Below are 72,089 nucleotides of genomic sequence, written 5' to 3'. Positions count from 1 at the left end.
TCAACCGCTCCAAGTCAGCAAAGTGATGAAGTAAGATCCCTCTGGGCCACCGTCCACCCATCCAGCTGGTGCCCCAGGGTAATCTTCCTGCCACCAACCAGCCTCCTCCATAGGGTTCTATGGATTCTTCACACCCCTCAGTGGAAGCATAGGCTCCTCCTACCAGCACTTCAGCAGGAGGCGGAATTTACGCCTTGGGCCCAGCAAGCCATAGCTCCTGCTCACAGCCCAGGACCCTACTGTGTACATGCCTGACACCTCAGTGATGCCTTGGTGGGGTACTTCCGGACACCATTTCCCCTGACATGGTGACCCTTTTGGCAACTAGACTGTCAGTGCACTGAGGTCCTACGAACTGAATTAAGAATCCTTGCTGTGATCAAGGATTTACTGTATAGCACAGGGAATTATACACCCAGTACCTTGTAATAACCTATAAGGCAATATAAGCTGCACTGTGCTGTACAGCTGAAACTAACACAGTATTGTCAACTACAATAAAAAAAAATCCAGTATTAGACTCATTTACCTGTATAGTTCAGCAACATTTTTGCCCTCCTGTGTCAGAGAGGAATTTTGATATAAATATTTGATGCTACAAAAATGCAAATAACTCTAATAAAGATAAGAAGTAATCTACAGAAAAGAAAAGAATCCTTGCTGCGGAATATACGACCTTACTGGAAACCATACTAACAGTTTGTTGGTGCCTGGGGTCCCCTTTGGCCCCAGTACTCCCATCCTGTTAAGTGTCATAAGGGCCATTCCAGCCTTAAAAGTTTTCGTGAGGTCCTTCCTGCCCACAGTCCAATGGGAATCACGGGCTGTCAGCCAAGTTTGACGGCCTGCGTACTGCTGAAACCGGAACACATTCGATCCAGGTACAGGTCTCCGACCAAGATACCCCAGGCCCTTTCAACTAAGAAATTTGAGCCCTTTCGGCCACCATCCTTCCCCCAGCTCAGGTGCCCTCTAAAATTACGCACCACCAACAGTACCCTTGCTCTAAGGTTCCAGCACTATTTCCGGCCTGCTATCATTCACGTGCCCGGTAACCGAAGGTTCTTATGCCACGAACCTGCCCCCGTGATGCAGAACCTAGAAGCCTTTGGGTCACGAGTTAGGCCCGGCTGCGGTGAGCCAAGAGCTCTTCCAGTCCTCCGCTAGCTCGTGTGCCATGGAACTTAGAACCCTTTCAGTCACCTGGCTTGCTCGCTAGTGTCCCTGGAGACTTTCCAATCACCAGCCAACCCAGCACCTAAGGTTCCTAGAGTTCTTATGGCCCCTAGTCTCACCGTTATTTGGGGGCACTGTGTACCCTTGTGACCATCACCCTCACAATAGGCTGCAGAACTTGGAGCCCTCTGTGCGTCTCATTCATTTTGATCGGTAGGACCCAAGGGGGTTCCTCCGGAATCATGCTGCCCTGGCCACTGGCACTCAGAAAGGACTTCTGGACACATTCTGCTCTGGTGTTGGTGACCTGTGGGTCCTTTCTGAGACCACACTACCTTTGCGTAGGGTTCTAGGAGAGCCCTTATGTACACTAGCCTGCACCCTTGCTTTAGAATGGAGTTCTCTATTGGCAACCACCCAGCCAGAAATCTGAAGCACGGGGCTCCTTTTTGCCACTTCAAATACATCTGGGTGTTGACCCAGGAAACCTTCCGGCCATCAAACTTGATACTATCTATGGTGCCGGATTTTCTACAGGCCCACACTCTGTGCATGCTCTGGGGAATTAAGTGTTCTTTGGCGACCTGCTGGCTTGTCTGAGGTGGAAAGGAGAGTATTTTCAGTCACAGCACTGCCACCCTGCAGGGGAATCATGAGCCTTTCAGGCCATCACTCAGCCCTCAATCTCAGGAGTCCTGAGTCCTCGCGGCCACCATCTGTCTCTTACACAGGTGACCAAGGAATCTTCCTGCCAAAAACCTGATCACTCACTGGGGTGCCAGTGATTATTCAGACCCCCATATTGTCTTTACACAACGCAATCATGAGTTCCTCTTACCCGGCTTTCAGAAGGACTAGCTCTTTTTGTCTGGGTCATTCTCACTTTCTCAGCACCGCCCCACCCCACGACTCCTCGGGATGCCTACTTAACATTGGACTGATGCCCGAGCGAGCACTTTCAGACACCATCTTCCCTGGCTTGGCTGTCCTGGGGGTCCTTTTGTGACCAGACCGCCTGTGTACTAGAATACTATGGGCTGAAGTAAGAATTCGTGTCGAGAATATACGCCCCCTACTGGAAACCATACTTGTACTCTCGTGTTAGTGTCATGAGGGCATTTATGTTCCCATAAATTTCTGGGAGTCCTTCCTACCCACAGTACACGGTCATGTCCGGGTCCCAGGGATTGCTAGCCATCAATTTGCCTATCTGCTACTGAAACCGAATCATATCCAGTCACAGTTTAGGACGCCTTCTGGGATATCGTGGGCCTTTTCGGATCCAGAATCTGAGCCTTTCAGACACCATCCATCCTCCTCTTTCCCTAACCCCCACTTCCCCCGGCTCCTCACTTCGTTACCCAGGGAAATCTTCCAAACACCAACATGGCCTCTCACTAAGGTTCCAGGGCTCCTTCTGGCCCCGAGTCATCACATGTACCTAGGAACCAAATGGTTTTCTGATACAAAAATGCCACTGTGGTGGAGAACCCAAAACCCTTATGGTCATTGGACAGGCCTTGAACTGGGTAACTGATGGCCCTTTCAGTCCTCAGCTGCTCTGTTTTCAACAGAACCTACAATCCTTTAGGTTTAGGGCCTCCCACGAGATAGTGTCTCTGGGCACCTTCCCATCACCATCCGGCCCGGCCTCCGGGGTTCCATATGTCCTTATGGCCCCCAGCCAGCCCGCGAGGTGGGGAATCATATACCTTCTGACCACCATCCGCCCTGCAGACTATGGAACCCAGAGTCCGTTGGGGATCATTACTAACCTGGAGGTGGGTTTCCTGGCACGAGCCGTCCAGGGGCGCTGGCATGCCGGGAGCACTCCCGCACGTATCTGCCCCGGTGCTGGTGTCTTAGGGGTGCTGAGACCAGGCTGCCCACGCACTAGGTTCCAGGAGATCCCATAAGGACATTAGGCTGCTTAATGCTGTGGAACACAGAACCCTATAAACAACCATCCATCCAGATCCCTGGGGCGAGAGAGCCCTTCTGCGTCACCGCACCTCCATCTAGCTGGTATACCTGGAAAGCTTCCGGCCTCCAGACTTCCTGGCCGCTAGAGTTCCGGGATACTCACCGGCCCCCAGCCTGAATTTGTTCCGGGGAACTAAAGGTTCTCGGGCAACCAGCCTGCGCATCTGCAGTGAAAGGAGAGGATTTCTCCTCACGGCACTAACACCGACCAGGTGGAACTGTGAGCCTTTCAGGCCTTCAATTAGCTAGCAATCGTGGGATTAAATGAGCCCTCTCGGCCACCGTCTGCCCTCTCGCGGGTGCCCCAGGAAATTTTCCTGCCGCTAAATTTCCCTCTCACCAAGGTTCCGGCGATCCTTCAGGTCCACAAACCGTACTCATAAGGAGGGAACATGCGCTCCTCTCATTCAGCCATCAACCTGATGAGCCCTCAGGCCCCGGGACTCTTCTGGATTCTTGCCTGCTACCACGCTGGTGCCGCAGGGGGCATTTCCCGACACCATCTGCCATGCAACTGCTGCCTGGGGGCCCTGATTTAGCCCGATTGCCAGTGAACTGGCGTCAGGTGGGCCCTCCCCAGATCCTGTGATGTGGAATATATAGCCTAATTGGAAACACACTTCCAGTACTCTGGTGGCCTCGGTCCCAATTAGGCACCATACTCCACATCGCATTAGGGAAGTTTCCAGGAGTTCTTACTGCTCAGAGTACACTGACATGCTCAGGAACAGGGGGATTTCTGGCTATTACTTTACCTGTCGGTTTTTAAAACTAGAGTGCTTTTGGTCACAGTATCAGACTTGGGATTATGTACCGTGAGCCCCACAGCTAAGGAATCTCAGCCTTTTCAGACACCGTGCTTCCCACCAGCATGGATGAACCAATGAACTTTCAAGCCAACGACGTGTCTCCTCCCTTAGATTCCGGTGTTCCTTAGAGTCTAGAATTGTTCAGCTTCCCTGCAGACCTAAAGTTATTAGGTCACCAGCCTGACACTGTGGTGCAGAAATCAGGGCCTTTCCAGTCACCAGCCTGGCCTGGCCTTGGGAATGGTCCTCAGCTATCCCATTTGAAAAAGAACCTAGAACCCTTTCAAACATGGAACTCCACACAAATTAGTGTCCCTGGGCACCTTCCAAGCACCATCTGGTCCAGCACCTAGAGTTCCACGTGTCCTTATGGCCCTAGCCTGTCCATAAGCTGGAGAAACCAGATATGCTTCACATCATCACCGTCTTTGTAGGCTGTGAAACTCAGAGCCTGAACTCTAGGTTCCTTAAGACTCTTCTGGACACGTTTGGTCCAGGGCACTCACACCAAGGGAGCACTTCCGGACATGTTCTGACCTGGTGCAGGTGCCCTGTGGGTTCTTTCTGAAGCCAAACTACTTGTGCACTGGGTTCCAGGAGAGCCCATATGGGCACTATCCTGCACCGGAGTTGTGGCACACACTGCCCTACTGGCAACCATCCACCCACAGATGTGGTGCAAGGGGCCTCTTCTCCACTGCATCTTTTTTTTTTTTAATATTTATTTATTTATTTGGTTGTGCTGGGTCTTAGTTGAGGCTTGCAGCCTCCTTACTTGTGGCATGCGAACTCTTAGTTGCGGTATGCATGTGGGATCTAGTTCCCTGACCAGGGATCGAACCCAGGCCCCCTGCATTGGGAGCGTGGAGTCTTAACCACTGTGCCACCAGGGAAGTCCCTCCCCACCACATCTGTAAGTGCCCAGGGAACTTCTGGCCATCGGACTTCTTGCTAGCTAGGGTTCTAGGTTTCCTACTGGCCCCCACTTTGTGAACATTCACGAGAACCGAGGATTCTTGGCGACCTGTCTTCCCGCCTTAGGTGGAGAGCATTTGGGGTCACAGCACTATCATCCTGCAGGGGAACTGAGAGCTTACTAGTTGGGGAATCGAGTTCTCTCGGCCACTAGCTGTCCCTCTTGTTGGTGCCCTAGAGAACCTTCCTGCCAACAACCTTACTGCTCAGTAGGGTTCTGATGATAATGAAGGCTCCTACATTATCCTCATGGGATGGAAACCCGGGCTCCTCCAATTAGACTGAGAGCAGAACAAGGCCTTTTGCTCTTGGGCTATGTTGCCCTCTCATGCCTGGGACATTTCCATGCCCCTCGCTGGTAGCATGGGCATTACTCCTGGACAACATCTGCCCTAGTACTGCTGCCCAGCTGGCCATTTAGGCGGAAATAGTACCTGCATACGGGGGTCCCATCAGCCCTAGCCGGAGCCTGTGCTGTGGAATATATAGACCTATTGGAAACCATACTTGTAAAATGCTGGTATTCCAGACCCATTTTGGCACCCAAACTCTACCACATTAGTGTCATGAGGGCCTTCTTCACCACAGAGTTTTAGGGTAGTTCCCATCTACAATGCACCAGTGTGCTTGGGACCTGGGGGCTTTCCAGCCATCAGTTTGGCTGCCTACTGTTGAAATGGGAGCACTTTCAGTCATAGTACATAACACACTGAGGTAACATGGGTACTTTTGGTTCAGGTACATGGCTCCTTGCTAGGGTTCCAGGGTTCTTTCCTGACTAGAGTCTTCTAGCATGCCTGAGAACTGAAGGTTCTTTGGCCACCAGCCTGCCTGCATGATGCAGAACCGAGAACTCTTCCAGCCACTGGTCAGGCCTAGTTCTAGGGATATTTGGCCCCTCCAGTGCTCAGCTACACCATTTGCACATACTCTTCCCACAGTCACCCTCCCTATAGGCTGTGGAACCCAGAGCCCACTGAGCATTGTTTTCCATCCTGACATCCGGGAACAAGGAGGTTTTCAGGACACTTCCACTTGGAGCACTTCTGGTAACTTTCTGCCCTGGCGCTGGTGTTCTTGGGGGTACTTTCTGAGACGAGGCTGCCTGTGCACTGGGTTCTATAAGGACAATAGGCTGCTTAGTGCTGTGGAACACAGAACCCTGTAAGTAACCATTTATCTACAACCCTGGTGCAAGATGGCCCCTTTTCGCCACCGTACCTTCATCTGCACAGTGCCCTGGGGAACCTTCCGGCCACCAGACTTGCCACCAGCTAGGGTTCCAGGATTCCTGCCAGCTGCCAGCCTGTGTGCACTCTGGAGAACCAAGAACTGTGTTGCTCTCTTGGACGACCAGCCTGCTCACCGGTGGTGGAAGGAGACCATTTCCCCTCATAGCACTACCATACCCCAGGGGAACCGTGGGCCTGATGTTGAAACCAGAACACCTTTGTTCACAGTACAGGCCTCACTAAGATATCATCTGCGCTTCCAGCCCAGGAATCATGAACCCTCTAGGCCACCGTCTGTCCTTCCTGTGGGGACCCCAAAGAATCTTCCTGCCACCAACATGTCCATTCACTAAGGTTCCGGGGATCTTTCAGGCTCCCAATCACACTTACGCGGTGGAACCCAGGTTCCTCCTATTAGTCTGTCAGCAGGACAAGACATTTTGCTCTGAGTCCATCTTGATTTTTCAGTCCCTGTGACTCTTCTGGATATGTGCCTGCCACTGTACTGGTGCCATGGGAGGCAGCTCAGGACACCATCTGACCTGGCACTGCTGCCCTGAGGGCCCATTTTGCAACTATACTTCTTAAAACCTAGGGTCCCATGGGTCGTGGCCAAATCTTGTGCTGAGGAACACATGGCCCTACTGTGAACCATACTTTCCAGTATGCCTGTGCCCCTGGTCCCACTCAGGCACCTTACTCCACGTAACGTTAATGTCGTGAAGGCCCTTCTGGCCCTAAATTTGTAATCAAAGTCTGTTGGTGTGCTGGGTACCTGGGTGATTTCCAGCCGCCAGTTTTCCCACATGCTGTTGAAACCAGAACATTTTCCGTCGTAATACAGGCCTCGCACTGGAATACACTGGGCACTTTCAGTTAAGAAACCTGAGCCCTTTCAGCCACCATACTTCCCCCCAATGTGGGTGCACTGATGAATTTTCCAACCACCAATGTACCCCTTCGCTATGCTTCCTGGGTTCCTTCTGGCCTGGAGTTATCCTGCTTGCCTGGGAACCAAAAGTTCTTTGGCCACAAGCCTGATAGTGTGATACACAAACTAGAAACCTTTTGGTTACCAGACAGGCATGGGAAACTATGGCCCTTATAGTCCTCAGCTGTCCCATTTGAAATGGAACCTGGAATCCTTTTGTCAAGAGCCTTTGCAGAAGTTAGTATGCTCTGATCACCATCCACCCTAGACCCCAGAATTCCACATGTCCTAAGAGCTACTAGTTGGCCTGCAAGCTGGGCAACTGTGTACCCTTCTGACCTTCACTCCTCTTGTAGGCTGTAGAACATGTAGTCCTTGGGCATCCTGTCCATCTTGATCTCTAGTTCCTACAGGCTCTTCCAGAATGTGCTGGCACACTGGGAGCACTTCCAGAGACTGTTAGCCTGTATGCTGGGTCATTTCTCAGACCAGACTGCCTGCACTGGGTTCTAGGAGAGCTCATATGGGCACTAGCCTTGTCCAGTGCTGTGGAACACAGGGCTCTACTGGAAGCCATCCAACCAGAACTGTGGTGCAAGGGGGCCCTTTTCACCACTGCATTTCCATCTGGGCTGTGCCATAGGGAACCTTCTGGTCACCAGACTTTCTAACAGCTAGAGTTCCAGGTTTCCTATTAGACTCCAGTCTGTGTATGCTCTGGGGAACTGAGGATTCTTTAGCTACATGCCTGCCTACCTGTGACTGAAATGAGAGCATTTAGTTTATGGCCCTAGCATCCCAAACAGGAATAGAGGGCCCTTCAGGCCTTCAATCAGCTTGCAAGCTTGAGAATCATGAGCCCTCTAGGCCATCGTCTGTCCTTCATGCGGGTTCCCCGGTGAAACTTCTTCCCCTCTTCCTAGGGTTCCGGGGATCCTTCAGGTCCCCAGATTGTCCTCCTACTAGGCTATCAGCAAGATGAGGCCTTTCTGCATGGTTTCAATTGTGCCCTCTCAAGTTCTGGGACTCTTCCTGTCACTTACCTGCTACCTCGCTGGTGCCACGGGTAGAAATTCCGGACACCACCTTCCCTGTGGGCCCTTTTGGTCACCAGACTGTCCGTACACTAGAGTCCCACGGACCCTTAAAGGCTCTAGCTAGATCTCATGCTATAGATTATATGACCGTTTTGAGAACCACATGTCCAGCACACTGGTGTCCCTTTGGCCCCTGTTACTTCCATCATGTTAGTGTCAGAAGGGCCTTTCTGGCTTTCAGGAATTTCTTCCCGCCCACATTCTCCTGGCATGCTAGTGACCTGGAGGCTTTGTGGTTATCATTTTGCAACTCTGCTGCTGAACCAGAGCATGTTCAGTCACAGTACAGACCTCAACTGGGTTACCCTTGGCCCTTTGGCTCAGCTGTCTGAGTCCCTTTGGCTACCGTAAGTCCTGCCCTCCCCACTTGTTGGTGCCCTGAGGAACCTTCCGACCACCATCAGGTCTATTTTGACCTCTAGGAACCTGGGGCTCTTCTGGACATGTGCCAGCCAGCATGTTGGTACTCTGGAGCACTTCCAGACATGTTTTAACCTTGCGCTGATACGCTATGGGCCTTTTCTGAGACCAGACTGCTTGTGTACATTTGCCCACTATAGTGCTGTGAAATATAGGGACCTGTTAAGCAATCATCTTTCCAGCACAATGGCACTTCAGGGGACCCTTTCAGCCACCATACCTCCAGCACACTAGTGCATTGGGGAACCTTCTGGCTACCGTCTTCCCACCATCTAGGGTTCAGATGTTCCTGACTGACCCCAGCATATCCTCAGGCTGAAGGACCAAGGGTTCTTTGGCCACCAGTCTGTCCACTTGCAGTAGAAATCAGACCATTTTAGGTTATATTACTGGCCTTCCCCAAGGGTACCATAGGGCTTTTTGGATCTTGGTCAGCCCACAAGCTGACAAAGCAAGAAACCATTCAGCCACTGTCTGTTGAGCTTGTGCCTCAGGGAACATCCTGGCCACCAGACTCCCCACCAGCTGGGGTTCCAGCCTTCCTCCTACTATAGCCTGCTGGCATGCTATGAATCCAAGGGTTTTTCTGTTATCGGCCTGCCAAACTGTTGTGGAAACTAGAGTATATTCAATCACATAAAATGCCTGGAGCTGGGGAATACTGTTCCCTCTGGCCTGAAGCCAACCCACAAGCTCAGGAAGCTTGAGGCTTTGGCTATCCTTTGCACAGGGTTTCCTGGAGAAACCATTAGACCGCCAACATACTCACTTGCTAGGGCTGCAGGGTTCCTTCCAGCACCCAGTCAGCCTGAATGCTGGGGAACCAAAGGTTCTTCAGACATCAGTCTATCCTTGTGATGTAGAAACCATAGCCTTTTAGGTCACTGAACAGGCTTTGCACTGGGGAACTGAGGGACCTTCCAGCCATAATCCAGCACATGTGTGTATAACATAGAACCCTCTTGGGCACTGTCCCCTTGGCACATTGGTATCTCTGAGGACCATGTGACAAATAGCCTGTTTACCTGCTAGCATTTATTGAGTTCTTATGGCTTTCAGCCAGCCCTGGGGCTGGGGAACTGAGGGGTCATAGGCTATCAGCCAGCCTACTTGCTATGGAACTAGAGCCTTTTCAGCCTTGTTCTATCCCACCCTCTAAACCCCCATGGCCCCTCCATACATGTGTCTGCTAACACACTGTTGTCCTGGGGGGAATTCCAGATATTTCTGTCTTTGCACTGATGCCCTGGTGGCCCTTCTAGCAACCAGACTGCCTGTACACTGCTGTCCCCACTGTCCCCAGCAGTGTCCCCATACACTGCTGTCCCCAGGGGCATTATAGACATGAACCAGATCCAGTGCTGTGAAATATATGGCCCTATTGGCAACCACCTAGCCAACATTCTGGTGCTTCAGGTCCCCTTTTGCCAAGCTTACTGCCAATACATGCTGTTGCCCTAGAAAACTTCAAGCCAGCCACTTCTCTCCAGTTAGGCTGCCAGGAGTCTCTCCAATCCCTAGCAGGTCCATGTGCTGGGAAACTGAAGATTCTTCTGCAGTCAGCGTACCTCTCTGTTATGTTAGTGTCAATTCAAATTAGATTTTGCTATTACTTGAGGATGTTAAATGCAATCCCTATGGTAACCACAAAGAAAATATGGATAGAATATATACAAAAGGAAATTAGAAAGGAATAAAAATGGTTCACTACAAAAAATCAACTAAAATAAAAATAAGGTAGTAATAAAGATACAAGACATACACAGAACACATAACAAATTGGCAAAAGTAAGTCTTTATCAGTAATTCCCTTAAATGTTAATGGATTAAACTTTCCAATCAAAAGGCAGAGATTTGGGGGCTTCCCTGGTGGCGCAGTGGTTGAGAATCTGCCTGCTAATGCAGGGGACACGGGTTCGAGCCCTGGTCTGGGAAGATCCCACATGCCACGGAGCAGCTGGGCCCGTGAGCCACAATTGCTGAGCCTGCGCGTCTGGAGCCTGTGCCCCGCGACGGGAGGGGCCGCGATAGAGAAAGGCCCGCGCACCGCGATGAAGAGCGGTCCCCGCACCGCGATGAAGAGTGGCCCCCGCTTGCCGCAACTGGAGAAAGCCCTCGCACGAACCGAAGACCCAACACAGCCAAAAAAAAAAATAAATAAATAAATAAATAAATAAGAAATTCCAAAAAAAAAAAAAAAAAAAAAAAAAGGCAGAGATTTGGTAAGATACATTTAAAATATGACCCAACTATATGGTATCTACAAAAGACCCACTGTAGATCAAAAGAAACAAATACGTTCAAAGGGAAAGGAATGATATTGCAAAGATATTCCATGCAAATAGCAACCAAAATAGAGAAAGGTCACTACACTGATACCTTTTAAAATAGATTCTAAGTTAAAAAATACTATAACAGACAAAGGAGGGCACTGTACATTGATAAAAGGGTCAATTCAACAAGATATACTAATTATAAACCTACATGCAACAAATAGCAGAGCCCCTAAATATATGAAACAATGATGGACAGAATTGAAAACTTCAATACCCCACTTTCAATAATGGATAGAACATCTAGACAGAAGAGCAATAAAGATATAGAGGGCTTGCACAACACTATAAGCCAACTAGAGATAACAGGTATTTATAGAACAGTCCACTAAATAACAGCAAAATACACATTCTTTTCCAATGCACACAGAACATTCCCCAGGATAGACCATATATTGGCCACAAAACAACGTTAATAAGTTTTAAAAGGTTAAAATAACACAAAGTATCTTATCTGACCATAATAGAATAAATCTAGAAATCTGTAACAGAAGAAAAATTGAATAATTCACAAATTTGTGGGAATTAAATAACACACACTTAAACAACCAATGAATCAGAGAAAAATCAAAGAGAAATTAAAAAATACAGACAAATGAAAATGAAAACACAACATAGCAAAACACATGGGATACAGTAAGAGCATTGCTCACTAAAAAAATTTATACCTGTAAATGCATACATTAGAAAAGATAAAAAAGACTTCTTGTTTCTGGCATGGCATGTAAGGAACTTTGAAATTATCACTCTCATTCTTACAACAAGAAAAAACTGAACAAACTGAAAATCAGCATCTCTTTTTAGATCTATCAGAGATGAGGTAATACGGAAAACTGCTGCTCTCCAAATTTTAGTGACACACAGAAAGATACAGAGAGCTGGCAGAAGTCCAGGAGCACAAACAACCACTGGAGCAACTTTCAGTTCCTTTTATCCGGCACATAATGGTTGGCTTTCAACAGAATAATTATAAGCCATACTAAAAGACAAAAAACACAACTTGAGGAGACAGAGAAAGTATGAGAATCAGATTTAGAGTGGCAAAGATTGTGGTAGTATCACACCAAGAATTTTAAACAAATATGATTACAGATGGGTAATGTAAGCAAAGAGATGGAAATTCCAATAAAAAATCAAAAGAAAATGCTAGAAATCAAAAACACTATAGTAAATGAAGAATGCCTTTGATGGGCTCAGCAATAGACTAGACATGTAGGAGGAATGATTGAGTAATCTTTAAGATACGTCAAAAGAAACTTCCAGGACTTCCCTGGTGGTGCAGTGGTTAAGAATCTGCCTGCCAATGATGGGGACGCAGCTTTGAGCTCTGGTCCAGGAAGATCCCACATGCCACAGAGCAGCTGAGCCCATGTGCCACAACTACTGAGCCTGCATTCTGGGGCCTGAGAGGCACAACTACTGAAGCCTGCATACCTAGAGCCTGTGCTCTGCAACAAGAGAAGTCACTGCAATGAGAAGCCCATGCACCGCAACAAAGAGTAGCCCCTGCTTGCCTCAGCTAGAGAAAAGCCCACGCACAGCAATGAAGACCCAATGCAGCCAAAAATAAATAAATTAATTAATTAATTAAAAAAAAAAGAAACTTCCAAAACTGAAATGCAAAGAGAAAAAAAAGAATGTAAAGACAAAATGAGATATTCAAGAACTGTAAGACAATTACAAAAGGTGTAACGTACACATCATGAGAATAACAGAAGAAGAAAGAAGAAAGGAACAGAAGAGATATTTGAAGTAATAATGACTAAGAATTTTCAAATATTAACAACAGACACCAAACCACAGATGGAGGAAGCTGAGAAAACACCGATCAAGATAAATACCAAAAAGTCTACTACTAAGCATGGCATATTCAAACTGCAGAAAATCAAAAACAAAGAGAAAATATTGAAAGAATCCAGAGTGGGGGAAAACACTTTACTGAAGAGGAGCAAGGATAAGAATTACACTGATCTTCTCTTTAGAAACCATGGAAACAAGAAGAGAGCGGAGTGAAATATTGACAGTGCTGAAAGAAACAAAAACCCATCAACCTAGAATTCTGTACCCAGAGAAATTATCCCGCAAAAGTGAAGGAGAAATAAAGACTTTCTCAGACAAACAAAAATTGAGGTAATGTGTAGTCAGTACATCTGCCTTGCAAGAAATGTTACAAGAAGTCCTTCAGAGAGAAGGAAAATTATATAGGTAAGGAACCCAGATCTATATAAAGAAAGGAAGGCTTTTAGAGAAGGAATAATCACTTTAGACATCATGTTCTAAATATACCAATAAAAAGAAAGAGACTGGAAGAGTGGATAAAGAAGACCCAACTATATATCCTCTACAAAATCCCATTTTAAATATGAAAACACAGATTGATTAAAAATAAAGAGGTAGATATAGATATTACATGCTAAAACTAATAAAAAGATAGATGGAATAGCTATATCAATTTCTGACAAAGCAGGCATAAGAGAGCAAGGAAACTTATCAGGGATAAAGAGAGGTGTTAAATAATGATAAAGGGGTCAATTCTCCAAGAAGACATTACAACCCTTAATGTGTAACATTAACTACCAACAGAGCATCAAACTACATAAGCCATAAACTGATAGAACTTCAAGGAGAAATGGTCGAATCCGCTCTTATAGTTGGAGACTTCAACACCCCTCTATCAGTAATTAATAAATTCAACAGGTAGGAAATCTCTAAAGACAGAATTCAACTGAACAGTACCAATCAACTGAATCTAACTGACCTTTATATAATAACTCATCCAACAACAGCAGAATACACATTTTCATTATGTTGACACTGAAAATTAACAAAGATAGACCATATTCTGGACTACAAAGCACAACTTAACAAATTTAAAAGAATTAGAATAATATGTATTATGCTCTCAGATCACAATAGAATTAAGCTGGAAACCAATAACAGAAAGTTAGCTGGAAAATCCCAAAATATTTGGAGATTAAACAACATGCTTCTAGATTACACACAGGTCAAATAACAAGTCTCAGGAGGAATTAAAAAGTATTTTGAACTTAGAAATATTTGAAATGGAAATGAAAACATAACATCAAAATTGTGAGATACAGCAAAAGCAGTACTTAGAGGGAAAACTATAGCATTGAATGCAGCTATTAGGAAAGAAAATCTAAAATGAATAATATAAGCTTCTATCTTAGAAAACTAGAAAAATAAGAATAAATTAAATCTAACATAAGCAGAAGAAAATAAGTAATAAAAATTACCAGAAATCAATGAAATTGAAAGCAGGATATCAACAGAGAAAATTAACAAAACCAAAAGATGGTTCTTTGAAAAGGTTAATAAAACTTACAAACCTCTAGACTGACTAAGTAAGAAAAAGAAAAAGACGGAAATCACTAATATCAGAAATTTTTATTTCTGATATTAGTGATTTATTTATTTCTGATATTTCAGGAGCCAATTACTGCTAATTTCATAGTTATTAAGGGGATATTAAAGGATTATGAGGAACAGCTCTATGCCAACAAGTCTGATAACCTAAATGGAATGGACCAATTCCTTCAAAGACACAATCTGCCAAAACTTACACAAGAAGAAATAGATCATCTAAATTAATAACAACAAGAAGAAATTTGGAACTAATAATAAGCAACTATAGCATATTTGCAAAATACAGTGTTAATACACAAAAGTCAATTGCTTTCTACATAATACCAATGGACAATTGGAATCTGAAATTAAAAACATAATACTATTTACATTATCACCAAAAATATTAAATACTTAGGTATAAATCTAATAAAATGTGTCCAAGATCTATATGAGGAAAATTATAAAACTCTGATGAAAGAAATGAAAAGAAATTAATGGAGACATATTCCATGTACATGAATAGGAAGACTCAATTTTGTTAAGATGTCAGTTCTGAGACTTCCCTGGTGGTGCAGTGGTTAAGAATCTGCCTGCCAATGCAGGAGACATGGGTTCAATCCCTGGTCCGGGAAGATCCCACATGCCGTGGAGCAACTAAGCCCGTGTGCCATGACTACTGAGCCTGCACTCTAGAGCCCACGCACCACAACTACTGAAGCCTGAGTTCTGCAACTACTGAAGCCTGCGTGCCTAGAGCCAATGCTCCTCAACAAGAGAGGCCACCGCAATGAGAAGCCTGTGCACCACGACAAAGAGTAGCCTCCGCTGGCCGCAGCTAGAGAAAGTCCGCACACAGCAACAAAGACCCAATGCAGCCAATAAATAAATAAATAAATAAATCAGTTCTTCCCAACTTGATCTAGAAACTCAATGCAAACTCAACCAATATCCTAACAAGTTATTCTGTGGACACTGTCAAAACTAATTCTTAAGTTTACATAGAGAGGCAAAAGACCCATCATAGCCAACATAATATTGAAGAACACAGAGGAGTGACACTACTCAACTTTAAGACTCACTGTAAAGCTATAGTTATCAAGATACTGTGGTGTTGGGGAAAGAATAGAGGAGATAAACGCAACAGAAAAGAGAGTTCATAATAGACCCACTCAAAGTCAACTTGTCTTTGATAAAGGAGCAAAGGCTATTCAATAGAGAAATGATAGTCTTTTAACAAATGGTGCAGGAACAATTGGAAACTATGAAAGGAAATGAGTCTAGACATAGATATTATATCCTTCACAATATTTAACTCAAAATGGATCAAAGAGCTAAATGCAAAACACAAAAATATAAACCCCTAGAAGATAACATAGGGAAGCATCTAGATAATTTTGGTGTTGGTGATGACTTTCTAGATACAACACCAAAAGTATGAGCTATGAAAGAAAAAATTGGTAAGTTGGACTTCATTTAAATTAAAAACTTCTGCTCTGCAAAAGACACTATTAAGAGAATGAAAAGAAGCCACCAACTGGGAGAAAATCTTTGCAAAACACATATCTGATAAAGGATTGTTATCCAAAACATACAAAGAACTCTTAAAGCTCAAGATTAAGAAAACAAACAACTCAATTAAAAATGAGTAAAAAATATAAACAGGCACCTTACCAAAGAAGAAACGCTGATGGCTAATAAGCATATTAAACATGCTCAACATCATATGTCATTATGGAATTGCAAATTCAAACAACAAGAACCACTACACTCCTATTAGAATGGCTAAAATCCAAACCACTGACATCGCCAAATGCTGGGAAGGATGTAGAACAACAGGAACCTTCTCTCATGTTGGTGGGAGTGCAAAATGGTACAGCCACTTTGGAAGAGTTTGGCAGTTTCTTACAAAACTAAACATGCTCTTACCATACAATTCAGCAATTGCACTCCTTGGTACTTACTCAAATAAGTTGAAAACTTATGTCCACACAAAAACCTGCAAACAAATATGTAGAGTTTTAGCTTTATTCACAACGGCTAAAACTTGAAAGCAACCAAAATGTCCTTTAATAAGTGAATGAATAAACAAACTATGGTACATCTATATAATGGAATATTATTCAGCAACAACAATAAATGTGCTATCAAGTCCTGAAAAGACATGGAGGAACCTTAAAAGCATATTACTAAGTGAAAAAGCTATGACATTCTGAAAAAGGCAAAAATATGGAGAATGTAAAAAGATCAGTGGTTTCCAGGGGTTCAGGGGAAGAGAGGGAGGAATGAACAGGTGGAGGACAGGTGCACCTTACTAGGGCAGTGCAACTATCCTGTATGATACATGGCATTATACATTTGTGAAACTCCATATAATGTACAACACCAAGAGTGAACCCCTAATGTAAATAATGGATTTTTAGTTAATAATAACATACCAATATTGATTCATCTATGACAACAGTTATACAACACTAATGCAAAATGTTAATAATATGGGAAACTGTGGGCAGGGGTAGGGGGAGAATAGGTATATAAGAACTCTGTATTTTCTGCTCAGTTTATCTGTAAACCTAAACTTGCTCTAAAAATAAACTAATAATTTAAAAAAGAAGAAATATCAAATCAAAACCTAACTTTACACCTTGAGTAATTAGGAAAAGAAAAGCAAACTAAAACCAGATCTAGCAGAAGGAAGGAGTAGAAATAAATGAAACAGAACAGAACAACAATAGAAAGAATCAATGAAACCAAAATTTCGCTCTTCAAAAGGATTAGCAAAATTGACAATCCTTTAGCTAGACTAAAAAAGAAAAATAAGAAAAGATGCAAATAACTAAAATTGTAAATGAAAATGGGAGGATTATTAATGACTTTTGAGGGAAAAAATGTATTATAAGAGAATAGTATGAACAATTATATGCCAATAAGTTAAATAACCTATTAAAAATGGACAAATTCCTAGAAACATGTAAATTGTCTAAACTGACTAAAGAAAAAAGAGAAACCTGATAGACTTAAAACATGTAAAGAGACTGAATCAGTAATCAAAGACCTCCAACAAAGTAAAGTCTATAACCAGAAGCCTTCACTGATGAATTCAACCAAACATTTAAAGAATTTACACTAATCCTTCTCAAACTCCTCCAAAAAATACGAGAGGGAACATTTCCTAACTCATTATTTGAGGCCAGCATTACCTTGATACCAAAGTTGAATGAAGGCATCACAAGAAAGAAAATTAGAGATCAATATCCCTTATGAATATAGATGTAAAAATCTTCAACAAAATACTAGCAAACAAAATACAACCAAACAAAATACAACAGGATTGAAAGCATTAAAAAATTATATACCATGATCAAGTGGCATTTAATCCAGGAATGCAAGGTTGAGCATAAAATCAATCAACATAATACATCACACTAATATAACCAAGGGAAGAAAATACACAATCATCTCATTCAACACTGAAAAGGCATTTGAGAAAATCTGATACCCTTTCATCATAAGAACTCTCAGAACACTAGAAATAGAAAGGAACTACCTCAACATAATAGAAGGCATGTATCAAAAACCCACAGCTAACAACAGACTCAATGCCGAAAGACTGAAAGCTTTCCCACTACGATTGAGAACAAGACAGGGATCCCTACTTTCACCACTGCTATTTAACACTGCACTAGAATTTTTAGCCAGAGAAATTAGACAAGAGAAATAAATAAAAGACATTCAAACTGAAAATGAAGAAGGAAAACTATCTCTATTCACCAATGACAAGATCCTCTATGTAGAAAATCCCAAAGAATACAGAAGAAAATTATTACAGTTAATTAAAAAATTCAGCAAAGTTGCAGGGTACAAAATCAACACACAAATTCAATTATATTTCTACATCAGAAATGAAAAGTCAGAAAAGAAAATTAATATAGCAATTTCATTTATAACAGCATCTAAAAGAACAAAATACCTGGGAATAAATTTAACCGAGGAATTACACAATGAAAAGTATAAAACAATGCTGAAAAAAATTAAAGAAGGCCTATATATTCCTAATATAAAGTAGAGTGTTCCTCTGAAATCTTTTGTAAACTGAAATGGCGTAAAGCAAAGAAGCGGCTACCTGAGGACACATCTTGCTAATGGATGCACAAAATAAATTGAGGTAAAGCACAGATATTCACAGACACAGTTCATAGCTATGGCAACTTGATGCTGAGTGTATTTCCCAGAGAAAGAGCTTGGTGGTGCCACTCTCGCTGTTCAGGGCGCTTGCTGCCTCTATAACAGCTCCCTGCAAAAGAAATGCTGAACACTATTTTTGCTTTTTGCCTTTTCTTGTAAAAGTGAAACTCCTCTTCAGAATTTTTGAAAAGTTGGGGATACCTGTACTACCCAAAGCAATCTACAGATTCAATGCAATCCCTATAAGTATTCGAACAGTCTTTTTTTTTACAGAAGTGCAAAAGCCAAACCTCGAATTCACAAGGAAGTGCAAGGGACCCTGGATAGCCAAAACAATCTTGAAAAAGATAAACAAAGTTGTAGGACTCACACTTCCCAATTTTAAAACAATGCAAAGCTACAGTGATTAAAACAGTGTGGTACTGATATAAGGATAGACATATCAACCAATGGAATAGAATAAAGAGTTCAAAAATAAACCCATATATCTATGGCCAATTGCTTTTTGACAAGAGTGACGAGTCCATTAAATGGGGAAAGAATAATCTCTTCAATGGATGGTGGCTAGGAGAACTGGATTCCCACATTCAAACGAATGAAGTTGGACTCCTACTTCACCCCATATACACAGATTAACTCAAAATGAAGCAACAACTTAAATATAAATGGAAAAACCATAAAACTCTTAGAAGAAAACAAGGATAAATCTTTATGACCTTGGATTCAGAAATGGTTTCTTATAAATGACACCAAAAGCATGAGCAAAAAAAAGAAAAAATAGATAATGGACTTAATCAAAATTAAAGATCTTAGTGCATCAAAGTACATCATCAAGGGCTTCCCTGGTGGCACAGTGGTTGAGAGTCTGCCTGCCAATGCAGGGGACACGGGTTCAAGCCCTGGTCTGGGAAGATCCCACATGCCGCGGAGCGACTGGGCCTGTGAGCCACAACTACTGAGCCTGCGCGTCTGGAGCCTGTGCTCCGCAACAGGAGGGGCCGCGACAGTGAGAGGCCTGTGCACCGCGATGAAGAGTGGCCCCCGCTCGCAGCAACTAGAGAAAGCCCTCGCACAGAAACGAAGACCCAACACAGCCAAAAATAAATAAATAAATAAATTTATTAAAATAAATAAATAAATAAAAGTACATCATCAAGAACGTGAAAAGACAACCTATGGGATGGGAAAAAATATTTGGAAATCATATACCTGATAAGGGTTTAAAATCTAGACTATGTAACATCTACAACTCTACAACAAAAAGACAGCCAATTAAACAATGGGTAAGGGACTTGAATAGACGTTTCTCCAGAAGATATACAAATGGCCAATAAGCACATGAAAAGATGTGCAACATAACTGGTTACTAGAGAAATGCAAATCAAAACCATAATTATATACCTTTTTATACCTACTAAGAGGGCTATCATTTTTTTAAAAATGGAATAAGTGTCAGATAATATGTAGAGAAATTGGAACCCTCATACATTTCTGGGAGGAATGTAAAATGATTTAGCCACCATGGAAAACAGTTTGGCGGTACCTCAAAAAACTACACATATAATTAACGTATGGCCCAGTAAATCTACCCCAAGGTGTATAGCCAATGGAATTTAAAAGCAGATACTCCAAAATACTTGGCAATACACTTGTATATGCCAATATTCTTTGCAGTATTATTCACAATAGCCAAAAGGTGGAAACAGCCCAAGTGTCCATCAACAGATGAATAGATAAATCAAGTATGGTATACACATACAGTGGAATATTATTCAGCCATAAAAAGGAATGAAGTTCTGATACATGCTACAACATGGACAAACCTTGAAAACATTATGCTAAGTGAAACAAACCAGATACAACAGGACAGATATTGTATGATTCCACTTATATGGGGTACCTTCAATAGATAAATTCATAGAGACAGAAAGTATAATAGAGGTTACAGGGGCTGGGGCAGGGGGGATGGGAAGTTATTGTTTAATGGGTACAGAGTTTTTGTTTGAGATGGTGAAAAGTTCTGGAAGTGGATAGTAGTTATGGTTGCACAACATTGTGAATGTACTTAATGCAACTGAAATTAAAAATGGTTAAAAGGGAAATTTTATGATACATATATTTTTACCACAATTTTTAAAAATTAATAATGTACTATATCAAAAACCATTGAACTGTACACTTAGGGGTGTGAATTGTATGGTATGGGAATTATATCTCAATATAGCTGTATTTAAAAAAGATAGTTTTGAAGATCTTAGGTAACTGAAAACAGATTTATGCTAAATGATGTTAATTAATAGATATTCAGTAATATCTAGATCATTATAGATATCTAGTGATACCTAGATCATTATAAATGAGATAAAATACTGAAAAATTAATTGCTAGGCATAATTTTAAGGGTGTATACATTTGGATTTATTAATGAACATGTTCACTTTTTTCCAATTGGAGAAATTTTACTACAAGGACATACTACTATATCCTTTGTATGATTATAAAAAGTTGTGAAATGTATATCTGCAAGCTTTGCTAGTCTGGTATAAAATGCTAGTGTATGACAGTTCATAATTATCCACTTCCAAGTTTTTTCTACATAACAGAAGTTACCAATTATTAAAATATATAATCGATATATTGCATGCAAGGTATAGAGAGTATATTTTTATTAAGGAAGGGAAATAGTTTTGTCCTAAAGTAAAAGAACTGGTTGTTCCAGAATGAAAAAGAAAAGAGTGTTAGACAAAACCTGAAAGGATATAAAAAGTTGTAAAAGGTTCATGGATGAGGAATTTTGTTGTGGTCCACGCTAGTTAAGGTTGATAAATTTATTAATAAGCTTTTAAAAACAGCTTTAATTCAAATATTATATTGATGCAAGACTAGAATTTGGTTTTCTCTCTGTTAAATGACACAATTTTCTTAGATTATTGGTCTGCTCTTAAGAGGTTGTAAAAGGTTTTACTTTTTCTTCTGGTAATCTGCTTTGAAGGCAAATAGGCTATGTCTTATTAGAATAATTTCCTGTGCCTTACGTTGACTTCACCATGCCCCTGATTATTTAAGAAAACAAAGTGTTCTCACTTTTAAAAGATGTAAGGTTTTTTACAATCATGTTAATTCCAATATTTACTTTTAAAATCTGTCTTTGTCACTGGCATAAAATAGGTAGCCAAGCATTGTTTTTCACTGACCCATGATCCCATTTAATTAAATGTTCAAACCTCCTGACAAGTTCTGACATTTTGCCTTCCTAAAACCGAATCCTAAATGTTATCTTTTGCACCTAAAACTGTCTTTGAATTTCCCAAGGCCCCTGGAAACTCACAAAGGATTTGTTCTTTCACCTTGTAAAAAGAGTTGCTAGAAATTATTAGGTTTATCTGATATGTTTTAAGTTACGTGGGAAGTGTTGTCAAATCAGAAGAACCACTTAGCCTTCCCTAGGCTAAATATGTATGGGTAAAATGTTATTAATACAAATATTTAAGAAATTACTTGAATTTCCTAGAGATTTATCAATGTCCTTGCTGTCAGTGATGTTTCCATTTATCAGAGTCCTGGTACTGTTCTTCTTGATATTAGACAACAACAGTATAATGTTATTAGTGATAATTTCAGTTATTTTTTAAAGTGTTAACTTGGTCACAATTTTATTTCTTAAAATTAAATCCAGTATGTTCTAGGCCAATGGTTTTCAACTGAGAATTCCCATCACTTGCCTATGGAGTCTTATTAAGATGTTCAGGACCTACTCCAGATTTGACATTCTTTACTTAATATTTTTGATATATTCTTGGTATACTCTAAATAAATGCTTGATGTATTCTTGGTGTATTATGTCTCAGGATTATTACATGTTACATTTGAAGGTCTTTTTCTCTGCAAGCATTGTGTTAACCCATTTTCATAAATTAGATACCCACTCTTTGAAAATACGGCTAATTGCTATGTTTATAGATATTTTGTCTAAAACCTTTCTGAATTGACTTTATTTTGCTTTGCATGCCACAAAACCAAATTTCCTGGTTAAACGCATTATTTTTATAATGAACTCTCATCAGATCATTCATTTTGAAAATTATCGGTAATAAGTTAACCACAGCCATTTTGTCTTTTGTCAACCACAGATAGTTTTCTTTTTTTTACTCTGATGCTTCCCTGAAAGCATTTGCCATCAGCTACAGGCCAGAATGCTTGTCTTAAACAAAGGATTGTCTTAGAGACCCATGGAAAAGGACTATGCCAGCTGGGTATTCTTGGGCACAGGTTTCTAATAGCATCAAACAACTTTGAGGCCATACCAGTGGCCAAAATCAGGATTTCCAGAACTCTAGTAGAAAACCAGATGGGTTCATGAAACTGGAAACCTGAAATCAAGTGGAACAGGAATTAATTACATAGGACTAAATGAAGTGATGAAGGATGATTATAGGTTTTGTTAGGAATATTGCTAGTACTTTAGTGTTCTATTTTCTGCATGTAAGCTATCTCTAACTCATAACAATTTAGTAGACTATGCTTTTGTGAAAAGAAATGAAACATTTATCTTTCTCTCCCTGCCTGATCCCTCTATAATTCGGGAACTCTTATTGAGTATTCTTATTTTCATGGCAATATTAGTTATGTGCATAGATTCAATGAGTCTATCCTCCTTGTTAACAGAACGTAATTGGAAACATCAGTTATGCAACCAAGGCTTTGTCTGGAATGTCATATTTGAGAATGAGATTCATTTAATGAGACTGACTAGACACTTTCAAGGAAAGGAACAAAGGTTGACTTTATAGAGCAAATGCTTACAAAGCCCTCTTAAGAAAACTGGCCTGATACCTTACGTACAGGTTTCTAGCTTTATAAATGAGTAAGGAAAATCACTTCCTGACAGGCAAGGAATCAGGATATTTTGTTGACCTCAAAAAAAGAGGGATTCAACCAAATCTACAGGTACTGAAGATAAAATGCGATGGCAAATTCTTGGCTTGCCTTCCTATCCTCAACAGGCTTTTACATTCCAGTCTGAGAGTCCTCATGAAAACTTACAGCAAACTTAAAAAAGGCTTATTTACAAAATCATTACTCCTGTTTCTATGTAAATAATCAGGCCAACTCTAATGAGATCAGCCTTATTTTGTGATCCAGAATAATATTTCTTTGATATTATTGTTGTTCAAAGGGGGGGGGTAACTGTAGAAAAAAACATGTTTCTGAAAAGGTACTCAACATCACTAATCATTAGGGAGATGCAAATCAAAACCATAGTGAGACATCACCTCACACCTGTTAGTATGGCTATCATCAAAAAGACAAGAGAAAAATGCTCTCAAGGTATGGAGAAAGTGAACCCTTGTGCACTGTTTGGATGATCATACATTGGTACAGCCACTATGGAAAGTATGGAGGTTCCTCAAAAAATTAAAAATAGAACTACCATATGATCCAACAATTCTACTGCTGGGTATATATCTGAAGGAAAGCAAATCACTATGTTGAAGACATGTCTGTACCCTCATGTTCACTGTGGCATTATTTACATAGCCAAGACATGGAAATATCCTAAATGTCCATCAAAAGACAAATGGATAAAGAAAGTGTGGTATATACATACAACAGAATTCTATTCGGCCACAAAAAAAGAAGGAAATTCTGCCATTTGCAACAACATGGATGGTCCTTGTGGGCACTATGCTAAGTGAAACAAGTCTTACAGAGAAAGAGAAATACTAATGATCTCACTTATATGTGGAATATTTTTTTTAAAAAAACCTCATAGAAAAATAGATCAGATTTGTGGTTACCAAAGGTGGGGGTTGGGGCTGGGTAAATTGGATGAAGGTGGTTGAAAGGTACAAACTTCCAGTTATAAGATAAATAACTACTTGGAATGTAGTGTACAACATAATGACTATAGTTAACACTGATGTATGGTATATTTTAAAGTTGCTAAGACAGTAGATCGTAACAGCTCTCATCACAAAAACATTTTTTTTACTGTATCTATATGAGATTATGGATAACTAAATTCATTGTGGTAATTATTTCACAGTATATATAAGTCAAGTCATTATGCTGTATATCTTAAAACTATACAGTGCTGTATGTCAATTATATCTCAATAAAACTGAAAGAAGAAAACAAATGAGATATAAAAATATTTTTGATTATTTTTCAGTAAAAAAACTACAGCACATCCTTCTGGGTTATCAGATTCTGACCCTGTCAGTTTTCTTTGAGCTATTTCCTACCTCTTTGTGAATTGCAAGTAACTGATAGATATGCAAATTCTGTCTTGTCTGATAGAGATTTAATTGACTTTCTCTTCCACTGTGGAAAAACCATTTTTGGCATCTACCTGTAAACTGGAATGAACCCTACTACCTTGTCCAAACTGTCAACCTGTACCAAATTTTTCAATCTTTCAGTTACTTTCAATATCTGGCTATATCCCTCCAAACTAACATTTCCAGGTTTTCTCTCTTTCTCTTACCTTGGCATCACCAAGAACTAAAACCTGACTACCAGATCCTTATAGTGACTCTAGGTGGCCTAATTGCTGGCTTTTTCTCCAGGATCTGCAAGAGCAAAGTTTAGCTAAAGCCAGACCAACTTGATATACACCTTGAAGGATTCATCACTGTAGCAGACTATGCATAGCCTGATCTCTTCCTGGAGAAGTGTGTGGGTCACTAAGAAGTTCTGGTGAAATGCTCAGGCAATGCATGCCCTTATAAAAGAGGTAACAAAGACTGTTAACAACATCACCAAAAGCATCAAAAACTCAATGACCAGACATTTTCTGTAGCTTGGCCAAGAGGAGTAGGACGACTCTGGGCTCACCTCCTCTCATGGGCAGACCAAAATTACAACTATTTACAGAGAAACTACTTATGAGAAAGACCAGAATCTAGCAGAAAAGATCTTCTACAACTAAAGATATAAAGAAGGAACCACAACAAGACAGGTAGGAGGGGCAGAGTAGCAGTATACTCAAATGCATACCCCAGGGTGGGTAACCCACAAACAAGAGGATAATTACAATTGCAGAGGTTCTCCCCAAGGAGCAATGGGTATGAGCCCCACATCAGGATCTCTAGTCCAAGGGTCCTGCAAAGGGACATAAGCCCCCAGAAAGTTTGCCTTTGCAGGCCAGTGGGGCTTACTTTCGGGAGACCCAGAGGGCTGTGGGAAATCAAGGCTCCACTCCTAAAGGGCACACACAAAATCTTACACACTCTAGAACCCAGGGCAGAAGCAGTAATTTAGAAGGAGCCTGGGTAAGACCCACCTGCTCATCTTGGAGAGCCTCCTGGAGAGGTGGGAGGCAACTGGAGATCACAATGGGGACACAGACATTGGCAGCAGCCATTTTCAGGAGCTCATTATACCACAGGGACACTGATGCTGCCAAGAACTATTTTGGAATCCTTCATCTAGCTTATTAGCACCAGGACCCAGCCCTACTCACTAGCTTGTCTGTACCAGTAACTGGATGCCTCAGGCCAAGCAAGTAGCCGGTGGGGAGACAAAGGCCCACCCACCAGCAGGCAGACCGTCTTAAGAACTCCTGAGCCCACAGTGGCCCCAGGACATGGCCCTAGCCACCAGAGGGCCCAGGACCTGGCCCCACACACAAGTGCACAGGTGCTATTCCTGGGACCCCTGGGGCCCTGCAACCAGAGACTCCCAGGACCCAGCTCTGCCCAAAAGTGGGCAGACACCAGCCCCAGGACCACCTGAGTCCTAGCTTCACCCCCCAGTGGGCCAACACACCAACTCTGGGAACCCCAGGGTCCTGCAACCAGAGAACCTGGGATGTGGCTCTACCTGTCAGTGAGCTGACATTAGCCTCAGGGTCCCCTGGGCCTTTTCCCCACCCCCCAGAGGGCCAGTACTAGCCCCAGGATCAGCCTCACTCATGAGTGGGCAGGTACCAGCCCCAGGACCCCTTGGGCACCAGCCCAACCCACCAGCAGGCTGGCAGCTCAGGGACACCTTGGGGCCCTCAGTCAGCCATACCAGGATCCAGTTCCATTCACCATTGGGCCAATATCAGCTCCAGAACCCCCTGGGCCTCAGCCCCACCCACCAGTGATTCAACACTAGCTCTGGGACCGCTAGGCCCTGCAGCCAGAGACCTCAGGACCTGTATCTGCCTGCCAGAGGGCTGGCACTAGCCCCAGGACCTGGATGCACCCACTAATGGGAGTGCACCAGCCCCAGGATCCCTGGGGCCACAACCCCACCCATGAGCACACAGACACTAGCCTCAGGATCACTGCAGCTCCACAGCCTGCATTTTCAAGACCCAGCCAACATACCAGCAAGTTGGCACTAGCCCTAGGACCACCTGGCCCTGGCCCTGCCTGCCAGCATGCCAATACCAGCTCTAGGACTCCTTGGGTCCCTCAGTCAGCATCACTGAGAGCCAGTTCCACCCACCAGTGGGCTGGCACTAGCTCCAGGACCCCCTGGGACCTGGTCCTGCCCACCAGCAGGCCAACACCAGCCCTGGAACCACCCAGGCTCCAACCTCACCTACCAGCAGGCCAATACCAGCTCTAAGATACCTTTGACTCCTCAGCCAGTCACCCTGGGATCCAGCCACTCACCAGTGGGCCAATACCAGCTTTGAGACACCCCAGAATCTACAGCTAACCATGTCAGGAACCAGCCATACCCACTGGCAGGCCAATACTAGATCTGGGAACCCCAGTCCCATAACCATCCCCCCCAGAACTCAGCTGTGCCCACCAGTGAGCCAGCTGTAACCCTCAGAGCCCCCAGGGTTCTGTGGCCAGTTGCCTCGTGACTCAGCCACACCAACCAGTGGCTGGCAGTCTCCACACAAGGCAGGGCCTGGCAAACAACTGGACAGGGGTCCAACCACACCTACTAGACTACTCACAGTAGTCAACCCACAACAGTAGAAAGCCCCATGCAGCCCACATAGGGGGAAGCCCCCTGGAGCATACAGCTCTGGTGACCAGAGGGGAGTACACTGCTGCAATGAATAGGATGTCTTCTAAAAAAGGCTACTTCTCCAAGGTAGCAGAATGTAACCAATCTGCTAGATACGTAGAAATAAAAACAGCAAATTAGGCAAAATGAAGAGACAGCGGAACATATTCCACATGAAGGAACAAGATAAAACCCCAGAAGAAGAACTAAGTGAAGCAGAGATAGGCAATCTACCCAAAAAGAGTTCAAGGTAATGACTGTAAATATGATCAAAGAACTTGGGAGAAGAATGCTTGAGCAGAGGGAGAAGTTAGAATTTTTTAACAGAGTTAGAAAATATCCAGAACAAACAAACAGAGATGAAGAATACAATAACTGAAATGAAAAATACACTAGAAGGAATTAACAGTAGATTAAATGATACAGAGGAATCGATCAGCAAGCTGGAAGACAGAGCAGTGGAAATCACTAATGCTGAACAGAAAAAAAGAAAAAAGAATAAAAAAGCTTTCAGCTATTACGTTAAAGGAAACAGATATCAAGGTCCAGGAAGCACAAAGAGCCCTAAACAGGATCAACCCAAAGAGGATCACAGCAAGACACATTGTAATAAAATGGCAGAAATTAAAGATAAAGAGAAAATATTAAAAGCAGCAGGGGAAAAGCAACAAGTTACATTCAAGGGGACTCCCATAAGGCTATCATCTGACTTTTCAGCAGAAACTCTGCAGGCCAGAAGGGAGTGACACAATACATTTATAGTGATGAAAGGGAAAACCTACAACCATATGAGGCAAGGTTTTCATTCAGATTTGATGGAGAGATCCAAAGTTTTACAGACATGCAATAGTTGAAAGAGTTTAGCACCAACAAACCACCTTTACGAGAAATGTTAAAGGGACTTCTCTAAGTGAAAAAGAAAAGGCCACAAAGGAAACATGAAAATTACAAAAGGAAAAAACTCATTGGTAAAAGGAAATTAACAGTAAAGGTAGTAAATCAACCATGTACAAACCTAGTAGGAAGGTTAAAAGACAAAAGTAGTAAAATTATGTATATCCAAAATAAGTAGTTAAGGAATACACAAAACAAAAAGTTATAAAATATAATGTCAAAAACAGTAATTGTGGAGGGAGGGTACTAAAAAGGCAGGGTTGTTAAACTGTGTTTGAAATTAAGAGAGCAGCAACTTAAAATAATCATATATGTTTGTGTGTGTGTGTATACATATAAAAAACTATACATAAACCTCATGATAACCACAAACCATAAATCTATAATACATACACATACAAAAAAGAAATCCAAACATAACACTTAAGGTAGTCATCAAATCATGATGGAAGAGAACAAAAGAGGAAGAAAGGAGCAAAAAAGAACTACAAAAATTACCACCAAATAATTAACAAAATGGCAATAAGTATATACCTATCAATAATTACTTTAAATGTAAACAGAGTAAATGCTCTAATCAAAAGACATAGAGTGGCTGAATGGACACAAAAACCGGACCCATACATATGTAGCCTACAAGAGACTCATTTCAGATCTAAAGACACACACAGACTGAAAGTGAGGGGATAGAAAAAGGTATTTCATGCAAATGGAAACCAAAAGAAAGCCAGAGCAGCAGTACTTATATCAGACAAAATAGACCTTAAAACAAAGACTGTTACAAGAGACGAAGAAGGACATTACATAATGATCAAGGGATCAATCCAAGAAGAAGATATAACAATTGTAAGTATGTATGCATCCAACACAGGAGCACCTAAATAACTAAAGCAAATATTAACAGACATAAAGGGAGAAATTTACAGTAACACAATAAGAGTAGGGGACTTTAATCCCACTTACATCACTGGAAAGATCATCCAGACAGAAAATCAATAAGGAAACACTGGCCTTAAATGACACATTCGACCAAATGGTCTTAATAGAAATACAAAGAACATTCCATCCAAAGGCAGCAGAATACACATTCTTTTCAAGTGCACATGGAACATTCTCCAGGACAGATCACATGCCAGACCACAAAACAAGACTGAGTAAATGTAAGTAGTTTGAAAAAAAAAGTATCTTTTTTGATCACAATGCTATGAGACTAGAAGTCACCTACAAGAAAAAAAAAAAACCCTGAAAAATACACAAATACCTGGAAGCTAAACAATATGCTACTAAACAACCAATGGATCACTGAGGAAATCAAAGAATAAATAAAAAGATACCTGGAGACAAATGAAAACAAAAACACAATGATCCAAAATCTATGGAATGCAGTTAAAGAAGTTCTAAGAGGGAAGTTTATAGCAATACAAGCCTACTTCAGGAAACAAGAAAAATCTCAAATAACCAACCTAACCTTATACCTAAAGGAACTAGAAAAACAAAACAAATAAAACCCAAAGTTAGTAGAAGGAAAGAAATCATAAATATCAGAGCAGAAACAAACTAAGAACAATAGAAAAGATCAATTAAACTAAGAGCTGGTTCTTTGAAAAGATAAACAAAATTGTTAAACCTTTAGCTAGGCTCATCAAGAAAAAGAGAGGACCCAAATCAGTAAATCATAAATGAAAAAGAAGTTACAAATGACAACACAGAAATACAAAGGATCCTAAGAGCTTACTATGAACAACTATATGCTAATAAAATGGACAACCTAGAAGAAATGGACAAACTCCTAGAAGTATACAATCTCCTAAGACTGAAACAGGAAGAAATAGAAAATGTGAGCAGACCAGTTACCAGAAATTTTTTCAGTAATTAAAAGAAAAAACAAAACTCTCAATAAACAAAAGTCCAGGAACAGATTAATTCTGCCAAACATTTAGAGAAAAGTGAATTCTGCCAAAAATTTAGAGAAAAGTTAACACCTATTTTTCTCAAACTATTCCAAAAAATTTCAGAGGAAGTAACACTTCCAGACTCAGCCTCTGATGCCAGCATCACCTTGATACCAAAACCAATCAAAGATATCACAAGAAAAGAAAATTATAGGCCAATAACACTGATGAACAAAGATGCAAAAATCCTCAACAAAACATGAGCAAACCAAACTCAATAATACATTTTAAAAAATCATACACTATGATCAAGTGAGATTTATCACAGGAATGCAAGGTTGGTTCAGTATTTGCAAATCAATCAATGTGATACACCATATTAACAAATTGAAGATTAAAAAATCATGTGATCATCTCAATAGATGCAGGAAAAGCTTTTAACAAAAATCAACATCCATTTATAATAAAAACTCTACTCAAAGCAGATACAGAGGGAACATATCTCAATATAATAAGGGGCACACATGATAAGCCTACAGCTAACATCATAATCAACTGTGAAGTGCTGAATACATTTCCTTTAAGATCAGGAACAAGACAAGGATGCCTACTCTTGCCACTTTTATTCAACATGGCATTGGAAGTCCTAGCCACAGCAATCAGACAAGCAAAAGAAATAAAAGGAACTGGAAAGGAAGAAGTAAAACTGTCACTGTTTGCAGATGACATGATTCTATACACAGAACATCCTCAAGACACCACCAAAAAACTATGAGAGCTCATCAATGAATTTGGTAAAGTTGCAGGATACAAAACTAACATACAGAAATCTGTTGCATTTCTATACACTAACAACGAACTATCAGAAAGAAAAACTTACCCATTTACTGTTGCATCTAAAAGAATAAAATACCTAGGAATAAATCTAACTGAGGAGGTAAAACACTTGTACTTGGAAAACTATAAGACACTGATGAAAGAAATTGAAGACAATACAAACAGAATGAAAGATATACTGTGTTCATATATTGGAAGAATTAATATTGTTAAAATGACCATACTACCCAAGGCAATATACAGACTCAGTGCAATCTCTATCAAAATACCAAAGGCATTTTTCACAGAACTAGAACAAATAATTTAAAAATTTGTATGGAAAGACAAAAGACCCTGAATAGCCAAACAATCTTGGAAAAAAATACCCAAAAAGAACAGAACTGGAGGTGTCATACTTCCTGGCTTCAGACTATACTAAAAAGCTACAGTAATAAAAACTGTATGGTACTGGCACATATACAGACACATAAATCAATGGAATAGAATAAAGAGCCCAGAAAAAAACCCACACACATATGTTCAATTAATCTACCACAAAGGAAGCAAGAATATACAATGGAGAAAAGACAGCCTCTTCAATAAGTGGTGCTGGGAAAACTGGACAGTACATGTAAAAGAATGAGATTAGAACATTTTCTCACACCATATACAAAAATAAACTCAAAATGGATTAAAGACCTAAATGTAAGATGTGAATCCATAAAACTCCTAGAAGAGAACATAGGGAAAACACTCTTTGACATACATCGTAGCAGTATTTTTTTGGATCTGTCTCCTAAGGCAAAAGAAATAAAAGCAAAAATAAACAAACGAGACCTAGCTAAACTTAAAAAGCTTTTGCACAGCAAAGGAAACCATTGATAAAATGAAAAGAATGGGAGAAAATATATGCAAATAATATGACCAATAAAGGGTTAATATCCAAAATATATAAACAGCTCATACAACTCAATATCAAACAAATGAACAACCTGATTAAAAAATGAGCAGAAGACCTACACAGACACTTTTCCAAAGAAGGCATACAGATGGCCAACAGGCACATGAAAGGATGCTCAACACTGCTAATCATCAGAGAAATGCAAATCAAAACCACAATGATATCTCACCTCAAACCTGTCAGAATGGCTATCACCAAAAAGACCACAAATAACAAATGTTGGCAAGGTGTGGAGAAAAGGGAACCCTTGACAGTGTTCGTGGGAATGTAAATTGGTGTGGCCACTGTGGAGAACAGTAAGAAGGTTCCTCAAAAACCTAAAAATAGAGTTGCCATATGATTCTGCAATCCCACTCCTGGGCATACATTCCCACAAAACTCTAATTCAAAAAGATACATGCACCCAATGCTATTGCAGCACTATTCACAAGAGCCAAGACATGGAAACAACCTAAATGTCCAGTGACAGATGAATGGATAAAGAAGATGTGGTACATATATACAATGGACTACTACTCAGCCGTAAAAAAGAACAAAATAATACCATTTGCAGCAACATGGATGGACCTAGAGATTATCATAGTAAGTGAAGTAAGTCAGAAAGAGAAAGACAAACACCATATGATATCACTTATATATGTGAAATCTAAAAAATAAAACAAATTAATGAATATTAAAAAAAAGAAACAGACTCACACATGCAGAGAACAAACTAGTGGTTACCACTGGGGACAGGGAAGCAGGGAGGGGCATAGAGATACAAATTACTATGTATAAAATAAATAAGCAACAAGGATATATTGTACAGCACAGGGAATATAGCCAATATTTTATAATAACTTTAAATGGAGTACAATCTATTAAAATTTTGATTCAGGTACACCTGAAACTAGTATAATATTGTAAATCAATTATACAACACTAAAAAAAAACAAAAACAAGAAGAAAAAAAGTCAATGACCAATGTTACATAATTGAAAGATTTTCATCCACTGACCTCCTGGAATTCACTGGCCTGGATACCTTTAGTGCTTGATTCATGGCTCTTTAATATGACCTTTTATAATATTTATCTTTTGCATTTTGGGCATCGCTTTTTTCAGATGCCTCATCTTTCAGACCCTAAAACAACTGACCTCTGCCAGATGGTCCAACAGATGGTTCTACTGGTCCTCCAGGGACGACACTGAGAAAACTCTGACCCTGAGGAGTATTTCAGTTAGCCATCACCTACTTCAGATTAGCCTTATCTCTGAGTTGTTCAACAGCAGTAACACTGAGCCTTTCTTGAACAAGAGAAGGGACTGACAAGATGGATGACAAAACGTTTTGCTTGACACAGCTTTAGACTGGTTAGCCTAGGACAGCTAGGCCCTAAACTTTATTTGAACTTCCTAACTACAACTTGTTTGTTCCTTTTAGGCCCAAACCTCTGACTCAGGCACTTCAGCACAAATAAACATTTCCTGCCTCAACCTTTCCTTCAGTGCAATATTTGATATAGTTGTTAAGTTGCAGGCCCTCCTGCTTGCAGTTTTTAGCATCCTCATTCCTCCTTCCACAGCCACCTATTCCATGCTCAGAGTATACAACGGCTTTGCTTGCCCACCCCTTTCCTAAGTTGTTTCTGGCTTAGGCTTTAAACATCTCCCAGTGCAATTGTCCCTCTCCCCATATGGCAACAGTCACTCAATAAAGTCCTTACTAATGTCCATATGTGCATTTTTTTCCTGTATAGGGCTTTCCAGTCACCAGCCTGCCTGCGTCCAGGGAAAACAAGCACGCTTCCAGTCACCTTGCATACCCGTCCCCTCCACCCCAAGGTGCTAGGGCTCTCTGGTTACCAGGAACTGGCCTGCCCCCATTCTGGAGCCTAAGGCTTGCCCTTTTGGCCACCATCCTTGCCGCGTGCTGGTGCCCCGGGGTTCCTTCCAGTCACCAACCTGCCCACGTGGTACGGAACCTAGGGCCTTATCAGCAACCATCCTTGCCACACACTGATGCACTGGGGTCCGTTCCAGTCACTGGCCCGACCCTGAGCTCAGGACCCGGTTGCCCTTTCAGAGACTGTGCAGCCTATGCAGTGAGGACCCTGGAGACCCTTCATGCCACCACCAAGCCCGCCCACTGTGGCACCCAGGCCCTTCCAGCCATTTACCTGCTTGAGTGCTGAAGCACCCGCCAGTCACCGTTCGGACCTCGCGCAATTGACCCAGCGGTCTTTCCGGCCACTTCCGGCCTTTGAGCTGGTGCCCCCGGGGGCTCTTCGGATCACACGCGTGCCGACCCACAAGGGTTCCGGAAGCTCTGCAGTCACCAGCCTGCCTGTGCTCTGGCCACTGGGGACTCTTGTGCTGGTGTCCTCACTCGCTGGGGACCCAGCCAGGCCCAGAGGCAGCGACGGCCTGTTCCGGTGACCTGATTGCAGTGGTGGATGGGAGGCCTGTTACCAGGTCTGGAGCGTGGGTGAGGGGAAAGATAGAACAACGTACTGCCTTGGGCTAGCAGAGAGGGCCCAACGTTTTAAAAGATGTACTAGCCGTTTATAAAAGGCTTAATTCATATAGTATAAAAAGACTTCTCTCAGTTTTTCTTTCAACCTTTTAGGAGACAAGTTAAAATTCTTTTTGTGCTACGTCGAGGCTTCTAGACCTAAAGAGGCTGCTGACATTGAATAAAAAATAGAGTTAGAAATCACAGGTCTTATATATTTTTATTTTTGCTTGCGCCTGGCTGCATGCGGGATCTTAGTTCCCCCACCAGGGATGGAACCCATGCCCCCTGCAGTGGAAGTGGGGAGTCTTGGACCGCCAGGGAAGTCCCTCACAGGTCTTATTAAGTGAACTTCTTGTTTAAAAAAAATCTTAAAAAAACAAATGTTTTCGGCATGGCTTTCGGAAATGGAATCTTTAGGCCACCACCAGAATAGACACCAGGAGCAACACAGGACCACATTTATTTGGTGGGTTAGAAGGGTGGAGCAAAAGGCCTTGGAAAGAAAGAAAGGAAAGAATTCATATTTAGAGGATATTTTCATGTTATAACCATTGTTCTGTGTATGCATTTTATTTCCCTTCTGTATACATAGTTGATAAGGTGATGCCCTTTTTTGAAATATCTAATCTTTCTTCATGTTCCAAATTTTCTGAGAGGCAAAAACTATGTTAAAAGTAGAGGTAGTAAAAGAACATATTTTGTTACTATTTTATTAAAATTCGTATGAAATCTTATCTTTTGGTTACAAAATGACTAAACCTCTTTGAGCTGCATTTTGTTTTGCTCTGTTTATAGTCCATAATGGACAAATAAATCCCAGTTTGCAACATCTAGTATCCAGATGTTTAAGAATTGTACGAATTCTTAGTTGTATGAATAAAATTAGCCCATTTGTATACTTTATATTGAAACTCATAGGAAATCTTGTCCTCCGTAAAATACTTTTGGAAATGAATTTGAATTTGTTCAGCTGCCTCTGAGCACTATACTTGTCTATACTTGCCCACTGTATTAGTGGTATAGAGGAGGAGGCGAGGAGGACATGGTTGAGGTCCAGGATGGTCACAGTGAGCAGTCACCTTGGACCATTATCATTTTGTTACATGTGCATTTTTGTTTAATGGTACTGTGTATAAAGTGGACAAATAAGTTCTTATTTTAGATAGATAAATTTTCTAGATATTTAGAAATGCCCAGTGTATTTAAAGTAGTGGTAGTAAAATAAGACTTTTGAATAGCTGTGAAAATATTGATGGGAAATATTTTCTTTGGAAATGTAATTGCTAAAGCACTTCTGTGAGCAGTATACTATCAGCTTTTGAGCATTGGGTTGAAGGACATTGGAAGAGAGAATTGCAAAGGCAAGGTATTAATCCTCACTATTGTGTGTATAGTTGACTATGTTATGCCCTTCTATGAAATATCTAGTCTTTCTACATGTTCTGAGATACACAAAGTATGTTAAAAGTAGAAATAGTAAAGTGACACACTTCATTAATATGTGGGGGTTTTATTGGTTAAAATTTGCATGAAATCTGTTAAGGGAAGGGAATGGCTAAACCTTCTCTTTGAGCAGTACCTACTGTACTTAGGTACTGGGTCAGGCAAAGAGGGAGGAGAAGACTGATGTATGTGTGCATACTATATGAATACATTGTAAAATAACTCAATAGAAACACCTTCTACATATTATTTTAATAGTATAGACCTGATAATTAATTCTCTTATAAGCATTAAACTTATTGTACTCCTTTGCTTTGTGTTTCATTTTAAATTGAACATTAAGGGAATGCACTATTTTAATTGTATCTCTGCCAATATTTGTTTATCCAGAGGCTTGTCAGTTTTGTCATTTAAGCAATATTTGACCATCAGAAAGACAAGATTGCATGTCTATCCTGATTGAATTGGTGTATTATATTCTTGGTTATCCAAATAGTCATGGCCTTTGAGCTTTCAATTGTTAAATATCTTTATATGTGAAAAAGAATGATGCATACTATATGATCTCAACCACAAAACCGTGTGTCACTGTGTAAATGTACAGACACACACACACACACACACACACAGGACTAGAAGTTCAAGTCAAACTGTAAACTCCTTGTGAGTATGGATGTTTCTTTATGTCCTTTGCTTGTTGGGTTCTATAATGCACATATTAACTTTTAAAAGTTGGGGGGGGCAATGTTACTTTTTTAAAAAATCCAGTAGATATTGCTGTTTTTACTTCTTAAGTCTAATGTTCTTGAATAGAACTAGTGGTCCATCTTAACATTTTTCACCAACTTAATGGCCTTATTTCTCTGACTAAAGGCTTATGGGACTCTATCTTTGTGGTTTAGTCATTTCACTAGGATATGTATTTGCACTAATACTTCTTATGAATTGTCTTGGTACACAGTGAACACTTTCAGATTGAATATCTTGTCTTTTTTTATTATAGAAAAACTCCCTTACATCATATTCTTAAAACATTTATTTTCTATTCCATGTATTCATTTTGTTTGCCAGGCCACCCGCTACCCTCTCTTTACTCTCTCTGTGACTTTTACCAATTCTTACTTTTAGGTCACTGATTCACTTCTTGGCAGCTTTGTTTTTGCTCTTCACTGCTTTGACATGCATTTTAAATGTGTATCTTTTCTCCTCTGTTTAATTCCTTAATTTTGGAAGTGCTCTTTTTATCTTATTCTGTTTTTACATTATCTTATAACTCATAGTCTCATTTTCATAGTGGTAGTTTTCTTTGTAATTTCCTTGAAACTATGAAGGGTTGTTTAAACTTTTCCCTTTTATATTCTTTTCCTTTCATTTTTGTTTTCTTTTTTAAAAGAATACTTCTAGGGTGAGCTCCACTCCTCTGTCTCTCTTTTTCCTAATTTCTTCTGCCTTCTGGCCTTCCTGCCTTCTCCCTTCATCCTCTCTCTGGAGAATCCTCTACTTCTTCCTCCTCCTCCTGCTGCTTCTTCATCCTCTCTTCTCCTTTTATAATTTTACATAGTTCCCAATTTTATTTCCCCTACTTATCCATGAATCAGCATATGGATAATATTTCTTTGAGGAATACATGTATACAGTTATTTTTAAATGCTAGTTTGGGGAATTCTCTCTGGGCCCACTCCTGGTACCAAAATGGTGTAACAGGTTTCACTTTGGCTTTCTTCACTATCTGCATGGATACTGGATGAATTTTCATCTTAGACCATGAGCTGAGGAGCTGAAAACAAATGGATAGAAAAAATGTTATGGCTTGGTTAAACTTCTAGTGCAGGCTTAGAATTTCTCTTCAATCATTTCACACATTTTATCTTCTCATTGCACTAGGTTCTGTGGGAAGACTTTCTGCCTAAGTTCTATGAGGAGGCATCGTCATGCCAAAAATATGCTTTTTATATTTGGATATATTAGTAATTTTTTTCTTTTTTGTCTACTCATTTACTTACTCCTCTATGCCTTCCTTTCTAAAAGTGGAGCTTTAGAATTTCATTGCCAATATAAACCAAATTGTTAAATTACATTCTCTAAGCTTGGAACCTAAGTTTTAAACTCCTTCCATAGTTTTAGAGCTGATTACATACTCTCTTATTTTAGCTTCTTTTCATTCTCTTCAGTTGTTTTTCAAGAAAAAGTTGCTTTGTGCTTTCATGTACACCATTTCCCCCAGTTATGTATTTGTCAGCAAATGTTACTATATGCAGTGTAATAAGAGCTACATTTATAGAATGCCTACAATATGTCAGGAACAGATCTTTGCATAATTCTGTTTTAGGAGACAGATAACTTTTCACATTTTTCAGAGGAAGAAAAGGCTCAGAGAGATTTTAAAATTATCCTACTTGTAGATCTACTGCCCAAGATTTTATCTCAGTTTGTTTGTTTAAAGCTGGTGGGGTTTTTTAACTACATGTTTTGTTTGGTTTGTGTAATTGTTATGATACACTACCTGCAGCCAGAAACAAAGATCAAAAGTGTAATGTTTGCTTGACTTCAGACTTATGGTCCAAAGGCCATGTATAACATCATCAATAATATCAGTTCTCTATGTTTTGTTCTCAAAAGCTTGCTAATACATTTGGATTATACCTGTTCACTATGTATGCTCTCTACCTCAAATGATCATTAGATTTTTGAAGGCAGACATATCTTTCTGTAGAACCTAAAACAGTGCCCCACATCTGAGTCCTTCAAAGAGTAATGTTGCCTAACTGACATGAAAACTCCAGAATGAATCCTTGATGATGCACTGAAGGCAGCCTAAAAGGGCTTTTATCCAATGTAAATGTTTAAGCCTATCTCTCAAGAGGTAGGGAGCAAATATATATTGTAGCCCTCCCTAATTCACTCTGTAGCTGTATCAAATAGAGATAGTCACAAAAATATGGGAAAATTGTTACCTCCATGACTTAATTTTATTTCTATAATTAACTTTATAGTTTTAATTAATTAAAATGTTAAAGGTGAAGTGATTATGAAATGCATAATACAAAATATGCAGTTTGGTCTAGAGCATACTAATTAAGCATTTCTCTTCTTTCCAGTGGAAAGCCCTAGAATAAACAATTTATATATTAGCAAAGACCTGCCTTCATTTTTGGCCTGAATCATGGAATGGCAGTATGAGCACAGATTCTCTATCATTTGGGCATTAGCAACATATTTCTCATTCTAAATGAAGATGTTTAAGGGATATCCTATTGTAACAAAAATATTTTGGTGGCTCTAATATCAACAATTTCTATTTCTATAGGTAATATTATTTTGAATATTTGCTAAATGTATTTTTTGCTATTTTTAATTAGCACCAGTTAATTTTGTAAAATTAATATTTTTAAGTTAAATTAAGCTGGATCTCTTTAGATTTATTATGAAGAAACTGTTTCCTTGCCCTGTTACAATTCTGAAATGCTGGCCACCATTTATGAGTAAAATAAATAAAATCTTGACAAATCTCATTAGTTTGCCTATTAAGATAGCTCTGGTTTGATGGATAAGAACGATAATACATCTAAAAGACATTCTTGCAGGGTGCCGATCTGAAAGGAAACTACATTGTTATCAACATGAATAGTTCTCCGTGATGTGCAGTTCAACAAAATCATCCTTGGTATGAATGTTGTAGGTTTGAGAATTAATAATGTAAAAATGTGTTCCAAAAACCAATGATTGACACATTAAAAATTAAGTGCCAACTAATCTTTTTTCTTTGTAACTTTCCCATTACACTCTCCTGTTCTTATCACAGTACTTTCCACATATTCAATAGCTGTGGCCTTTTAAATTATTGTATGTGATAATTTAATTATAATTTTTCCAGTGTATGTTTACTTAACTGCTTTGACTTTTCTATGAATAACCCATTCATAATATGAAGAATGTGAAAGCTGGATGTTAAATGGAACTATTTTAATCTTATTTGTGTCTGAGGCCACAGGATATTAAGTAGCAATAACCTCCTATTCCCAAATTAGGAGAAGACCATCTCTGCAGGGCTTGTAAAGGAGGTATGTAAATACCAATTTGCTCACCAGCTTCAGTGTATAAAAACAAGTAGAGGTTGCAGAAGCAGGGGTATTAGAGAGAGAATTTCATGGGGAATTTGTAAGGCATTTTTTTCTTTCCCCTAATGGTAGGACAGAAGCTCTGAAGCTCAAATTTTCAGCGGGGAGTTAGATAGTGGTGGAGAAGCAGGGAAAGTTCTTCTTCTCTTCTCCCTCCCAAGAAAACCTCATAGATTTCTGCCCATGGCTGTTTCCCACTATTCATGGAACTGGAATTTGAGCCATTTTATACTATCTTAAAGAAAAGAATAACATCTAAAAATAGGGTATTCCATAGGAGGAGATACATATGTTAAATTTAAGGAACTGGAGATTAAACACCGAATCCCTTAATTGGCAGCCAGAAGTGACAAAGTGTTCAAAATAAGACTCACCATTATCCTTCTCACCAAGACACTGGCGGATCCTCAGAACCCAAAACTGCCCAGTTGTGCTTGACCAAATATTCACAATTGGCCATTTCTTACCCTCCAATTTGTCTTGACCAAACTTTAGTTAGGCTTATCTCCTTCCTACAGTCTGCTGAGCGCAGCTTGCTCCAAAGCCTTAGGAAGCACTAAAAAAAATGGAACCTGTTCCCCTACCCCACACTTATCAGCTTCTCCTGGGAATCAGATGACCACAGGGAGACCCTTTTCCTATGAAACCCCACCGGTCATTTCCCCTTGCTTGTCCAGAGTCCCCTTAAAAGATTATGCTTGTCTCTGCTTACCCCTTCTTTACACTGTGGAAGAAAAACTTGCTCTGTTTGATTTTGAAACCCAGATTTCTGAGATTGGAGAGCTCTCACAACTGCAATTGTAATTCCTTCTAATTAAAATCTCTCCCTATCTAAGTTTGGATTTGTTTATATTTGACATACTTTATGTACTTGAAATGTTCATGTTGGAGGCAACAGAATCCCAAGCAAAAAAATACTTGAAATAAAAGGTAATTTATGAGTACTAAGAATTTCAGAGGTGCTTTTGACTTCAAATAGGAGGAAATATTCACAAGGTCAAATGACATCATGATATGCTCTTTCTCCATATTTTGGCTCTACATTCCTCTTTGTTTACTTCTTAAGAAAGCTCTTCTAATAGAGAGACAAAAATGGCCACCAGCACCTTCTCAAAAGGATCCTGAAATAAAGACCCACAAGGTGAAGCAGCAACAAGAAAGCTTTTAATTATTAAAAATTAAAAATAATTTTTCCTCTACCCTTCTAGGTTCTTGGTTGAGCCCCCCCACCCTATAATAAAAAAGACAAATTAACAGGAGAAAAACAAACAGAAATTTAATAACTTGTATACCTCCTTCATATCAATACATGGAGATACCCAGGAAAACTGAGTAACTTCCCAAAATGGCCCAAGCTACCACTTAAAATAACATCTTCAGCTAAAGACAAAAGAAAATGTTGGGTTGAGGGGGAGGCCAGTTATGGGAGCACAATAAACAGGCAAAGCACAATAAATAAGGGTATGGTTGTGATGCAGATTTAAGTCTTTGCCTTCTCCATTGATAAGTTTCTAGAGATTCAGAGTCATCCTTTTTTTCCTGGTACAGAGAGGGAGACACCCTTACAAGTGGAGATTTCCTTTATAAATGTAAATACAAAAGGATAATGTCTGCGTGGTTTTCAGGGCTTCTCTAATGCCTGCTGTTTTTAAAAAAAAATCAGCCTAAAATAATCCTTATGCCAAAGAAGTGTATTTTGAGTTGACAAGTTCTGCTCCCCATCAGCCACTAGGAGGAGGGTTGGTCTGCCCTTTGGGTTCCTGGACCCAATTTCCAATGTGTAGGGCTGTAGGGCAGTTCCCCACACCAAAACCAAGCAGTTCGTCGGACACCAGCTGGGTGTCCTATAATTCAACTCAGTTCTGATAGTAGCTACCTAGAGATAGCATCAGATCCCACAGGTTAAGGGTTCAGTCTACAACACTGCCACCGCCCCCCATCCCCACCTCCCATGCACTTCAGAGGCCAACTGCAGGCACAGATTATCACCTGTGCTTCTGAATGGCTGTAAATCAGAGGTTCCCAACGACCCCCTCCTTGAGTTCAATTAATTTGCTAGAGTGGTTTACAGAACTCAGAGAAACATTTTACTTACTAGATTTCCAGTTTATTATAAAAGAAAATAACTCAGGAACAGCCAGATGGAAGAGGTGCATAGGATGGTGCATGGGGAAAGGGTGTGGAGCTTCCATGCTCCTTCTAGGTGAGCCACTCTCCCGAACACTGTGTTCACCAACCTGGAAGCTCTCCAAACCCCCATTCTTTTGGATTTTTATGGAGACTTCATTACATAGGCACAATTGATTAAATCATTGGCCGTTGGCAATTGAACTCAATCTCCAGCCTGAGTTCCCACCTTCTAATCACAGGGTTGGTTCCCCTGGCAACCAGCCCCCATTCTTAGGGTACCTAAGGACTTTCCAAATGTCACCTCATTAACAAAACGCAAGACACCTGTATTGTTCTTAACACAGGAAATATCAAGGATTTTAGGAGCTGTGAGCCAGGAACTGTGGAGGAAGACCAAATATATATGCGAAATATGAATGAATGACCAAATATATATTTCTTATAACTTACAGTATCACAGTCTGAAATGAGACTGTTGTGCCTTCTGGCAGTTAGCTGAGATTTTACGTGTTACAGGCACTCAGGTGGTTAAGGAGAAAGAAATAGGAAAACAAAAATGTGATATACGAGGCAAAGCAAGTTGATAGTTGTCAGTTTTCCAAAGTAGATGTTCTGTGGATAAGCAATTCTGGGAAAGTACATACTCCAGTTTAAATTTAGCAAGGAAAATGGACAGTTTAAGAAAGCACAGTTTCTTGTTTAGCAGGAAGACCAGTTGCTTTAGGCTAGGGGCTTGCAACTCTTGATGTAGAGGTAGCAAAAACATCTTAACCCTTTATAACCGCTAGGCCTAAATGGTCTCTTTAAAACAGTACACCTCGGCCTCCCATCAAGCCTCTTAGATAGCCTCAACCACCGGAGGGCAGACAGCAGAAGCAAGAAAAACTACAATCCTGCAGCCTGTGGACCAAAAACCACAGTTACAGAAAGACAGAGAAGATGAAAAGGCAGAGGGCTATGTACCAGATGAAGGAACAAGAAAAAACCCCAGAAAAACAACTAAATGAAGTGGAGATAGGCAACCTTCCAGAAAAAGAATTCAGAATAATGATAGTGAAGATGATCCAGGACCTCGGAATAAGAATGGAGGCAAAGATTGAGAAGATGCAAGAAATGATTAACAAAGACCTAGAAGAATTAAAGAACAAACAAACAGAGATGACCAATACAATAACTGAAATGAAAACTACACTAGAAGGAATCAATAGCAGAATAACTGAGGCAGAAGAACGGATAAGTGACCTGGAAGACAGAATGGTGGAATTCACTGCTGCGGAACAGACTAAAGAAAAAAGAATGAAAAGAAATGAAGACAGCCTAAGAGACCTCTGGGACAACATTAAACGCAACAACATTCGCATTATAGGGGTCCCAGAAGGAGAAGAGAGAGAGAAAGGACCCGAGAAAATATGTGAAGAGATTATAGTCGAAAACTTCCCTAACATGGGAAAGGAAATAGCCACCCAAGTCCAGGAAGCACAGAGAGTCCCATACAGAATAAACCCAAGGAGAAACATGCCGAGACACATAGTAATCAAAGTGGCAAAAATTAAAGACAAAGAAAAATTATTGAAAGCAGCAAGGGAAAAACGACAAATAACATACAAGGGAACTCCCATAAGGTTAACAGCTGATTTCTCAGCAGAAACTCTGCAAGCCAGAAGGGAGTGGCATGATATACTTAAAGTGATGAAAGGGAAGAACCTACAACCAAGATTACTTTACCCGGCAAGGATCTCATTTAGATTTGATGGAGAAAGCAAAAGCTTTACAGACAAGCAAAAGCTAAGAGAATTCAGCACCACCAAACCAGCTCTACAACAAACGCTAAAGGAACTTCTCTAAGTGGGAAACACAAGAGAAGAAAAGGACCTACAAAAACAAACCCAAAACAATTAAGAAAATGGTCATAGGAACATACATATCGATAATTACCTTAAACGTGAATGGATTAAATGCCCCAACCAAAAGACATAGACTGGCTGAATGGATACAAAAGCAAGACCCATATATATGCTGGCTACAAGAGACCCACTTTAGACCTAGGGACACATACAGACTGAAAGTGAGGGGATGGAAAAAGATATTCCATGCAAATGGAAATCAAAAGAAAGCTGGAGTAGCTATACTCATATCAGATAAAATAGACTTTAAAATAAAGAATGTTACAAGAGACAAGGAAGGACACTACATAATGATCCAGGGATCAATCCAAGAAGAAGATATAACAATTATAAATATATATGCACCCAACATAGGAGCACCTCAATACATAAGGCAACTGCTAACAGCTATAAAAGAGGAAATCGACAGTAACACAATAATAGTGGGGGACTTTAACACCTCACTTACACCAATGGACAGATCATCCAAAATGAAAATAAATAAGGAAACAGAAGCTTTAAATGACACAATAGACCAGATAGATTTAATTGATATATATAGGACATTCCATCCAAAAACGGCAGATTACACGTTCTTCTCAAGTGCACACGGAACATTCTCCAGGATAGATCACATCTTGGGTCACAAATCAAGCCTCAGTAAATTTAAGAAAATTGAAATCATATCAAGCATCTTTTCTGACCACAACGCTATGAGATTAGAAATGAATTACAGGGAAAAAAACGTAAAAAAGACAAACACATGGAGGCTAAACAATACGTTACTAAATAACCAAGAGATCACTGAAGAAATCAAACAGGAAATAAAAAAATACCTAGAGACAAATGACAATGAAAACACGACGACCCAAAACCTATGGGATGCAGCAAAAGCGGTTCTAAGAGGGAAGTTTATAGCTATACAAGCCTACCTCAAGAAACAAGAAAAATCTCAAGTAAACAATCTAACTTTACACCTAAAGAAACTAGAGAAAGAAGAACAAACAAAACCCAAAGTTAGCAGAAGGAAAGAAATCATAAAGATCAGAGCAGAAATAAATGAAATAGAAACAAAGAAAACAATAGCAAAGATCAATAAAACTAAAAGTTGGTTCTTTGAGAAGATAAACAAAATTGATAAGCCATTAGCCAGACTCATCAAGAAAAAGAGGGAGAGAACTCAAATCAATAAAATCAGAAATGAAAAAGGAGAAGTTACAACAGACACCGCAGAAATACAAAACATCCTAAGAGACTACTACAAGCAACTTTATGCCAATAAAATGGACAACCTGGAAGAAATGGACAAATTCTTAGAAAGGTATAACCTTCCAAGACTGAACCAGGAAGAAACAGAAAATATCAACAGACCAATCACAAGTAATGAAATTGAAACTGTGATTAAAAATCTTCCAACAAACAAAAGTCCAGGACCAGATGGCTTCACAGGTGAATTCTATCAAACATTTAGAGAAGAGCTAACACCCATCCTTCTCAAACTCTTCCAAAAAATTGCAGAGGAAGGAACTCTCCCAAACTCATTCTATGAGGCCACCATCACCCTGATACCAAAACCAGACAAAGACACTACAAAAAAAGAAAATTACAGACCAATATCACTGATGAATATAGATGCAAAAATCCTCAACAAAATACTAGCAAACAGAATCCAACAACACATTAAAAGGATCATACACCACGATCAAGTGGGATTTATCCCAGGGATGCAAGGATTCTTCAATATACGCAAATCAATCAATGTGATACACCATATTAACAAATTGAAGAATAAAAACCATATGATCATCTCAATAGATGCAGAAAAAGCTTTTGACAAAATTCAACACCCATTTATGATAAAAACTCTCCAGAAAGTGGGCATAGAGGGAACCTACCTCAACATAATAAAGGCCATATATGACAAACCCACAGCAAACATCATTCTCAATGGTGAAAAACTGAAAGCATTTCCTCTAAGATCAGGAACGAGACAAGGATGTCCACTCTCACCACTATTATTCAACATAGTTCTGGAAGTCCTAGCCACGGCAATCAGAGAAGAAAAAGAAATAAAAGGAATACAAATTGGAAAAGAAGAAGTAAAACTGTCACTGTTTGCGGATGACATGATACTATACATAGAGAATCCTAAAACTGCCACCAGAAAACTGCTAGAGCTAATTAATGAATATGGTAAAGTTGCAGGTTACAAAATTAATGCACAGAAATCTCTTGCATTCCTATACACTAATGATGAAAAATCTGAAAGAGAAATTATGGAAACACTCCCATTTACCATTGCAACAAAAAGAATAAAATACCTAGGAATAAACCTACCTAGGGAGACAAAAGACCTGTATGCAGAAAACTATAAGACACTGATGAAAGAAATTAAAGATGATACCAACAGATGGAGAGATATACCATGTTCTTGGATTGGAAGAATCAACATTGTGAAAATGAGTATACTACCCAAAGCAATCTACAGATTCAATGCAATCCCTATCAAATTACCAATGGCATTTTTTACGGAGCTAGAACAAATCATCTTAAAATTTGTATGGAGACACAAAAGACCCCGAATAGCCAAAGCAGTCTTGAGGCAAAAAAATGGAGCTGGAGGAATCAGACTCCCTGACTTCAGACTATACTACAAAGCTACAGTAATCAAGACAATATGGTACTGGCACAAAAACAGAAACATAGATCAATGGAACAAGATAGAAAGCCCAGAGATTAACCCACGCACCTATGATCAACTAATCTATGACAAAGGAGGCAAAGATATACAATGGAGAAAAGACAGTCTCTTCAATAAGTGGTGCTGGGAAAACTGGACAGCCACATGTAAAAGAATGAAATTAGAATACTCCCTAACACCATACACAAAAATAAACTCAAAATGGATTAGAGACCTAAATATAAGACTGGACACTATAAAACTCTTAGAGGAAAACATAGGAAGAACACTCTTTGACATAAATCACAGCAAGATCTTTTTCGATCCACCTCCTAGAGTAATGGAAATAAAAACAAAAATAAACAAGTGGGACCTAATGAAACTTCAAAGCTTTTGCACAGCAAAGGAAACCATAAACAAGACGAAAAGACAACCCTCAGAATGGGAGAAAATATTTGCAAATGAATCAACGGACAAAGGATTAATCTCCAAAATATATAAACAGCTCATTCAGCTCAATATCAAAGAAACAAACACCCCAATCCAAAAATGGGCAGAAGACCTAAATAGACATTTCTCCAAAGAAGACATGCAGACGGACACGAAGCACATGAAAAGATGCTCAACATCACTAATTATTAGAGAAATGCAAATCAAAACTACAATGAGGTATCACCTCACTCCTGTTAGAATGGGCATCATCAGAAAATCTACAAACAACAAATGCTGGAGAGGGTGTGGAGAAAAGGGAACCCTCTTGCACTGTTGGTGGGAATGTAAATTGATACAGCCACTATGGAGAACAATATGGAGGTTCCTTAAAAAACGAAAAATAGAATTACCATATGACCCAGCAATCCCACTACTGGGCATATACCCAGAGAAAACCGTAATTCAAAAAGACACGTGCACCCGAATGTTCATTGCAGCACTATTTACAATAGCCAGGTCATGGAAGCAACCTAAATGCCCATCAACAGACGAATGGATAAAGAAGTTGTGGTACATATATACGATGGAATATTATTCAGCCATAAAAAGGAACGAAATTGAGTCATTTGTTGAGAAGTGGATGGATCTAGAGACTGTCATACAGAGTGAAGTAAGTCAGAAAGAGAAAAACAAATATCGTATGTTAATGCATGTATGTGGAACGTAGAAAAATGGTACAGATGAGCCAGTTTGCAGGGCAGAAGTTGAGACACAGATGTAGAGAATGGACATATGGACACCAAGGGGGGAAAACTGCGATGAGGTGGGGATGGTGATGTGCTGAATTGGGCGATTGGGATTGACATGTATACACTGATGTGTATAAAACTGATGCCTAATAAGAACCTGCAGTATAAAAAAACAAACAAAACAACTAATACTAAACTTTCATTGGGTTATTTGTATGGAAATATGTTAATATAAATGTTTCAGACATTACATGAAATTTCTAAAAATCTTATATTTGTATTTGTATGGAAATATGTATGGAAATATGTTAATATAAATGTTTCAGACAGTACATGAAATTTCTAAAAATCTTATATTTGTATTTGTATGGAAATATGTATGGAAATATGTTAATATAAATGTTTCAGACATTACATGAAATTTCTAAAAATCTTGTATTTGTATGGAAATATGTATGGAAATATGTTAATATAAATGTTTCAGACATTACATGAAATTTCTAAAAATCTTATATTTGTATTTGTATGGAAATATGTATGGAAATATGTTAATATAAATGTTTCAGACATTACATGAAATTTCTAAAAATCTTATATTTGTATTTGTATGGAAATATGTATGGAAATATGTTAATATAAATGTTTCAGACATTACAGGAAACGTCTAAAAATCTTATATGTTCTGGTATAATGTTATAAGTAATAATCATAGTTATTACTTTAAAATGTATATCTCAGAAATAACTAATTTTCTTGTCAACTGCATTATTATGAACTTTCATCAAATCTTTAACCGTGGTCATTTTTAAGTCTTTTGTCATTTACAGACAGTTCTGGGTGTACTCTGATGATTTTGCAAATATGTTCCTATAAAAGAGTTTCATCTTCAAGAAATTCATGGAAAAGACTCTGACAAGTACAGGTTTCTGGTAACTGACTGTACTGCTGAACTGAATGAATAAGCATTTTCAGAACTCTAATGAAAAACTGATGAACTCATAAAAGTGCTAACAAAAGATCAAGATGAAAAAAAAGAAATTAATTACATGGGACTGAGTGAACTGATGAGGATGAGTATAATTTTTGTGACTTTCTGTCTGAATTAAAAAAAAAAAAAATCCCACAAGGACTCAGAGGAAAAGAATATGCAAATCAATTTTCACTGCAAAGTAAAGGAGCTGTTACAGTGGAGGATTACTGGACTGAATGTCAATGTTATGACATAGTATGAGTGTGTTTCATGTTTGGTAATTGCAATCATTGTTGCTTTTGTTGTGGTCATCCATGTACAATGCTTGGTGTCAGTCTATCTATCTCTTGTAAAAATAAAATACAGTGTGTGTGTGTGGAAAAAAAAAAAAAAAAAGAGAGCTGGAGTAGCTATACTCATATCAGATAAAATAGACTTTAAAATAAAGAATGTTACAAGAGACAAGGAAGGACACTACATAATGATCCAGGGATCAATCCAAGAAGAAGATATAACAATTATAAATATATATGCACCCAACATAGGAGCACCTCAATACATAAGGCAACTGCTAACAGCTATAAAAGAGGAAATCAACAGTAACACAATAATAGTGGGGGACTTTAACACCTCACTTACACCAATGGACAGATCATCCAAAATGAAAATAAATAAGGAAACAGAATCTTTAAATGACACAATAGACCAGATAGATTTAATTGATATATATAGGACATTCCATCCAAAAACAGCAGATTACACGTTCTTCTCAAGTGCGCACGGAACATTCTCCAGGATAGATCACATCTTGGGTCACAAATCAAGCCTCAGTAAATTTAAGAAAATTGAAATCATATCAAGCATCTTTTCTGACCACAACGCTATGAGAGTAGAAATGAATTACAGGGAAAAAAACGTAAAAAAGACAAACACATGGAGGCTAAACAATACGTTACTAAATAAGCAAGAGATCACTGAAGAAATCAAAGAGGAAATAAAAAAATACCTAGAGACAAATGACAATGAAAACACGACGACCCAAAACCTATGGGATGCAGCAAAAGCAGTTCTAAGGGAACTTACACCTAAAGAAACTAGAGAAAGAAGAACAAACAAAACCCAAAGTTAGCAGAAGGAAAGAAATCATAAAGATCAGAGCAGAAACAAATGAAATAGAAACAAAGAAAACAATAGCAAAGATCAATAAAACTAAAAGTTGGTTCTTTGAGAAGATAAACAAAATTGATAAGCCATTAGCCAGACTCATCAAGAAAAAGAGGGAGAGGACTCAAATCAATAAAATCAGAAATGAAAAAGGAGAAGTTACAACAGACACCGCAGAAATACAAAGCATCCTAAGAGACTACTACAAGCAACTTTATGCCAATAAAATGGAAAACCTGGAAGAAATGGACAAATTCTTAGAAAGGTATAACCTTCCAAGACTGAACCAGGAAGAAACAGAAAATATGAACAGACCAATCACAAGTAATGAAATTGAAACTGTGATTAAAAATCTTCCAACAAACAAAATTCCAGGACCAGATGGCTTCACAGGTGAATTCTATCAAACATTTAGAGAAGAGCTAACACCCATCCTTCTCAAACTCTTCCAAAAAATTGCAGAGGAAGGAACACTCCCAAACTCGTTCTATGAGGCCACCATCACCCTGATACCAAAACCAGACAAAGACACTACAAAAAAAGAAAATTACAGACCAATATCACTGATGAATATAGATGCAAAAATCCTCAACAAAATACTAGCAAACAGAATCCAACAACACATTAAAAGGATCATACACCACGATCAAGTGGGATTTATCCCAGGGATGCAAGGATTCTTCAATATACGCAAATCAATCAATGGGATACACCATATTAACAAATTGAAGAATAAAAACCATATGATCATCTCAATAGATGCAGGAAAAGCTTTTGACAAAATTCAACACGCATTTATGATAAAAACTCTCCAGAAAGTGGGCATAGGGGGAACCTACCTCAACATAATAAAGGCCATATATGACAAACCCACAGCAAACATCATTCTCAATGGTGAAAAACTGAAAGCATTTCCTCTAAGATCAGGAACGAGACAAGGATGTCCACTCTCACCACTATTATTCAACATAGTTCTGGAAGTCCTAGCCACGGCAATCAGAGAAGAAAAAGAAATAAAAGGAATACAAATTGGAAAAGAAGAAGTAAAACTGTCACTGTTTGCGGATGACATGATACTATACATAGAGGATCCTAAAACTGCCACCAGAAAACTGCTAGAGCTAATTAATGAATATGGTAACGTTGCAGGATACAAAATTAATGCACAGAAATCTCTTGCATTCCTATACACTAATGATGAAAAATCTGAAAGAGAAATTATGGAAACACTCCCATTTACCATTGCAACAAAAAGAATAAAATACCTAGGAATAAACTTACCTAGGGAGACAAAAGACCTGTATGCAGAAACCTATAAGACACTGATGAAAGAAATTAAAGATGATACCAACAGATGGAGAGATATACCATGTTCTTGGACTGGAAGAATCAACATTGTGAAAATGAGTATACTACCCAAAGCAATCTACAGATTCAATGCAATCCCTATCAAATTACCAATGGCATTTTTTACGGAGCTAGAACAAATCATCTTAAAATTTGTATGGAGACACAAAAGACCCCGAATAGCCAAAGCAGTCTTGAGGCAAAAAAATGGAGCTGGAGGAATCAGACTCCCTGACTTCAGACTATACTACAAAGCTACAGTAATCAAGACAATATGGTACTGGCACAAAAACAGAAATATAGATCAATGGAACAAGATAGAAAGCCCAGAGATTAACCCACGCACTTATGGTCAACTAATCTATGACAAAGGAGGCAAAGATATACAATGGAGAAAAGACAGTCTCTTCAATAAGTGGTGCTGGGAAAACTGGACAGCTACATGTAAAAGAATGAAATTAGAATACTCCCTAACACAATACACAAAAATAAACTCAAGATGGATTAGAGACCTAAATATAAGACTGGACACTATAAAACTCTTAGAGGAAAACATAGGAAGAACACTCTTTGACATAAATCACAGCAAGATCTTTTTTGATCCACCTCCTAAAGTAATGGAAATAAAAACAAAAATAAACAAGTGGGACCTAATGAAACTTCAAAGCTTTTGCACAGTAAAGGAAACCATAAACAAGATGAAAAGACAACCCTCAGAACGGGAGAAAATATTTGCAAACGAATCAACGGACAAAGGATTAATCTCCAAAATATATAAACAGCTCATTCAGCTCAATATTAAAGAAACAAACACCCCAATCCAAAAATGGGCAGAAGACCTAAATAGACATTTTTCCAAAGAAGACATACAGACGGCCACGAAGCACATGAAAAGATGCTCAACATCACTAATTATTAGAGAAATGCAAATCAAAACTACAATGAGGTATCACCTCACACCAGTTAGAATGGGCATCATCAGAAAATCTACAAACAACAAATGCTGGAGAGGGTGCGGAGGAAAGGGAACCCTCTTGCACTGTTGGTGGGAATGTAAATTGATACAGCCACTATGGAGAACAATATGGAGGTTCCTTAAAAACTAAAAATAGAATTACCATATGACCCAGAAATCCCACTACTGGGCATATACCCAGAGAAAACTGTAATTCAAAAAGACACATGCACCCGAATGTTCATTGCAGCACTATTTACAATAGCCAGGTCATGGAAGCAACCTAAATGCCCATCAACAGACGAATGGATAAAGAAGATGTGGTACATATATACAATGGAATATTACTCAGCCATAAAAAGGAATGAAATTGAGTCATTTGTTGAGACGTGGATGGATCTAGAGACTGTCATACAGAGTGAAGTAAGTCAGAAAGAGAAAAACAAATATCGTATATTAATGCATGTATGTGGAACCTAGAAAAATGGTACAGATGAGCCCGTTTGCAGGGCAGAAGTTGAGACACAGATGTAGAGAATGGACATATGGACACCAAGGGGGGAAAACTGCGGTGGGGTGGGGATGGTGGTGTGCTGAATTGGGCGATTGGGATTGAAATGTATACACTGATGTGTGTAAAATTGATGCCTAATAAGAACTTGCAGTATAAACAAACAAACAAACAAACAAACAAATAAAAAACAAAAAACAGTACACCTCTTTCCAGGTAGCGTCAGCAAAATTCTGTGGATGTTGGCTGTTACTGGCCCACTTTGAGTCAAGTGCTCCTCTCTGAAACAATTGCTCTGGACTGAGAGATACAGAAGTTTCGCTTGACCAGACCTAGGTCTTGTGCCCATCCTTAGGGAGAGGGACTGAGTTAGCCTCACCTGAACCACATAGTCTGAGAATAAGGGAGGCATGGTTCTCTATTAATAACGTGAATGTCGACTGAGAAAGAATAAAGCATCCCTCACAGCTGTAATCTGGTAGGGATCTCTTGCTGAACGTGAACAAAAATTCACATAATACCAGCATCACATGAAGTTAGCCTGTATCCATGATGGAGTGTGGCAAAAACATGGTCACTCCATAATAATTTCTGTGCTCAGACAAAAACAAGAACACTGTGAAAACCGCAAAACCGTCCACACTTGTCCGTCTCCCAGCTTACAAGATGGATGCTGCATCTTTACCAGTTACGGCCCTACTTTATTTCTCACACATCCTGGCTAAAAATTATTAAGATATCCAGTCACCAATTTGCCTCTGCTTTCTGACAGCACCCAATCCAGAGCAAATCTCTACTTACTTGAAAACTCGCCAAAAGCACCACAAGCCGAAATCCTAAAATAAGCTCCTCTTAATAGCCTCTTGTTGACAGTTTACCATGATATGCAGGTTTCTTTGCTGCAGCAAGTAATAAAACCAGATATCTTTCCTGGTGGTCTTTGGCTGATAAGCTTCAACACCACTAAACTCCTGCTTAGGGAATCTTGGCTCCTTTTCAATGACCACTGCTTTTGTGCATGGAAAAAATTAGAGAAGCATATAACATATATTTATGCTGAACAGGAATGAGAAGCCCTTGGGTGACAGAACACAGATGGCTTCATATTCATGACAGTGTGAAGATGCTACTGATATTCAGCTTTAGTTGGTATTTTCTTCAACATCTAATGGAGTAGTTTCTAAAGCAGAGACAGGGACTTTAATGTTGAGCTATTGCTTGAGGTTACATCAGAATAAGATAGAAAAAGTGTTAGTAAGCAAAATTATTTCTCAAAGGTTTTGGAAATTCATGTTTTAGAAAGACAATTAATGATTTGCATTTTGAAAGGCTGTGCTAGAAAAATAAATAGGTAGTTTTCCTTTAAAGCCTTAACATTTCGTTTACCAACTCATCTTCCCTTTGTCAGAAGGCAACTCTACCTAGAGACATCCACTGCGATCCTGCTGTTTCTCAGATATTCAAGGCATTCCACAGGCTGGACAGCACTCCATACCCATGATAATTCCTTTCATCTCTCCTTCCCCCACCCTTCCTTCAGAGTTCTTTGCTAAGGAGAGATGCAAATTTGAGAAAAAAGGTTAATGGCTGTTAATAGCTAAATGTGTTTCCTTTTCAGGGGTAAAATGCTATTATAGAAAACAACTCTTGGCCTCTGTTGCAGATGGTATGAGTTTTAATTCTGGTACTTTTATGTACAGGCTTTGCTGGGCAAGTCATTTGTTCTCTCTGAACTACAATTTCTTTATCTGAAAAAGTAATCTTCATTCAGTTTAGCACTTCCTGAGGGCCTTTGATGTTTCCAGGCCCAAGGATAACCACTGGGTTCACAACTATGCCCCTGAACAATTCTTTTGTTCCTACCACACAAAATTGTTATGAAACTCAAATTAGACCATTTATATGAAAGCGTTTGGACAATTACATGTTATCATTAGGATGGTAGCATGTGAACACTTCCTTCATTGCATTCAACCATAGAAAAAGGTAAGAGTGGGTATTTCAGGGAAAAAAATTCGTTAAGGATGGAAAAATCTTTTGTCAGAGATAACTTTTTAAGTTAATTCCAAAGAAATTACTGCCCAAACTGAAGGACTGCTATCTCCATAGTTCTATTCATTAAAATGTACACCAAAAAGCTATTATTTCCTTTATGTTCAAATTAAAGTATCTTATTCTTTCCTTCTAGCCTGCAACACCAATATGCTGTAGAGAGGGACAAATGAAATAAAACATAACCCCATATTAGTTTTCTATGCTGTGTAACAAATTATCACCAATTTAGCAGCTTAAAACCACATATGCTTATTATCTCACAATTTCAGTGGGTTAGGAGTCCAGGTCTGGTTTAGCTGGGTACTCTGCTCAGGGTCTCACAACACTTCAATCATGGGCTGTGTCTAATCTGGAGGCCTGATTGGGGAAGAATCTGCTTCCAAGCTCATTCAAATTGTTGGCAGGATTAATTAATTTCCTTGCACCTGTGTGATTGAGGACCCTGGCTTTTTGCTGGCTGTCAACTGTGGGAGCCACCCTTAGGTCCCAGAGGCTAGTAACTACATTTCCATGACTCATGGGTTTCTCCAACATGGCCACTTACTTCATCAAGCCACTCTGGGTCTAGTCCATGTTTAAAGAGCATTCACCTGATTAACTCAGGCCTACCTTGGCTAATCTCCCTTTTGATTAATTCTGTATGGACTGATTTGGGATCTTAACTATAGCTGCAAAGTCCCTTTATCTTTGCCATATTCTATGGCTAGAAGCCAGCCACAGGTCTTGTCCACACTCAAGGGGAGGGTATTTTACAGGGCATGAAATACAAGGGAGTGGGAATCATGCAAGCTACCACAGTGCTTAAAAAGAATTAAAGAGAAGATCTTTTTTAAAAAAATCTAGGGGCTTCCCTGGTGGCGCAGTGGTTGAGAATCTGCCTGCCAGTGCAGGGGACATGTGTTCGAGCCCTGGTCTGGGAAGATCCCACATGCCACGGAGCAACTAGGTCCGTGAGCCACAACTACTGAGCCTGCGCGACTGGAGCCTGTGCTCCGCAACAAGAGAGGCCGTGATAGTGAGAGGCCCGCGCACCGTGATGAAGAGTGACCCCCACTTGCCACAACTAGAGAAAGCCCTCGCACAGAAACAAAGACCCAACACAACCAAAAATAAATAAATAAATAAATAAAAATTAAAAAAAAAAATCTAAATTTGATTTTTTAAAATCAAATGCACTGTACCATTTCCTTAACTCCTCTATCACAGTTGTTTTTGTTTTGTAAGCTGCTTTAGGAAATAGACCAGTATCCCTCCAGGGGAGATAAGAAGTGCATACACGTAGTGGATGGAGAGAGTATGAGGGCTATATTGGTGATATTATCAATAATACTACTTAACAATTAACTATGGGCCATGAATTATTCAAAGTATTCTGCATGAATTACTTAATTTAATTCTCACAACAACCTTATGAGGTAGGTACTATTATTATATAAAGTAAAGATGTGATTATTTGGAAGATCTACATAGGAATGCCTAGTAATATTTGCGCCCTTCGTGCTTATTGTGGTGTATATGTAGTTGCTCAGTCCAGATTTGTTGAATAGCCTAAAATATTTATGGTTAACATTTAGAGTCTACAATACTTAACACAGACATTAAACCAAAGGTTCTTGGCAAGTTGTAAACAACAAACAGCATGCTGGTTGTTAGGTGCTCTGGGTTTCTAAACTTGACCCTGCTTTTTCACTTACTGAGAACTTGAAGTAATCACTTTAACTCCCTAGATCCCCAAAATCTTTCCTTTAAAATAAGGATTTGAAACTAGATCACCTGTAAGAGTCTCTCTGTACTTAAGTAAAACACATTCAAAATGCATGGGGAATTTTTCACACAGGGTCCACCTAATAACCAAAACACATTTCTCAGTACTTTAACCACATATACTTATAGTAGGAATAATGCTAGGTGAGTGAAGTTCATATTTGGGCAAGGGTTTTGTGACAGGACAGACTTAGGTTTGTGTTCTAGCCCTAAAACGTATTAGCTGCAAGTGAGCCTCTTTGAGCATCAGTGTCTTCCCCTGTGAAACTTCAAAAAGAGAACTTCCTTGCCAACCTGTTTTGGGAATCAATTAAGATAACTTACATAAAGCAATTAGTATAATGTCTGGTGTCATGATGCTGCTCACTTTCTCTTTTTCTATGGAAAAAAAGAAATCTAAAAGAACAATCTGTAAACAAGACCAAATGAATTTTATCTTCATATAGCAATTCAAACTTTGAAAATATAAACTTCTTAAATTTTCCTTTGGATGTTTATAAACATATAACACCCCACAGTAAGGGTGTGTGTGTGTGTGTGTGTGTGTGTGTGCATGTGTGTGCATGCGCGTGTGTATGTATGATGCTATTGTGTGAATAAAGTTCCCTTGTTAGCTGAATGAATCTTATAAGTTGGGAGACTTGAATATAAAATGTCTCCCTTGGTGGTTATAAAGGAAAGTCATGTGTACATTTCTGAATGTTCCATTACACACACTTTAATTGCAGTGGTATTTTAATTGCACAGTGATTGCAGTTTTATAAGTGAGACTTATAAAAATAGTCTATGCTATACTATATTGAATGAAGCATTTCAGCATTTAAGAAGATGATATAAAAAGAGTTGTAAACTACATTAAGCTCTTTTTTTAAGGTGATTGCTCTTTAATTCCACCTTCACTGCCCATAGGCTGAAAACAGTTGGAAAATGAACATTGTAATTGACTAGCATGGGAGATTTTGACACTTACTTGCAGTGTTGAGGGAAATCAGTTTCTGTACATCTTCTGAACTAAGCTAAAATCTCTATCTAGTGCATTCCTATTAAGTGGCCATCTTATCAACCTTCCCTTTCTATGTTTCATTCTAATTTCTTTGTGGGATACCCTTGCTCATATAATAAAATATAAGCATGGATATGTTATGCTTTTAGGATCAAGCATGGCTTCTTTGATCATTCCTTTGTGGATATTCCAGGTATTAAGAAAACACATGGTTGAAAAATTACATTTTTAGAAGTCCTATGCCCACAATATCTGCTTCTGTACTTTCATACTCTTCTATTATTACTTTCAATTTCCATTTTTTATCCCACTATATTCAAAGAAACTAATATCACCATGAATAACATGCTGATTCAGACAGATTTTTAAAAGAAATTAAAAAGACCAAAGATCACAGCAGCTGTTTTTCATCTAAGTTCCTTCTATCCAGGACCACTTTTCGAATGAGTGACTAATATTTATGAGGCTCTAGGCATCAGAATCTGCTGGGATTGAACCAGCTTTACTGAAGGATAATACAATAAATAGTTGTTTGAACCATTTTGCTTCTGAATGAACAGACTCAACTAATTCTGTCTCACATGTCCTTCTTGGCATATGTGCAGTTGAGCCTTGAACGATGTGGGGTTGAACTGCGCAGGTCCACTTATAGGCGGATTATTTTCTATAGTAAATATTACAGTACCACGTAATCTGTGATTGGTACATCCACTGATGCGGAACCACCTATGCGGAACTGCAGTTATTCAAAGGTCAACTGTATTAGAAATAGTTTTCCTCCTAATTTAAAAGTACTATTTTTATATGTTTGTAATTTTCTCCTGTCCAGAACTGAAAATTGGCAAAATCTAGAACAAACAAATGTGATTGTGTCAGCTTCCTAACCTATGAAATAAGGAGGTTGGGAACTAATTGGCTTTTAAGGCTTTTCTTCTGAGTCATGTTCTATGGTTTTAGTTTTCTAGGCTCCCATATTTCTTGATCAGATAATCGAAAAAAAATTTGGTATCCTTTATTTCTTTTTTACTTTCTTCATATTCCAAGGGCTTGCTTGATTATTTAATGAGATTAGGAATACATGCATAAAATGGGGTCACCTTCTTCCCTGAAAACAATTGAGGGCAAACAGCATGGAAAAATAAAAACTCAAACAAACTTGGTGAAAAAAACCCACAAAAAACCCCCAATCCCCAAATCCCCAGTGAATTAGAGTAAAACTGGAACAAATCAAAATCTCAGCCCCAAAGAAATTACATGCCTTTCAGTTCTAGGGCATCTCTCTCACAGAGCTGTTCATAAGTCGGTAGCCTACTAAGCTGGCCATCCCTCCATTGAACCAAAAGGCCACTTACCACAGAGAGGCTAGAGAAGTGTGGCAAAACTCACGTGATACCAAGAAGTTCAGGGGAAAGTGATGATCAAAGAATTTGATAGACATATCATTATCGAAGGAAGCAGATTTTAGTTATGGCTGAGCTTACACACTAAGCAGGTTGAAGCTAAAAATCTATAGTTGCTGATCTGGTTAACTGAAGAGCAGTGGGAGCTAAATCACCATGTAAAGGATTATCAAAGTGCTGGATTCACTGAGAGTCAGGCCTTCTACCAACTGGTAGGTGGAAAATACTCTCAGCATTGAATGTCAGGGAGAAAGAGTTTTAATTCTATTGATCTAAATCTAAGATACTTACTCCTTAATTCATCCCCTGGGTCTTTCTACCTTACAGCATTTAATGAAAGCTTGGCTGTAGAAGATATGTTCAATTGGCACTCACTATCATTTCAACCACATTTTAGTTTGTTCTTCTGTGCTTCACAGTCTGGAAAGCTAAAAACTCTATTTTCTAGCTCCCTTGTAGCTAGGGACCTGAAACCTATGTAGATTCCATAAGTTAGATACATTCCTATGAATTTGGGACTGAAGAAGTAGTTTCTCTTTTTCTCTTCTATCAAGCAGGGTCATGTTCCTCCCACTCCCACAGCACTCAGTGTTAGTTGCTAGCATCCAGGGTGTCAGGAGGCAGGATGTGGGGTGTCTATTTTGTGCTGATGTCGAGTTATAAAGAATGGCATGACTTTAAAGCCAAGAACTGGAGCCACTTAAAGACCACTGGATTGAAGCTATGATGGTGTGTTTTTGAAGTCAACAGTTTCAGTGACATCTTTCTGATTGGCTCAGTCTTGATATTAGAAGAGGTAGCAACTCCACTGGTGGGTCTGTTCTGTGTTGCTTATCATAGCATAATGCCTGTCATCCCATTCCCTAAAATGTTCCAATTTGTTTTAAATTTATTCTTAAAATAACTAGAGACACTTATGTTCTGTATAACTGGAATCTACTTGAAACTTTGACCCAGAAGGCATTTACATATTCAAAGATGAATTATAAGTATGACATAATCAGTATAGGACATATGCAAAAGTAATGCAAATAAACAAGAGTCAAAACATTCAAAATAAAAGACAAAAACAATTTTAGAGAATAGTTACATATAACACATTTCAGAAACTTTCTACATTAAATCAAGGATATTAAAGAAAATATGCTGTCTCTGAAATAAGACTTGAGAAATGTGATATAAGATTTCAAAGAAAGGAAATGAGAATAAAAGAGAAACATAAACTGGCAGAATGCAGAAAATAAAAGGAGGAAAAGTCATTAAAAGAAAGTCAAATTGGAATAAGCACAAATAGAAAGAAATGAAAGAATGAAATATCACTGAACATCTTTAACTGACATCTATCAATTCATGCCCATTCAAGTTAATACAAATTTGAACGGCCCTAATAGATATATATCAAAATCTATACCCTAAAAGTAGAGAATGTATCTTCATTTGAAATGCCCATGTAATAATTTTACAAAATCAACTGTACATTTGGTCACATACATCAATAAGAATTGCTAATTGTCTAAATATTAAAAAATGAGCATACCTTTGTCTCTTTTCATAATGTAATGAAAACACAAATTAATAATAATAAGAAAAAGCCACTATGAATTAGGAACTAAACACACACATGCATAACTTTTAAAACACTTGTAATTGTGTAAATAAGGAAATAAAAATTAGAAGTCATAAATATTTATCAAATAATCATAAGGAATTCTATACATCAGTGCTAATAGGATATGGCTAAAGCAATGTTCAGTGTTCTAATAACTTAAAATATTTTAAATTTTAAAAAGTGTGGCACAATTGCTGAGCCTGCGCGTCTGGAGCCTGTGCCCCGCGACGGGAGGGGCCGCGATAGAGAAAGGCCCGCGCACCGCGATGAAGAGCGGTCCCCGCACCGCGATGAAGAGTGGCCCCCGCTTGCCGCAACTGGAGAAAGCCCTCGCACGAACCGAAGACCCAACACAGCCAAAAATAAATAAATAAATAAATAAATAAATAAGAAAATCCTTTAAAAAAAAAAAAAAGACTGGTAAAAAAAAAAAAAAAAAAAAAGTGTGGCAGATATTGTTAGTTTCCTAACCAACAGCTTCCTACCCCCTAATTACTTGCTGGCAGAAATTGCTTTCCACACTTCAGGCTTAAAATAGCAAATGTTTTGTTGGATATAGTTGAATTTGCAAGTGGAGCTGGGAACTGTTCTAGCTGCCTATAAAACACGATTGGTGATAACTCTGATATGGTGAGAATAGTAGACTAGAAAGATAGAAAATACAGAGCGGCCCTTAGAGATATCATTGAGCTGCTAAACCAGCTGTGGAATCACCCTGCCTGCAGACTTCTTGTTATGTAAGATAATAAATGTCCTTATTGTTTAAGCCACATTTATGAAGATATTCTCTTTCGACAGAAAGTGATACTAGACGAATGAAAATAAACGAATTAAGACTCAATTTAAAAGTTAGAAATAGAGTAATACAATAAATAGAAGGAAAGGAAAAGAAGGAAACATTAAAAGAGCAACATAAACTACTCCCTAGTATTTAGTAAGCCTTAAAATAAATAGATATAAAAAACAAACTGAAAATTGATTATTTGAGGGAGAATGGGGTGAACTAATTTAATAAAAAAAAAGCACATAGGATAAGACACTTTTATACAACAGCAATATAGGGATATTTTAACGTGAATATAAAAAGCCAAATTTATGATTACTTGTGAAATACTACATGTAATTTTATTTAATTTAGGAACATCTTAATTTAGGAACCCAGCAATCCCACTCCTGGGCATATAACCAGAGAAAACCATAATTCAAAAAGAGTCATGCACCAAAATGTTCATTGCAGCTCTATTTACAATAGCCAGGACATGGAAGCAACCTAAGTGTCCATTGACAGATGAATGGATAAAGAAGATGTGGCACATATATTCAATGGACTATTATTCAGCCATAAAAAGAAACGTAATTGAGTTATTTGTAGTGAGGTGGATGGACCTAGAGTCTGTCATACAGAGTGAAGTAAGTCAGAAAGAGAAAAACAAATATAGTATGCTAACACATATATATGGAATCTAAGGGGAAAAAAAAAATGTCATGAAGAACCTAGTGGCAAGATGGGAATAAAGACACAGACCTACTAGAGAATGGACTTGAGGATATGGGGAGGGGGAGGGGTGAGATGTGACAGGGTGAGAGAGTGTCATGGACATATATACACTACCAAATGTAAAATAGATAGCTAGTGGGAAGCAGCCGCATAGCACAGGGAGATCAGCTCGGTGCTTTGTGACCACCTGGGGGGGTGGGATGGGGAGGGTGGGAGGGAGGGAGATGCGGGAGGGAGGAGATATGGGAACGTGTGTATATGTGTAGCTGATTCACTTTGTTATAAAGCAGAAACTAACACACCACTGTGAAGCAATTATACTTCAATAAAGATGCTTAAAAAAAAAAAAGGAAAAAAAAAGTATTTTTATTATCGTCATTATTTTGTAGTTATTGTAGTATTAGCCAATGGAATTAAGCAAGCAAAAGAAATAAGAAATATATAAACTAACAAGAAGTAGGAAATTTTTCATTATTTGGTAATATGTTCATATGCCTGAAGATAAAAGAAAATCAGCCTAATGATTATTAGAGTAATAATAATATTAAATGGTTATAAAATGAATGAAGGCAGCAGTCAGTAGGTTTTTTCTCTAAAGGACCAGATAGTAAATATTTTTGACTTTCTGGGCCATATAGTCCATTTCAACAGTCAACTTTGCTTTGCATGAAAGCAGCCATAGACAATATGTGAACAAATGGGCATGGGTATTTTCCAATAAAACTAGCTACAAAAACAGGCAGAAGGCCGGATATGGCCTGAGGGCCTTATTTTGCTGACCTCTGAATTAATGTATAACAATTAAAGTCACTTAGATTTGTATAGCATTCAGTTAGAATATGTAGTGAAATAAGCAATCTTATTTATAATAAAAAAAATAGAGTAAATTATAGTTAAGAAATGTGAAAGACTTACATGAAAAAATTTTAAAACTCAATTGAAGACTATTAGAAGCCTGAGATTGCTCTTAGCTTTGAAGACTAACTCATATAAATATATCATTTCCTCCAAGTTAATCTAGAAATTTAATATGACCCATACAAATAATCAACATAATTATTTGCACTCTATTTAACCTCATGTAAAGAAGTAAACAAGAATGCTGAATAAATTGTATGTATTAAACTATATTTGTATTAAAGAATAAAAGGGCAGGCAGATTCAAAGAAACAAAATAGTGAATCCAGAAAGAGATCTCCCAAGTATGAAAATGTAGCATTAGTATTAGTATTAATTAGTATTATTTAGTATTAAATTGTAGCATTTCAGATCAAGTAAATAATCCAAAAAATTTTTGAGGACAACTAGATCAAAAACAAAACGTATTTTTTAAATATCTGTTTTATAATTTTACATTGAATAAGAACTTTCTAAGGAGGCTGAAATCCTAGAAGCTCTGAAACAATGGACAAATCTGATTAAACAACCAAAGGAGCCATGATGATGATGATGATGATCATGATAGTTAATCGTTCCAAAGTACTTAATATGTGCTAGGCATTTTTCTTTTTCTTTTTCTTATTTTTATTTTATTTATTTTTTGGCTGCGTTGGGTCTTCGTTGCTGCATGCAGGCTTTCTCTAGTTGCAGCGAGTGGGGGCTACTCTTCCTTGCGGTGCATGGGCTTCTCATTGCGGTGGCTTCTCTTGTTGCAGAGCACGGGCTCTAGGTACACAGGCTTCAGTAGTTGCAGCATGTGGGCTCAGTAGTTGCAGCACGCGGGCCCTAGAGCGCACGGGCTTCAGTAGTTGCTGCACATGGGCTCTAGGGCACATGGGCTTCAGTAGTTGTGGCATGCGCGCTCAGTAGTTGTGGCTTGCGGGCTCTAGAGCGCAGGCTCAGTAGTTGTGGTGCACGGGCTTAACTGCTCCACGGCATGTGGAATTTTCCTGGACCAGGGATCAAACCCATGTCCCCTGCACTGGCAGGCGGATTCTAAACCACTGTGCTACCAGGGAAGTCCCTAAGCATTTTTCTAAACATTAAAATGAATTAGCTCCTGAATCCTTCTGAAGACTCTATACCAGGCCTACCCCCATTTTACAGATAGGAATACGGCACAAAGAGGTCAGCTAGTAAGTAGTAAAGGGATTAAAGTTTCTTTAAGGCAAAACAGAACATACAGAGTATCAAAATACAAATAAAACATGCAAAAAGCATTAGTTAGATATATGTCAAAGAGCTTATTTCATTGATATATGATGAATTCTTTCATGTTAATAATAAAAAAATAAATTAAAAAAATGGGCAAATGTAATAACATTCAATTTACAGGAAATATAATATGCAATATATTAACAGATACTTGAGAAGATTCAAATCGTAAATAAAAGAATGTAGAATAAAAATTTGAGGCAAAGTTTTTTGCTTATATTGACATTGATCTGAAAGTTTATAATTTATTGTAGTAATTCTGTTGGAAAAAAAAGAAAGTGACAGTAAGAAACAATCATTTGGAGTGCAATTTGCCAATAGCAGTTTTTTAAATGCACATATTTTTGATCTAGTCATCTCATTTATGTATACTACACAAACATTTATAAACATGATTGAAACATATGTAAAATATGTAAAATGTTTGTCATTTCAAGTTATTAATTAGTAACAAATCCTGGATTGAACCTAAAGATTTTATAGTCATAGTCTGGTTTAAAAAATCATGATAGCTACAATTGTAATATTAGAAAATAAAACAAATGAGATTCCTGTCCTTGTATGCCGATATTGAAACATGTAAAAGCTATTCTAAGAAAATATAAAACAAACTATACACATATGCACATATGAAGAGTGTGTATAATGCTCATTTAAACAAAATATTTTAAAAGTATGGATATATGCTTGGGATACTTCTGGATGGTTCACAAGAAACTTAAGAGTAGCTCCCTGTGAGGAAAGGGACTATAGGTTCATACATGCAGCTTCATGTATTTAGGGTTTTTTACCATTGGTTTTTCCAAATAATAATAACTTTAAAAGATACTAAAATAAATGTTGCTTGTCTGAATTTACACAGTGGAAAAATACTTTTTGAAACAAAGGAATGGTTCTAAAATGTAGGTAGATATACTTTAATATGTTTCACGATTTGTTTCCTAAAGAGATAAATCCATGGAAAATTGGAACTTTTCTTGGTAAATAGTAATTCTGAATACACTTTACAGATTCTTTTTCTAAAGTTTTAGACTCCAGTACACATATATAATTTTTCATTCATAGAAAATTTGATGAACATAGTAATATTTTCTGCCTATGACAACATCATAAAGCTTTTAATGAATCTGAGGACAATTACTGGCCTGCAAAGGACTTTGTTACCATTTTTTAAATAAATTTAACCCCTAAGATTGCCACAGTCCACTCTTCCTTCTTGTCTCACTATGTTCCTTTTCTTGCCATCAGTTAAAAATGAAACACCGTATGCATGTTTAACAAACACAAGATAAACACTGAAGATTTTTGTTTAAATGCAGGGTTGAATAATACTGCTTTGTGTTGAACTTGGATTTAATTCTAGCTGTTTACTGTTTTATAACATTTCTAGCAATTACCACAGTTGGAGTAGATCTAGACTTTGCCTGAGGTCATGTGTAAAATAATTTAATAGCAAGAACTTTAGTCTGATTATGTATGGAAGCTTATGGGGGTATTATTTCTGTTCTTTTTGGTTTGAGTGATGGCTTAATTTAAAAATGATAAATTTTAGAGAAAAAGTTAACAATGAATAGAGAAAATGATGCATTATGATCTCTAAAATAAATGCAAGGAACATATTCCCATCCCCTATTAGCGTGGGTATTGAAGCAAGTCCTCTCTGTAAAAACCAAAAGTAAGGGAGGGATCCTTTTAAACTAGCAGTCAGTATAGAGATTAGGGGAAATTTAGTAAATATCAGTATATGCATTTCCTTGGGATGACAGTGTTCATTTAATATACTCATCCTTTTATATCAAATAGTTCTGCAGAGGTGCAGCACTGAATTTTTCAAAAGAAAAAGGAAATGGCCCCTACAGTGAAGAAATTTACAGACAATATATGATCATATGTTTATAAGCTAACACTTCAGCTAGTACATATTATGCAGTTTCAACTCATTGCTATAATAAAATTACTTTATGGAAGATGAAGTGTTAGGCCCTTGGTTAAAAATATTAATTATGTGCCAAAACATAAACTAAATCTTTATCAATGAAGACAAAGAAAAGTTACTGAGAACATCAATTATAATATGAAACAGGCAGATCTGACTAAGCTTTACCATTAATAACTTATGAACAAACGACATGAGGGAACAACATTTGTAGAAAAAGAAGGAAATGATATCTTACCTTCTCTATTTGTCCTTTTCCCCTGCCACTAAATATTAGATTTAATTTAAGAAAGAATGAATATATGAAGAAGCATATGTTCTTCCTACGTATGTTTTGTAAAAGAGAATAATGCTATCATAATAGGACACCCCATGGAAAAAAATCACCAGCATTTGACAAGGTGAATATGGTTATTGGCCTCTTATCCTTAGTCTGTCATAAACATAAATTCTTTATAATCTGAAAACTCCTTAACTTTTCTTGGTCTTAGTTTCTTCATTTCATATATTAATTAGAGGAGTCCTCTTAAAATTCAATTTTAAGCCTTTTCCAGGTCTAAAATTGTATGATGCTTCTTGTAATCCTTGTTTATGCCTACAAAGTCTACAAAGGTATAACAGAAGAAAAAAATCTGTTAGAGGATCTGTTACAAAACACAAAGAGTCATGAATATGTCATCCAAAGGACAGTATAAACTTCATTTTTTCCTTCCATCTTTCAGTGCATACAGGATCCACCTCAGCCAGACCTTCCTCTCCCTTTTCTCTCTATGGTTCCCTCAGTCCTGTCTTTCCTCACCCATCAGGATCAAGGTCCTTCAGAAGTGTCACAAGGCTCCCTAGGTACTAGATTTACACACCTGGTTCTTTCTAGGAAGGGAAAAATAGATTCTAACTCTATATTACTCAAGGGGTTTTAGATCCTTTAAATTTTTCAGAGCAGACAAACCCACTTTTCTCTTGCTAATATTGACAGCTATTCATAACATAACTGCAAAACATTATTTTATTTTATCTCTACCTCTTTGTGCTTTATTTTTCTTAAGGATACCAGCCCCCTCCAGAGATTAAGGAAAAGAGGAAGGATAAAGGACGTGAACTAGAAAGAAAATTTCATGCTGCAACAGAGAATTTCTTGGATGGCTTATCGTATTTCTCTACTATTCACCATAGTTTGAAAAGACCTCTGATAGGACCAACCACATAAATCATGAAAACAAATGTCTTACAATATGTGCTTTAAAGAAGTTTGCACTCTAATAAGAAGGCTATGCCATGATGTAGGTAAAAATAATAAGATAACAAAGTGTGTACCAAAAACGAAGGACAAAGCACCTTGAGACTTCAAGGTCAGTAAGATCGCAGTGGTTTCCATCGACATTCTTTGACTTATAAGGGAGCAATATGCCAGTTTTCCAGCTTCTCAACTGGACTTCTGAAGTTTATCAAGGGCAAAAAATTATCCCCTTTCCATTAGCTCACTTCTCAGCACCTAGCATTGTCTCCTATTTAAAAAAGATAAGGTGAATCCTTGTTGATTTATTGAAACATGCAGCTACAGTACTATGCTTATTCCACTGTGAAGGGAGGAAGGTCAGTGGGATTGTTACTCCTCATTTATTTTGTATTGAAAGGATACTGGTGGCTCACTTAGGCTCTTATTTCAAGCCACAACCACACAAATCATGCTAAAATTAAAACCCCAAGGGATAGACTTCCCTGGTGGCACAGTGGCTAAGAATTCGCCTGCCAATGCAGGGGGCACAGGTTCGATCCCTGGCCTGGGAAGATCCCACATGCTGTGGAAGAACTAAACCCGTGCACTACAACTACTGAGCCTGCACTCTAGAGCCTGCGAGCCACAACTACTGAGCCCTCATACCACAACTACTGAGCCCATGTGCTGCAACTACTGAAGCCCGCATGCCTAGAGCCCATGCTCTGCAACAAGAGAAGCCACTGCAATGATGCAATGAGAAGCCTGCCCACTGCAATGAAGAGTAGCTCCCGCTCGCCACAACTAGAGAAAGCCTGTGCACAGCAATGAAGACCCAACACAGCCCCCCAAAAAAAAAAAAAAAAAAAAAAGAACCTCAAGGGAATTCCCTGGTGGTCCAGTGGGGTTAGGACTCTGCGCTTCCACTGCAGGGGGGACTGGTTCGATCCCTGGTCGGGGATCTAAGATCCCACATGCTGCGTGGTGTGGCCAGAAAAAAAAATTTAAAATTAAAACCTCAAAACCCTCACAGGAAACAACTCCTCTTGGAATATACTTTAATAAAAATGTTTCATATTGAGAGAAATTCTGCCAGGGTCTGAATTAGATGTATAAAATACTAAGAACACTGGATACATCAGCATTTGATGTGCAGCTAGATGGTGAGTGAAGACACATTACTTAATTTTTGAGGATTCTTCTTGTACAGAGTTAGAAAGTGCTTGTATTTAATCTTTGATAAATTCTAAGCACTTCCTTAAGATATTCTTTTCTGCCTAGGGAAATATATTCATTAAAAGAATATTTTAAGATGTAACTTAATGAATAATAGCAAATATTCATGAGAGAGTAAGTTTCTATGTGTTTACTAAAATTTTAAATAAAAATTGACTTAAATCAGTTCAGCAAATGTTTATTTCACATCTACTATATAGAATGTACTAAGCTAGATGCTGTGCTTAAGTACATAAAATGTCAAAGCAATACTGTACATATTAGTGGGAAAAACTTATTAACATTTAAAATGTAAACTTATTCTATTAACGTTGCTTTGCTATAGAATATGCTACAGGTTTCCTCATACCTTATTTATTTGTGTGTTGCTGGGTTTTTTTAAGGAGTAGAATAACATATTTATATGCTCTTATTTTTCTTTGCTATTTCTCTTTCTTACTATTTTTAAAGTAATATCTTCATAGCATTTTTCAGAAGAAATTTAGATTATAAAACGAGAAGACACACATATGTGGTAATATTTTTTATGCACACCACACAAATTTCACAGCTGATTGAATTTCTTCTTTGGTTGTTGTTAAAATGCACCTCTTAGCAAACCAAAGAAATGTACTACATGACTCAAATTCTCTGTTCTTTGCAGAAGCCTAGCATGGGTACCATTTCAAATTTTTGGCTCCATAGTTTTAAATATTTGATGTTCAAGAATGTTTCCTGCTGACCGAATAACTCTTTCACTCACAAACATAGGAAGGAAAAAAGTGGAAAAGAGAAGCTGAGGGAAACAAATTGTTCTTAAAATACAACAGCTGGCTGAATTAAATTGAGTCAATTACAGATTGCATCTTACACTGAAATACAGTTTTCAGCAAAGAGACAACAATATTGTGATGATTTAGTTTTTGCATGAGATTCTCACTTATTGAACATGTAAAATAGACAAATATAGACATTTATCAGGAAATACATGTTAAAATTTTAGCCCTCTGGGTTGACAGACTGTGTCACTTTGCAGTGACAGTGACAGTAGGGCTAGAAGAAAATTTGAAGATTATCTTTTTATTGTAGCAGTAATTAAGTGGGCAGATGTCTCAATTGTGGTGCAATTGGCCTACTTTTCCACAAGCTAAACTTCTTTGCCCATCTGGACATGGCCAATGACCTACTTTTCTCAATTCTACCAGTATTGTATACTAACTCATGAAAGTAAAAAGTAATCTACATATTATGAAAGGAAATAATGTGGTCGAAATGATGTATGATGTTTAGCAATTACTCCTGTTTTCCTAATATATTTGTTATGGGGTAAATATACTTTCTTATAGGCTATTTTATGTAGATTCCTAAATTTAACCTCAATATATAGCAGAAAGGTAAGCCTAGTTGTGAACACACACACATACATTTTGATTTTGATTGCACATTTTATTTTCACCTTTAAAATACCCTTTTGAACCTGTTTTCCCTTAGCTGGACTTGCTATGAAGATGGCATAAATTTACTGTTTCTTATACAAATTTCAGGGAGTGACCTTGAGCCTGAGCCTTGGGCACTGTTGCCTGTGTCTTCCTTATGTGAAATTGTTCAGTATTAGATTTTACATTGATTTTAACTGGAAAATGGATATCTTTCTTGGACTTTTCACTACTATTCATTCTCCATGAGACATTGAACACACTTTTTTCTTTTTGTTTCATTCCTATATATATTCATGAATACATATATAGCTTTAATACATAAATTCACTAAGAATTATTATTATTTTAATATTTTAAAAATTAATTTATTTTATTTATTTATTTTTGGCTGCATTGGGTTTTCGTTGCTGTGCACGGGCTTTCTCTAGTTGCAGTGAGTGGGACACGGGCTTCTCATTGCAGTGGCTTCTCTTGTTGTGGAGCACGGGCTCTAGGTGCGCGGGCTTCAGTAGTTGTGGCACGCGGGCTCAGTAGTGTGGCTCGCGGGCTCTAGAGCGCAGGCTCAGTAGTTGTGGCACACGGGCTTAGTTGCTCCGCGGCATGTGGGATCTTCTCAGACCAGGGCTTGAATCAGTGTCCCCTGCATTGGCAGGTGAATTCTTAACCACTGCACCACCAGGGAAGCCCACTAAAAATTATTTATTAAGTCCCTATCCTGTGCTGAGTACTTTGCTGTTGTGGACAAATATGACTATCTTATAATGGATATTTGGAAACTTAGAATATTTTAAATCTTGAATGTTATGTCTACCTCTAAGTATAAAACATAACTTAATATTCTGAACTAAGTTCTAAAGATTTAAATAAAAGGAACATGTTATGGTAATTTGAGACATAGTTTGTCTCAGTCAGATAGACTAAGCTGTTCCATAGTAACAAAAAATCCCCAATTCTCCAAAGATGATGATAATGGTAAAGTTGATATCTTGTTTATTCTACGCATCTGTTCTGGGTCACTGGGAAGGGATAGGGGAAGTACTTTTTGTTCATGGTAGTTGCACATGGAGTCAAGCTGACAGAACCACCACCATCTGGAATATCGCTGGTCATGAGGAAAGTGGAGAAAGGGATCTATGTATGGCAGCACATCTGCAATTTAATGAGCCAGCTCAGTAGTGACGAACGTTGCTTATACTCACAGCTGAGCAGCTAAAATCTAATCACACAGTCCTATCCAACTGCACAGAGAACAGGAAGTACAGTCCTATCATGTATACAAATGGGAAAATAACCAGAAATATTTGTCAAACAGAACTAATAACTGAAGAAACAGTAGTGTTTGACAAACAGTCCCCACCTACTGATCACTGAATACTATTTGGCTCACCCTCTTTCTCTCATATAAAATACATCTATGTCTCCTCCCCAAGGAGATAAACCAAAAGCCTCTTTTAGGCAAAACATCAATTTCAGTGTCCAGGATCACAGCGTTACCTCTATCAGGGAGACTGACATGTGGCAAAACCTATGAACAAAAAGAAACACAAGGTATTTCCCTACCCCATCCCACCATATGCAATGAAGGAACAAGTTCAGTATAACTGCAGTAAACACTCCTCATGAGAAAATAAAGGATAGGGGACTTGTAGAGTTGGGTAGCAATTCTGACATGTCACTGGGCAGACATTTGACTGTGGGGACTATTCCTTGATTAGACTCCAGATTTTCTCCCTAGAAGGAACTCCCCAGCCATTGATTTTTAAAACCCTTTTCTGTGTCTGGTGGTAGGTTCTTACATTTTTATTACCATCTTTGCCCACATTTGAAATGAGATTTCAGACTAAGCTGTTCTTGAGGGCTGTTCAGCTTTCTCATCCTGCTTTGTCTATTCAGA

This window comes from Balaenoptera acutorostrata, chromosome X, assembly GCF_949987535.1.
Source record: "Balaenoptera acutorostrata chromosome X, mBalAcu1.1, whole genome shotgun sequence".
In the NCBI taxonomy this organism is placed as follows: domain Eukaryota; kingdom Metazoa; phylum Chordata; class Mammalia; order Artiodactyla; family Balaenopteridae; genus Balaenoptera; species Balaenoptera acutorostrata.
The sequence above is the reverse complement of the archived record's forward strand: the minus strand, read 5'-3'. Positions refer to the sequence as shown.